Genomic DNA, 72,089 nt, shown 5'->3' on the forward strand with positions numbered 1-72,089 from the left:
GTCATAACACTAGTAATGTAGTTGTAAGTACTTATCTTATTCTTTTGTTAAATTTAATATATTATTAACACTTGACATGATATGATTTTTATTTTATAGGATGAAGGAAGTGGACAAGATGGGCCAACACCAAGAAGAGGATCATCATTAGATAGTAATTTCCATGCAACTTCACATATGTTGCTTAATTCCTTTTGATATATACTTTTTTGGGTGTAGTACATGTTTCAAACTTTCAATGGTTTGACTAATTAGATTTCCTTACTTGAACACATTATTCATGCACAATGTTTCAACTTGGAGCTTGTTATTACACTGAAGTTTTATGCATGTTAAAATTATGTTTGATATTTTTAATTGCAATTCAAATTCTACCAAATATGTAATTGACTTATTGGTGCAAAGTATAATTATAGGATAGAATGAATCATTTTGAAGATTGTGATGTGAATAAGAATAAACAAGATAATATTAATAATTACAATAATTATGATAGAATTGAAATTTGAGAGAATAGAAATTTAATACATTATCTCAATTTTTATGCTTAATCAAATAGGAACGAAAATAATTATAGAACTAATGGAAATGATTAAAACTAGAGAAAGATTAATATAAATTTGTTTATTAAAAAAATACAGTTTCTAGCGAAAATGCAAAAGCTCACTTTGTGGCGGTGTTTTAACCAGCAGAAAAAGAAAAAAATTAAAAAAAAAACAAAAAATGAACTTTGTGGCAATTTTTAACCACCACAACTTTTTGGCGGATTTACCAGCGTTCATCTAAAAACTGCCACAAATTTTTTTTGACATCATTAATCTTAATAGTTGATCCTAATCGTCAAAAATGCATTTTGTGGCGATTTTTAGCTGCCATAAATGACTTTTTTAACCGCCACAAATTATTGATTTTTTTGTAGTGATTTGGTATGAGCAGGGATGACAGTAGAAGTATATTTTTTCCCTAAATTTAGTATGAATTTCTTTTTTAGTTTCTAAATAAAATTTAGTGTTTTTATTTCTTATACCTTCTTTTTGTTAATCGTTTTAATCTTATCATAACCACATTTTTTTACTACGTAACAATCACTATCACCAAAAACTCTGACAATGATTGTCATGTATAATTTTTTTTTATAAACTGTATTTTTAGTCCATCATTTACTCATATTTATTGATGGATTTAAATTAGTTAATGAAAAATTTAAAATATAATTTACCAAAAATAAATTATATGTGATTATCTTGTTAAACTATTTGATGATATTGCAAGTTAATAGACGGTTAATGTGATCGTTATGTCATAAAAACATTATTAGTGACCACATGAACTAAAACTATTAAAAAATATCAAGTATAGGAAACAAAATTGCTTAAAAAAATCCACCCCTGCATTTATTTGAGAAATAGTGTAAATTCTTATAATACTAAAATGCTAAAACACACGTTGCATATGTATTTGTCCTTGATGCTAGGATTAGCATAGGGTGCCCACAATTAGACATGAAGAATACTTCAACAGAAAAGGTAAGCTAAGTTGTCATCAACGGTATGCCTCATGATAATACATTAAGGAGGATAAGGTCTCTACATTAGTGAACTTTTTCTTCACTTCCATGGAAAATAAAAACATTGTCTGAACTAATAGAACATTACTTTCGATTTTCATGATGTGGGGACGCCCGTCTATATATATAAAAAAGGGAGTGAGGTGAGGTTGTATTCTTCGATGTCACCCCATGAAAGAGTTGAGATTCTCTCTCGCTCCAACACATAATAGACAACAAACAAACATTCATAATAACTACGATATAAGCAAAAAGGTTTTAATTTTCATTGCATACAATTTTCACCAACACCATCTCCACATCCTCATTACTAAAGGGATCCATACTCTCAGTTGATCAACTATTGATCACGATTCAACTTTTAAGAAATAAGAAGGAGTAAGTATACCTCAACCTGTTATAGTCTCAAACATGTGCTTGCAATAAACTTGCCACAGTCTCATACATGTGCATTAATAAACATCTAACTTGGTATGCTGACACCAATATTGACCATCAGATTAATAGTCTCATTGTGCATAACTTTCCAAAATACTTTCAAATGAGGTATATCTTATGTGTCATCATAAGTTGTCTTTGAGCGTATTGAAAAGTACAAGTTGACACTATTAGTCTCGAAATGTAGGGTGCGACCTACCCATTATGACGTGACACACCTGATGTCTTCCATCCTTTAGACCTCTTGCTCGAACCACACATCTCAACTTGCAATGTTTCAAACCATAGCTTCTCGCACCACATCCAAAATGTTCCATCTAACTTAGCTAACCCAAGTCCTATAGGCTCTAAGGATCGTACTCATAGATTAAATATCGAGATCAACACATGAGGATCATTATCACCCTTTAACATAGCAATATATATATATATATATATATATATATATATATATATATATATATATATGAGAAGAAAAAGTAACTCTTTTAGGGTTATTCCTCATCTTTACCACTCATTTTCTTGAAATCTAATTAATAGTTGTAATAAGTCACTAATTTTATTTGTTAGATTTCAATTAAGCAAATGAATGATGAGGATGAAAAGTTACTCTTGATATAAGTTGATCTTTCATCTCTCTCTCTCTCTCTCTCTCTCTCTCTCTCTCTCTCTCTCTCTCTCTCTCTCTCTCTATATATATATATATATATATATATATATATATATATATATATATATATATATATATATATATATATAAAATAAAATGGTTCGACAAATATTAGCATTATCAAATAATTAATTTGGTATATCGTCAATTATTTCAGGGCATTACAATCTCATAATGAATATATTTATACATACTCATGACACACTTCAAAATATAGTTACAGACTTTTATTTTTTAAAAGATCTGACACATTATCATTATCAAATTATATAACAATGATCTTAGTAAAGTTGTTATAATTTTAAGGTGCATGAAGTAAAATAATTTCCTTCCATAAAATGGTATTTACAACAAGGTTATTGCTTCTTGATAAAAATTTATTCTTAAATATAATTCACATAAAATATTAGCCTTCTTTATGAATATTGAACATATATAACAATTTATTTTTCAAAATTAGATAATATCAAATCATGGAACTTCTTTTCTAAATAGTTATTTAAATGAGACAATTTATATTATAATAATGATAATTGAGAATCACATAACACTTTTTCACATAAAAAAATATCAGAAATTATATAAGTTATATGATTGAGTTGTTAGATTAAAATTTTTAACCTGTGATGTTACAAACTACAAAACGAAACACATGTCATTAACAAAATGCGAAAAAAAAAAGTGTTACCTTGTTTTGGTTCTTCCAAGCTCTCACTCTCTTTGTAGTTGGTGTATCAAATAAAATACATGTGTTATATGTAGGCATTCTATTATCAAGAACGCATTTAGTAGCCATTACTACTCATTAGTGGTCATTACCACCCATTAGTAGTCATTCAATATTTGGATTCTCAATTCCAAAATGTACAGACCAAATTATTACATTCTCCTACTTGGTTCAAACATTTTGACTCAATGATTAAAATATGTCAATGCTCAATCTTCTTAAGAAATGAATATCACAGTGATAGTTCCTCTTGTAACGAGTAATATCATCCATGTATTACAATATGCTCAATTTCCCAAGTAGTATACTCAAAGTGGTAATAAAACTTAATGAATAAACCCAATGTTTATTCTTGGTCCAAAACATAATTTTTCACAAATAAATCAATGTGCACCTGAATATGAGAAAATATCACAATATAAAAGTTTTTAACTCTAACCTATATGTATACAATCATAGAGTGGAACCAAGTCCCATTTTTTCTACATGATCCTTGAATTTAAATGGTGGCATGCCCTTAGTTAAAGGATCAACGATCATCAACTCAATGCTTATATGCTCAATGACCACTTTCTTGTCTTTTACTCTTTTCTGATGGCTAAGTACTTAATGTCGATGTGCTTACTTTAACTTTCATTTTTTTGTTATTCTTAGCCATAAAGACAACAACTGAGTTATCGTAGAAAATTCTCAAAGGCCTTGAAATAGTATCAACTATCTTCAGCCTAGAAATGAAACTCTTAAGTTATACACCATGTGATGTAGCCTAAAAACAAGAGACAAACTTAACTTCTATGGTAGAAGTAGCAGTCAAAGTTTGCTCTTAACACTCATCCATGAAATAGCTCCACTAGCCATCATGAAAATGTACCCAGATGTTGATTTGCGAGAGTCAACACATCCAGCAAAGTCTAAGTCTGAATAACCAATCACATCTAAATTGTCTGTCTATCTATACATAAGCATGTAATCTTTGGTCCCCTGAAGGTACCTCATCACTTTCTTAGCATCTCTCCAGTGGTCAATACCTGGATTACTCTAATATCTTCCTAACATTCCAATTACAAAAGCAATGCCAAGCCTTATGCACACTTATACATGAGGCTTCCAACAACTGAAGCATAAGGAATGTTTTTCATCTGTTCCCTCTAAAAGTCATTCTTTAGGCATTGGTTCAAATTAAACCTACACCCTTTACAATGGGAGCAACACTTGGTGAACAATCTTTCATCCAAAATCTCTCAAAAATTTTGTTAATATAGGTTTCCTATGATAGATTTAAAATACCTTGAGGTCTATCTCTATGAATCTTAATGCCGATGACGTAAGATGCATCATCCATATCCTTCATGTCAAAATTCTTAGAGAGAAATTGTTTCACCTCATGTAGCAAACCCTGATCATTGGCTGCAAGTAAAATATCACCTACATATAAAACAAGAAAACATATTTCACTCCCACTAACCTTGAGGTATATGCATTGATCCATGGGGTTTTCATCAAAAGCAAATGAAGAAATTATCCCATGAAACTTAAGGTACCACTGACAGGAGGCTTGTTTCAAACCATATATAGATTTATTAAGCTTGCAAACCAAATGCTCACCACTACTAGAGGAGAAGCCTTCAGGTTATTTCATATAAACCTTCTCCTCTAAATCACCATTAAGAAAGGTTGTTTTCACATCCATTTGTTGCAACTCAAGGTCAAAATAAGCAACTAATGCCAAGATAATACAAATAAATTTTTTCTTAGATACAGGAGAAAAAGTCTCTGTGTAGTCGATTCCTTCTTTTTGAGTAAATCCCTTAGCAACGAGTCTTCCCTTGTATCTCTCAATGTTGCCTAATGAATCTCTTTTGGTCTTAAAGACCCTTTTACAGCCAATGGCCTTGCCCCATTAGACAACTCTACAAGATTCCAAACTCCGTTACTTTGCATGGAATTCATCTCATCCTTCATGGCATCATACCATAAATTTGAATCTTTACAACTCATGGCTTGATCAAAAGTTTCGGGATCATTTTCAGCTCCAATATTATAGTCAAATTCTTGCAAATATACAATATAATCACTAAGAATAGTTGATTTTCTTACTCTAGTAGACTTCCTTAATGTTGTATCAACATTTTCTTTGGGATCATGTTGTTCAGCTGGTTGTTCATCATTTTTAGGAATTTCATGATCAACTTGATCTATTGGATTATCAGCAACAGGTTGTGAAATGTCAATCATGTGTTGTTCATCATCCCTTTGAACTTGAGGGGTATGAATTACAACCAATCTTTCACTTGATGTGGAAGGTTGAGAATCTATATAATCAATTTCCAGAACCTAAGTCCCTGCATTGATCACTCCCACTGATCAAGTCATTTTCAAGAAACTTGGCATTTCTTGATTTCACAATCCTAGTAATATGACATGGACAATAAAACCTATAACCTTTAGACCTTTTAGAATATCCAATGAAATACTCACTAATAGTCCTCAGGTCAAGTTTCTTCTCTTGTGGGTTATATATTCTCACCTCAGACAGACAACCCCAAACGCTCATATGTTTCAAACTTGGTTTCCAACCTTTAAACAACTCAAAAGGTGTCTTTGGGACAACCTTGGTTGGAACACGGTTTAATATATATATTGTCACCTTTAGTTCTTTAGCACACAAGGATTTAGGAAGATTGGAGTTGCTAAGCATACTCCGTACCATGTCCAATAATATTTAGTTCCTTTTTTCTGCCACACCATTCTAATTTGGACAACTAGGTATAATGTATTGGGGAACAATCTCATGTTCTTGAAGAAACTTTGCAAAAGGACTAGGTGCTTGTTCATTCTCAGTATATCTGCCATAATATTCTCCTCCTTTATCTGATCTCATTATTTTTATTTGCTTGCCACATTGGTTCTCAACTTTAGCCTTAAAGAATTTGAAGGCATCCAATGCTTCATTTTTGTTATGAAGCAAATAAACATTCATATATCGTGAATAATCATCTATAAAGGTGATAAAAATATTTCTGACCATGTGCATCCATATCTGGACAACAAATATCAGTAAATTATTTCTAATATGCTTGAACTTCTGTTAGCACCTTTCTTAGATATGTTGGTCTGCTTACCCTTAATGCAGTTCACACAAGTCTTAAAGTTAGCAAAATCTAGAGTATTGAGTATGCCATCTTTCACTAACCTTTTAATACTCTCAATGGAGATATGTCTTAATCTCTGGTGCCATAACATAGAGGAATTCTCATTAATATTACACCTTTTAATACTAGTTTGAACATGCATTGAACTATAAGTGGCATAATTTTGTAAACCAAGAAGATAAAGACCATCAGACAAGATACCTTTCCCAACACATTCATAATTATTAAATAACTCAAACGATATGTCTTTAAAATTAAAGGAATATCCAAAAGGTACAAGTCTAGAAACAGAAATCAAGTTTCAAGAAAAACTTGGTACATAAAAGGTCCTTTATAATTTCAAAATAAAGCTATTACTTAAAGTTAAAATCCAAGTTCCAATAGCCTCCACAGGTGAGCCTAGCTTATTGCCTGATAAAATGCTTTGCTCACTTTCCATTGGTTTCCTTAGGTTTTGCATACCCTGTAAAGAATTTGCAATATAGATAGTAGATCCAGAATCAATCCACCAAGTGTTAATATTAACACTAGCCATATTAGATCCATAACATACTAATGAGATTGATTTATCTTTCTTTTCAAACCATTTTTAGAATTTGGGATAATTATTCTTCATGTGTCCCTTCTTCTTGCAAAAGAAACACTTTGTCACCTTCTTAATATCAGCTTAAGGTGGTATTTTACCATTCCCCTTATGATTAGCTTGAGACTTAGTTGCTTTGTTCTTCCCACAAGTAGTTGTCAGCAATGCACTCTCACCCATCTCCATTACAAGCCTTTCTTCTTCCTGAACACACATGGTCATCAATTCATTGATAGACCATTTGTCCTTATGTGTGTTATAGGAAATCTTAAACGATCCATATTCCCGCGGAAGGTTGTTCAAAATGAAGTGCACCAGGAAGGACTCAGACATATCAACCTCCATTTTCTTAAGTTGAGCTGAAATATCTCGCATTTGCATTATGTACTCACGCACACCTTTCACGCTGGTGAGCCGAAGAGTGGAGAACTTCATGATCAGGGTGCTTGCTAAAGCCTTATCTGAAGTGATAAATTGGTCATCAATGACCTTAAGCAAGTCTCGGACCTTTTCATGATGTTTGACAGAACCACGTATCACAATCGAGATTTTGGTCTTAATGAACATCACGTTGAGCCGGTTGGATCGCTCCCACCACTCATATAGTACAACATCAGCTGGGCTACTTTCATTAGTGATTGTAGGTGGTTCATCTTTCCTTATAGCATAGCCTATGTCCATCCATCCAAATTGAAAAAGAATTCTCTCCTTCCATATCTTATAGTTATCTCCTTTGAGTTCGGGAACATCACATTGAATATCAAAAAAACTAATAGTTTGAAAAGCTGCAAAATCCAAAGGCTTATGTCAAAATTTAAGGCATATTAATCTTAATCATATCTTTTACCAATGTAAACATACCAGAAAATTGAATCTTGTGACATAAAAATCGTCTGTGGGCTAAATTTTTAATTCAATAAGAAACAATTAAACCTTATGATAGAATAATCAAATCACATACTCAAATTCATGCTTTACGGGTACAACATGAAAATAATTTAATTTTCTATTGCAAATATTTACTTTATGATAAAATTGATAAATTATACATACCTCATGATCCCTATGGATAAACCATGAAAAATAATGTCATTTTATCCCAATTAATTATACAAATATAATAAAATTCAATATATAAAGTACAATTAATCACAATATTATGTCTAATTCCTTATATGATCTTTAAACAACTTAATATATAATTTTAATCAAATTATAGATATTGTGGCTAATTCATAATTAATCAAAATTATAAAAATCACTCAGACATAAAACTTAATCATATGAGAATAAATCATATAATGCATTTCAAGATTAAGATATAATACAATGATGAATAAAATTCTCATATGTAATTTCATAATTGAAACATAATATTATGCATTTGATTTCATATATATATGCATAAAATAAATTTTTTCTAGAATATATTCATGCATAAAATAAATCAAAACTCCATAAATTGTAAAGGTAAACCGAATAAAGATATAAGATATGAAAAATAAATATATATAAAAAAAACTTTCACCGATCTAGTGGCTTGTGCATATTACAATATATTGTGAGTCATGGGTTCGAAACCTAGCTAGTGCAACTGAAAATCGAAAATGAATAAGGTAAAGGCACAAGTCATTAACAAAATGCGGGAAAAAAAATTAAAATGTACCTCTTTAGATGGTGTATATATAGCCATTATTACTCATTAGTTTTCATATATTAATTATAAAATATTTTATATGCCTAAAAAATAGTTTATATAATAATAACGTGTCGCATAAAATAATAAACCTTCTTAATCATATTTTTAAGGAAATAACTTAGTAATAATAAATACAATTTCTCTCCTATTTTTCCTTAACCAAAACGTGTGATTCTTATAATTCTAAAATATTCCTTACTAAATCTAGAAATATAATTTAGTATAAAAAAGTGCACTCTTTTTAATTATAAAAACATTGTTACATATTATAATTCTTAATTAAAAATTCAACAAGACACTAACACTTGGGTTGTTACTCACGCCCCTATCTAGGATCAAAAGGGTAATTCTCTAACTTCTCTCTAAGAATAATTTAAGTTTGAAGAACTAAGGAATTAGGGATAATATTTATAGGCTAAGTTAGGACACGGGTGATAAATAAGACTAATAATATGGGTGAGAACTGTTCATAAGTCCTGAGGTTACTGAGCCTTTAATTTAATTGTCCATTCTTCTCTCTACTCGCCTCTTCATTTTCTAATTTATTTTGTTTTTATTTTAATAATTTTGTTTAGATTTTAATTAAGGCTTTTGATCTCTACAATTCAGTATTTTTTTTTATTTTCATCCCTATATTTTTTTTATTTTAGTACTTACAATTTTTTTTCATACTTAAAGTATTTTAAATAAAAATTATTTCACTGTTCAAAGTATTTTTTCTGTTTAAAGTATTTTTATCTAAAATAGATATAAAATAAACACATTTTGTAAGGTTTAAAATAATTTTTTGAAAGACAAAAATGAAAAGAACATTAAATTACACATATCAAAATGTGTTTAAGTCTTCAATTAATTAATATAGTAATTCTGCTACTAATTATAGCCCTAAAATACTTTCTGCATCCTTCTTTCGAAACTGGATCATCCTTTTAATCTTAGCCATATACAATCAAATGGCACGCAATTAATTAAATAAGAACAAAGCATAACAATAATTATAATTATAATTTAAGAAATCTGCATAAAATAAAGACAACTATAATTAAAGAGATACAAGCACATAAATAAAATTTTAAGGAGTTAAGCAAAACAAGACATAAGAGAATTATAATCAATATACAAGAGAACTTTAATTCTTTCAAACAACAAAAGAATTACTCACAATTCCTCACGATAATAATTCTTTAAAATCAATCAAGTAATATTTTAAGAAATATTAAATTTCCTAAAACAAATATTCGATTGGAATGTTACAGTATTCATATTTAATAATCTTTTTTTTTGTAGAGACCTAATTTCCTCTAAGTATTTTTCTTTTTTGTTCTCTTTTTGATTTTTCTTCTTCTTTAGATTTAATAATGCTTCCTTTGTTTTCTTGTATAGAGAAAATACAAGTTATTGATTCTGTAGGAAATTTGTATAGAGAAATTACAAACTACTACCTCTGTTACTTTATATTAGAAACATATGATCACTTTTAATTCTATTAATTGTTAATTTTCTTTTATACCTCCAATTGTAAATTCTATTAATGAGTTATTAATAATATAATTCATATTCATTGGTTGAGGAAATTATTCCTAATAGTGTTTGTAAAAATATACATATACTGATCTAAACATGCAAATCAATTTAATGGCATATTCAGATCAAACAGCGGAAATTAAATATTACGAGCGTACCTCCAGCCATTGCAAATTGAACGGGAAGCGGTACACACACGAACCTGAAAGACAGATTTGTTTTGTTCTTCCAGATCCTTACTCACTCTGAATGGTGTAATTTTTTTTCTGGGTGATACAAAACTGAGAGCACCCCATCCTATTTATAGAGTCTGTCCATCACAAAGCTCTCAACTTGTGATCAGAACGTGATATAAGAAAGAAATTATCCGTAAGTGAGATAAGGAGTTATCAGTACGTGAGATAAAGGATAGGTACCTGATTTGTTGAAGGTGGTTGCAAATATATTTGCAAAGATATGGGTTGAATGTGGATGGAAAATGGACCAGATTCAAAATAACTAAATGTTCCAAAAATAATAAAATAAGATATAATAAAGGATTTGGAAGGTGAACGTGGGCGTTTCCAAGAGTGTCATCATATCTAACAACTATTTAGTCATATTATTGGAATAAAATTTAAATTTATGATAATATTAATTAAAATAAACTAATTTGACTATTTTTATTAGTCTTGTTGATTATATTTGTTTCTTATATAGAGAAACGAAAGTAGTATTAATTTTGTTTGCAAAACATTTATATTTTGTTATTCTAGGCTTGACTCTACTCCCTTTGGACCTTGATACAAGGCATTGATAACACATTTACACAAACCAATAAATATAGTTATATTAGTTAATTTTATTATTTTTTCAAAAAATATTACAATGTATCAATTTTATCATGGTTAATCATCACTAATTTGTTGCGGGTGAAGTGAAGATATTAAAGTCTAAGAGCATTTATGCACCACAAAAGGCACATATACGCAACGTCTAAGAGCATTTATGCAATAATGGTATATCAGATATGGAGGGCAGTAAAACATCAAGAGATATTTTATTGTTTTAGTTCTAGGCTATGTAGCAGTGTTTGGAGTTGTTTAAGTTTTTTGTTATTAAATGTAGATTTGTATTCATGCAGTGTGACTTTGTACATTTGTGCACAAATTATCTATTTTTAAGTGTGGGTCTGTACTCATATAGAGAGAGCATAACATTGTGTGGTAGTATTATTTTCTTATGTTTTGAGGGGAGGGAGATCTTTGAAAGTTTAACAGTATGACTTTATGTTTCTTTTATTGTTGGATTTTGGTCGTTCTGGTATAACTTGTATCAGAGTTATGACATCTATTAATAATTTTTTTCCATGTTCAAAAGAATGTTATACAGTTATAGGGCAGGTTAGGAAAATATCAATGCCTCGATTATATTATTTTTCTCCGTTTGAGTAGTAACAAATGAAAGTTGTTCATTGGGGGAGTTATATTGTTAGTTTCTTTCTATGTTATCTTTATTTAATCACCAAACATATTTTTTCTTCTTTTATTTTATTTTTATTTAAGAAAAATACAATTTACAAATGACTAAGTAAATGGTTTTGGCCCCCTTTTCATGGCTTCCTAGATCCGTCACTAATCCTTATGCAACCTATCTTTTGTAAACATGAAGATGTTGTTATAGCCTTTTATGTTGTTGATGATGAGTTGTAATAAGCTAAACGCTAGTCTAAAATAGGATTATTGTTATTGCTTTTATGTTTGATTGTGTGTGTGATCATGCATCCTAGATTAGAAAATGCAATTCAATATGCTTAGTTGATTGTCATAGCATTGATCCATGACAATATATTAGAGAGAAATGAAAACATTTGTAACTTAGCTTTTAAATTCCTAAGATTTTCATTAATGCATCACATTATTGATTATTAGCATGACATAATCGATTACATATCAAGGTCTTGTATCTCAAAATTGAGATTGACTCACATTTAATCAATTATCTTAAGTTCTTAATCAGTTATTTGGGTCTGAAGCTATTTTCGTTGTTGCACTTAATCGATTATTTGGTGAAATAATCGGTTATGTGTTCTTTAGGAAATCCAAGGGATGCGAAGAACAATTTAATAGACTTAGAGGTTATAAAAACAAATTTTTTTAAGGAACTCATGTGTGACATCCACTTTCTCATATTTCACTACGTTTTTCATTGAAAGAAACTTAGAAACTCAAGATGTCAACACCCTATAGGTCGATTGATGCAAAAATTATTTTGGTTTAATTACTCATTTAGTTTCTATAGTTTTCAAACTTATCTCTTTTAATCTCTATAGTTAATAAGTGAATTTTTTGGTCCTTGAAGTTTAATAAGTGAATTTTTTAGTCCTTGAAGTTTACATTTTAATTTCCAAAAAGGTCCTTGTTAATTTTTTTTAACTTCGTTAGTTAAAGAATTTTAACGACAGAGACTTTCTGGGAATTAAAATATAAACTTCAAGGACTAAAAAAATCCACTTATTAACTATAGGGGCTAAAAGAGATAAGTTTGAAAACTATATGGACTAAATATGTAATTAAACCAATTCTTTTTATTCAAAGAATCATTGGATCTTTGTCATGGAATCATGAAGAGATGCTAAATTTGTATACGAAGTGTTTTCAACTTTCGTATCTTTCACTAATAAGGTGAATTGTTTCCATAAACTGTGATTAAATTTGTGTATCTTGAATGAGTTACTCAAGTTTGTTTCATGTATTATGTTTCTACATGTAGTTTTGTTTTTCTTGATAGGTTTTCAAGAGTTTTGTATATGTGATTGCATGTGCATGCGAATTTAGTTGTAAAACTCAAGATAGTGGAAAGATCCAAGCTAAGTTTGCTTTGGATAAAAAATCAAACGAACTAGTATAAATCTCTTGAGCATCTTTTCTCTAACCCTTCATCTCTTATTACTTTTTTCTTTTGGTTATGATATTTGTTTTGTATCATTAATTCAACCTATGATTGTGTTTAGAAGTAAAAAGGTATTGGCAAAACATCTAATCTCTTGTTTCAATTTGGATTAAAGGAAGCAATTGCGTTTTTTTAAATAGGGTCAAAAACATTTTGAAACTAATTCATCCCTCCCTCTTGGTTAAGTTTCCATGTGCCATTATATCTAACATTTTTCTCGTAAATTTGTTTAGAAAAGTGATAAATGCTTCTATTTTGACCTAAGTTTTTGGCTAGTTTTATTTTCTTCTAGCCAAAGTTGTCACTTACTTTAAAGATGTTAATGATGCAAATAGATAAAATGAGTGTTGCACAACAACCTTGAGAATGGATAAAATGAACAACTTGTTTCTTTGTTAGAAGTAGAAGAACTTTTGTTCTCATCATGCTAAGCCTTTTGCTAAGTACATAGATAGAAAAATTACAATGATCACCCTAAGATTTTGTGAAATTACACAAATACCTCCTGCTACTTTAACCATTACAAAAAATCTCCCTTGTAGGGGGTGTTAGAGTAACATATTGGAAGGTGTCAGTATAATGTTTTCAAACATTAAAAAGGTGTTGATGTAACATAAGAAGATGCTACTGTACTTTGATCTTAAGATAATTGAATGCTAGCATGCATGTGTAAAAGTGAAAGAAGGAGAATTGTTCTAGTAAGTTTTCTCTTTATAACTTTCATGATTTTACATGGAACTAAACATTTAAACATAAGGATAATAATGACTATTATATCAATGATATGATTAATTTGGTGTGCCTAAATGAGAAAAAGTTAGAAATAAAATAAATACAAAATTAATGACACCAATTAAATAATAGACTTGTAAGAAATGCAATATATATGCTTTCAAATAGTTTAGGCATCTTGAAAATTGGTTCAAAAGACTTGTAAATTGCCTTTGTGGTTATGAGACAAATAAAGGGGAAGGTTGTAGTGTTTTATAGGCATCTCCAATGCGAGATGTTTAAGATGTTCAAGAAACCCACTCTAGAGAATATAAAATTACTTTTAGTGGTTCCTACAATGTCATATCACTCTTAAGATGCCCATGCCTGAATTTGCTCCAATGATAAGAAATTTTAAAAAACCTTAAGAAACTAAGTTTTTTTTTAATTCTCACTTGATCATTTGTTTTCAAAAGTTTCCCACTGTCTATGTTCCTATTACTCTTTTCCTTTCTTTCACGGTGTAAATCACTACCCCAAAGTTATTTGCTTCTTCAACCCCATCTACCTTTCTCTCTTTGCCTGAAAATCATCATCCCCAAGTCAATCAATAAAAGGTAATCTACCAATTCATCTTGTTTGGCACCACTCTATAGGTCGCGTCCCTCCGCCACATCCTTCGAAGAGGGTTTTGGTTACACACTGATTTGTTGGTTTAGCCTTCACTTGGGATATAAAATTTCTAGTGTTTTGTTTGTTATTTTTTTTTGTTTTTTATCCTCTTCATTGTAAAAAAATCAATTTTGGTTGTGATTAAAATTCAATTTTGGTTCTAAATGGTTCTGGATATTGTTGTGGTTTTTAATACCGTTGTGTTCATGTTTTTCTTCTTCTGCAATGAGATTCGTTTGGTTTCTCTTTTTTTTTTCATTGTTCATTGATGTAGAGACAATGTGTGGGATATTGTATTTTATTGTTAAGGAATGAGTGCTTTTAGACCAAACCCACCTCTTCCTTGAAGAAACCTTGTATGCCACATAGACACTTTCTAATGGTGTTTTCTTCTAAGAAATAGTTTCTTAATACAAGAAACCCTCCAAGGAACTTCCATTGGAGATGAAACAATGTGGAGGTACTTTTGTCTATGTTAGAGTGGAGGAGATTGTTTGCTAGTTTGTAGTTGATATATGAAAAATATATGTTCAATATTGTGTTATGGCTTATGAATTTGGAGCTTGGTCAAATTATGAGGTAAAATACAATGAAATATTCATGACGTGGTTGTTAGAATTTTGTGGTTAGTTTGTAGTTACTCTATATCAATGTTATGGTGACAAAAAAAAAGTCATATATTTAACAAATGTATAATTTAGAAATATAATTTTAGTTAATTATACATTAAATGTAAAAAATGTATAATCTAATGTTAATGTGTAGCCATTTTTTTTTTGGTTTCCCACAAGTCTTCTCCTTCGAAGGTAACCATCCTCCAGACATAATCGGATACTAAATATGGAGATCTCTCAAAGAATATTTGAACCTTAATTCATCTCGTTGTAGGTGACAAGCTTGTTCTACTAGACCTAACCACTTTGGTTGTGTAGCCAATTTTATTTACATGAATATGCATCTAAAATTTGTTATTTTAAAATACTTTCTATAAAATATTTTTTCTAAATAATAATAAAATTGTATGTACTAAAAGTTATACTAATTTCTTATTAATATTTTTCTAATATTTTTTTATTATAAAATGCATATTATTATTATTTTATAAAATAAATATGGAGCAGGATGCATTAACTTTTAGGCTAAAATGTACTTTAAGTTATTTATTTTTTTACAAAAATTTATTTTGGTTCTTAATTTCTTAAACTGAGGTATTGTTGTTCTTTTCAAAGGATGATTTGATTTTATAGCACAATTTTGAACTATATTTTTACTTGATTTAAGACATAAAATATGTTTCATTAGATTCATTTGTATAAAAATTGTGAAATCCAATTAATGTTTGATAATTTTTTTTATAAACATGATGAAAAATTCTATAAAAAGTGAATCCCACAAGTAATTATAAAACTGAAAATTTTAATATCAAAATTTTTTTAGTTGCTCATGAAACTCACTTTTCGCACTATTTATGACCAATTTTTTTTCTTTCAAAAATTAGTTGAAATCCTAATTTCTATTAGTGAATCTTATAGGACAAGTTCTATGTGGATTGGTGAAAAGGAGTTCAAAATTGTATTCTACAATGAAAAAATGATCCTTATTTCATACGAATAATACTGTTTCAAATTTGAAAAATAAAATAAAAATGAATATTTTAAAAAATAAAGAAAACCAAATTTTAGTAGAAAAAAAACCAAAAATATACTTAAGGCAGTAGTTTTTAATATCTCTATCTATATAGAGTGGGGAATAATATTGAAGAGAAAAAAGCTCTGGCCAAGCCTCCTAGGTGCAAGTCACGCGTTGTGCGGTGCACGTGATCGATCGTTCACCGTTACTCTTTAAGCACTCGCCTTCTTTCTCTATCTCTCTCTCTCAACCCAATTTCCCGAGGTCAGCACAGCACAGCACTCTTCAACCATCAATCATCCATCGCCTTCTTCATTTCACCACCGCGCGCACAATTGCAATTACATTTCCACCCCCCAAATTTCCCTTTCAGAAGAAAAAACCACCACCACCTCACCTCTGATCCGTGCACCTCACGTGCCCATGGCTCCTGCTACCTCCGAGCGCGTGGAGTTGGCCAGGCTCTGCGCCTCCAAGGACTGGTCCAAAGCCATTCGAATCCTCGATTCCCTCGTTTCTCATTCCAACGCAATTCAAGACCTATGGTTCCTTTTTCATTTCCCCCTTTTTTTCTTTTCTCTCTCATTGATTCATTCGTTATTGTGAATGCTTTGCATATATACTTTGCTGATCTTGTTTCGATTTTCGCTTTCAGCAACCGCGCGTTCTGTTACAGCAAATTAGAGCTCCACAAGCACGTGATTAAGGATTGCGACAGAGCGCTTCAGCTTGACCCTACGCTTCTTCAAGCTTATATTCTCAAAGGTTCCATTCTCCTATGTCAAATTCGATCTTCTTTTCGTGCCGTCTTTTGCTGTAATTGAATTTACGCTCTTCTTACCTATTTAATTGCGTGCTTTTTTTTTTGGGATTGGTAATTGAACTAGTTTTAGGTTTTAGTTAAACGTAATCTATTCATTAGCCGATTTTCCTTATGTATTTTGCCTTGGAAATTTACTGTGCCGCTTTTTGACTTTTTCTGACTAGTTTTCAGATATGCTATTTCTTGTGATCAATTAAATAGATGGATAGGGTGTTGTTTGTTTCTGCATCAGTCTTGAATTATGCAACGATATACAGCTTCTGTGTAATTGAAGAAAATTGACGTGATTATCTGTGTATCACTGAATGTCATGCGTGTTGTCGCATTGCACAGAAGCGACAGTGTACGACTTCTGCGTAACTGAAGAAAATTGACATGATTGTGTGTGTATTATTGAATGTTTCATGCATTGGCGCGTTGCACAGAAGCGACAATGTACAACTTCTGTGTAATTGAAGAAAATTGGCGTGATTATGTGTGTATTGGATGTGTGTCTGCATAAATGGATTATTTTTAATAAATGATTATACTCTGAAACCAATGTAGCCGAGAGAAAAGGCAATTTTGTCTACAATGAAGATTAGGGTTGGTTGTTGCATGATGATCATGTTGGAATTGTTTTATAGTGTATTTTGTCATGCTGTTTATAGATTAGTATCTCGTCATTCTTTTAGTTTATGTTGAAGAAGGTTTGAATGAAATTTTCTCATGCACTACATATGTCTTATATTTTTTGACTTAGGGATTTTTTTTCTTTCTGTTATCTAGGTTCTGCGCTCTCTGTGTTGGGAAGGAAAGAAAATGCTCTATTGGTATGGGAGCAGGGCTATGAACATGCTCTGCATCAGTCTGCTGACTTGAAACAGCTGCTAGAACTTGAAGAGCTTATAGCGACTGCAAAACAAGGCAACAATACACTGTGTGAAAGTGAAACCCATAGGTCGTTGCCACAAACCAAATCAGTTTCTCTGAGTAATGGGAGCTCTAGTGAAACTTGTAAGATCCAAGATACATTGGGCACTCGGGCTGAATTATGTGGTGATGCTACTGGTGATAAATCAGAGACATGCCTAAAGTCTGCTGATAATTCCAACTTAAAGCATGAATCACATGATGAATATAGAGAGTCTAATAAATCTGATGGCCAAGTGAATGGAAGCCCTGATGTTCTTGATACACTTAGTTACAATTCTGAATCATGTAATGACTCAAGTGATGCCTCAGAATCAAGCGATAAAGTATCTACCAATAGTGGTGACTCAGCTAATGTCCCTAAAATTTTTAGAAACCCAATTAGTAAGTTTATATTTTCTGATGAAAGAAAAGGTGAAGCAAGGAAAAATAAGAAGTTCTGCGTTGCTCGGATTTCAAATACAAATTCCATTAGTGTAGATTTTCGACTCTCAAGGGGTATAGCAGAGGTTTGTTTTCATGCTTTTAATTGAATAAACAAATTACATAACGACTTCCGTGTTGTTGTATTTATTTGATTAAGAGCATATTTGATATTATGGTCCTTTTTCAGGTTAATGAAGGAAAATATGCTCATGCCATATCCATTTTTGACCAGGTGAAAAATTTTCCTCACAAGTGATTCTCTCATTTTCATCTTTTCATGCCTTTTCAATCTTGTTCTGTCTATTTTTTTTCTTCATATTATTAAATTACATACTACAGCCTTGCCCCCTTCATTTTATGTAGATACTGAAAAAGGACCCAGCTTATCCTGAGGCACTAATAGGAAGAGGTACAGCATATGCATTCCAGAGGGAACTTGATGCTGCTATAGCTGATTTTACAAAGGTGGTTGAATGAAAACTGTCGAACAGGTGTATATAGAGATATGGTATTTCTTCTATATGTAAGTGTTTTACATGTTGTATGTATTAGGCTATACAATTTAATCCATTGGCTGGTGAGGCATGGAAAAGGAGAGGTCAGGCCAGGGCAGCCTTGGGAGAGTTTGTTGAGGTGAGCATGGCCATCCCTACTTCTTAGAAACTTAATCTCAGTCTAACATGTTGAAACTCTCGGAACTTCATTCATCGGGCAATCCTCTGGTTATATTTTATAAAAGAATCAGTTCTATTACAGAAAATGAAAATTGCAAGGAATTTTCTTTGTTTTTTTTATGCCAAGTCTGGTTCTGGTACTATTTGAACATTGCCATGTAAAGCTTTAGGCTTTTAGTTGAATGCTTGAACCCTTAATTGTGTTGGTGCTAAACTAATCATGTGGTTATGAAGAATTCTGTGGTCTTTTATCTTGTTAGATTCAATGTTATTGAAGTCTCTATGTATGACCTACAAGATCCTATGTGATATTGTTTAAGATGTTTGAGATATGAAAAGATTGAAATATTTTGTACATTCTGTGGCGCTTCACTTCCTATTTTTTGGCACAAGTATAAACCTGTAAATGTGACAATTGCTGTTTCCCCCCCCTCTCGATATGGATATCAGGCTATTGAAGACTTGACCAAGGCATTAGAGTTTGAACCTGACACAGCAGATATTTTACATGAGAGAGGTAGCTTGTCTTTAACTAATTTGTTATTTGGGCAACCGATTTTTGCTGGACTTGAATAATTAAGCATGCCTCTATTTTGCTCTCTTTGTTACAATGGTGGGTCCATATCTTGTGGTAATTTGTAGAAGTTCAGACAGAGAAATTGGATTAGTTTTTCTGTGGCATGATTGTTGTATTTTACCTTTAGCATATGCAAACATACATTTTCATTTCTTAGAAGCAAATGAAGAATTAACACATTTTGAATTGCTAGATGTATTTACATTTCTGTTACTGGATGCTCATCCATGAGTATGTGGATGACATTATATTATTAACTGGGGATAGGAGAGAACAACAAATCCTATTGATTCATTGCCCACACATAGACAAGATGCAAATATTTTGACTAACAGATTGAAGAGTCCTACATTTTAGAGAATTGTATCCAACCTGACAATGGAGGACACCTATTCACTAACTTGAGGGGGAATGTGAGTATTTGTGCTATTTTAGGAATGTATCTGTTAAGAAGTTATACTATTTTTGTAATCTATAAAATTTATGTTGTCAGTCGTGCTGCTATAGTAGCAAATAGTGGAATAGCGGATAGTGGTTGCGGATTTTAAAGCGGTGCAACGCAAAAGGGTAAGCGTTGGAGGTTTGAAGAAGTGGGAAAAGTGGCCATGATTTCATTTTCAACATCGTGCCTCTTGTGGCAAAACACAGCCGCCCCAGGTGTTTTGGCACAGTCTCTGGGACCTGTGCCATTGCCGGACAGCGTCTGCGACCTTTGCTGTCGATGGACAGCCGCTGCTACTGACCTTCCAGTCATCCATCTTCAATTTCTGCCATTGGGGGGTGGGGTTTCACTTTCAGTCTTTCAATTAGAGGCAGTGACACTTTGCTAATAGCAGGGGCCTGATTGGTTCTAGTGACTTAGAGTTTCAGGGGAACTTGGCTATGATGGCCTAATGTTTCAGTGTTTTTTTTTTCTTGTTTCGGTTTGCTGGGCTTCAATTTGAGTAGTCTAACTTTTTTTTCCTCTTTAAAGCATAACATACAATACAATCAACTAAATAATAATAATAATAATAATAATAAACTAGATAATAAAAGTAATAAAAATTATAAATTATAGTAAACTATTTAAAGCATAATATATAATATAATAAACTAAATAAAGCATAGCATATAATATAATTAATTAATAAATTAAATAATAATAGTATTATAGTAATAACAAATTTCAGAAATATAATACTATGTTTTTAATTGTGTATTTTTCTATTTTTGAGTATTTATATGTGTATGATATAAATTTATATTTTCTAGACTTCGCAATAGATGCCATCCTGCTATCCCACTTTAGCAGCTTTGGGATCAGCCACTACGAGCCGCTGTTTGGGATTAATATAAAATAGGCTATATTTTAGAAAATCACAACAAATCAAGGGATTATAGCTTAGAATAGGGAGATATTTTGTTTCCAAAACTAGTGTTGGAACTTCTGTATACATTCTACCTAAGTGATCTATGAAATCATCTAGTTGAACCCTAAAATTTTGAGACTAACTAATGTATGTCTTGTATAAATTTCAATGCAGGAATTGTCAATTTCAAATTTAAAGAGTTTGATGCAGCTGTTGAAGACCTTTCAGCTTGCGTGAAGCTAGATAAGGATAATACGTCTGCCTACACATATTTGGTGGGCCTTGAGTCTTATTACTTGAATCCTCATTGATTTTGGATCTAGATCTCTTATATGGAAGGTCTCTTCAGTCTTTCACTGAACAAATTGACTTTACAGGGTTTAGCATTATCTTCAATTGGTGAATATAAGGAAGCTGAGGAAGCTCATCTCAAATCACTTCAACTTGACAAAAATTTCCTTGAAGCATGGGCACATCTGACTCAGGTGTCTATTCATCCGTATCCATACTGCACTGATAGTTTGATCATATTAAAGAAATGAATGTATACTTCAAATATGTTAACTTGTATTCTTGAATTCTGTGTTATCTCTACTCATATCTGGTTTCACTACTTTCATCCATGTTGCTTCTGTCTGCCTGTAATCCAATTTACTTTCCACTTGACATGAATTATCTGTTTCATATCAGATCAGTTCACGTGTACGTTTTTCTTTTATTCAATTATAGGCTTATTTATCTGGTAGGCTACATTTTTTATAGCTTTTTATTTATAGGCTTAAAAGCTATTCTGTTAGATGATTTTGCTTGCTAGCTTTGGTTTGAATATGTATTTGACAGTTTATATATATGTGTGTGTGTGTGTGTGTGTGTGTGTGTGTGTGTATCAAAGATCTAGCAGCCATAGGCTAATAATTATTAAGTATGCTTCTTCTTTTCTGCCTAATTTGATTATCAGTTATAGGCTTAAAACTATTCTGTTGTTGAGTATAACAGCGAGTTTTATGGTGGCTGCCAATAGCCTAACACAACCCTCCTCTTTAACTCAGGCTTGGGATTGGCTATTTTGTTGGATGGCTTTAATTGGTAGTGTTGTTTTGAATTTGTGGTTTTTGTGCAGTTCTATCAAGATTTAGCTAAGCCAACAAAGGCTCAGGAATGTATAAATAGGATGCTACATATTGATGGGAGGTAATTGTCATGACTGAACTGTATTATTCATCAGCATTGTTTTCTGCGAGCTTCTTCCACTTGATGTACTTTGTGCCTATTCTCTTTACCTGAGGTTGATTGCTTTTACATTTTGATGTTAGGTTTGCAAGAGCTTATCATTTGCGTGGCCTTCTGTTCCATGCAATGGGTGAACACAGGTATTTGTCCAGCCATACTTGCTAATCCATTGAAGAAGTTGAATATTTATTTGCAGTGACTTTTTTTTCATGAGTCTTGACTCTTGAGGATTTGGTCCATGACACTAGTATAAGTTATAGTGGTACTCTCAATTAACAGTTAAGGAAACATATATGGATGGTAGAACATGCAATAAATTGAAGCCTTTTAGGAACAAAAGATTAGTCGGTAATACTGGTTTTAGGAACTATGGACATGACTGGAACTTATTACTTGTTGTTTTTCATAACAATTATAATTGTTGAAATAGAATCTCATAAGGAGGTTCATTTTGTATTTTCGTAAATTTAGGTTTGTGTTAGAGAACAAGCACTTTGAGGAAGATTTATGTTGTGATTTTTGCTATTCCTAAAGTCGTAAACTCAAATCATATAGTTGTATTATAGCTATTATTCAAGTCCAATTCCTAAAATTTGGGGACTTAAAATGGTCTGCTACTTTTGCTGATAAAAAAAAAATGGTCTGCTACTGGTATTTTGGTCTGTAATCTAGGATTCTAGAGTGATAAATTGTATATGAATTATTGCACAATGGGTATACTGGTAGAAGTGCAACAATTCCTTGAGTTTGAATTCATAATGACACCTAAGGTCCATGTAAATTGCTTTTAAATATTTCATACTAATCATCGGTGCTAAGTTTTCTAGTTTGGTACTCTATTATGCTGTTACTAGATTTTATTTTTAACTTGGGTTTGGATGTAACAGGAAGGCTATCAAGGATTTGACAATGGGGTTGAGCATTGATGGCAGCAACATTGAATGTTTGTATTTACGTGCTTCCTGCTACCATGCTGTTGGACAATACAAAGAAGCGGTATGGATTTTTTTAATTTAATTTTTTGGTGCAATGTTGGTTTACATTTGGCATGCTATAACTTTTTTTAATGGTCTCAGGTCAAGGACTATGATGCTGCATTGGATTTGGAACTGGATTCAATGGACAAGTTCGTGCTTCAGTGCCTTGTCTTTTATCAGGTTTGTTTTATTGAAATAGTATACTTGTTGCATCAGTTTTTATTCTCCCTCTTAATCTTATTCAACTGATAAAAAAGAACATAAATAAATTTCCTTCTACGCTAAAAGATCTACTAACTGGGACACAAAGTTGACAGTATTGAGTAGTGACATGTCATAGCAAAAATTCATTTAGAGCAGGAGAGATTATTGCTACTCTGTTAATTTGAATATGTGAATTTCTGTTGGCATGTTTTGAATTAGGTCTGTTCCCTTCTGCTTTAGTTCCTCATGTTAGTTAGTTATGTCAACATTGAGACATACTTGTAGAACTTGCCCTCCCTTGATTCAGCTACTTATAACTAAATTATTATTTTTGAGAAATAAAATGCTGCTTTTGGACTGATGTGCCATTGGTGCTCTGCGAATTAACATGGTACATATTAAGTTTCATTCATTAAGAGCCTAATTCTATGATATGCTTCAACCCTTTCTTTTGCAGAAAGAGATTGCCCTGTACACAGCCTCAAAATTTAATGGTGATTTTTGCTGGTTTGATATTGACGGGGATATTGATGCTCTTTTTAAGGTAAAATTTATGAAAACAATTCTACTTTCCTTGGTACTAATAATGTTTCTTAATTCAAAGGTGTCTTAATTGGAAAATCCTGTTTACCTGACTTTAGGATTTCTTGGTTGCTATGTGGTGATTGTGGTCATGTGTGTAAAGTAGGCCACTTTCCAGAAAAACAGGAAGAATAAAAGAAAATATAAGATTTGATTTTCACAAGCATGCCTGTGGGGAATTTGATGTGGGTTTAAAAGGATGTATTGCATAGCAAGTAGGTTTTAAATCACAATGTGCTTGGTTATTCACATTTTATAAAGCATGAGTTGAGGTTCCCATTTCTAGGATAGTTATTTGTATCTACAATTCTACATTGTATTATATTCAGGAATACTGGTGCAAGAAATTGCATCCAAAGAATGTATGCGAAAAGGTTTTCAGGCAACCTCCTTTACGCGAGTCTTTAAGAAAGGGAAAGCTTAAAAAGCAAGAGTTTACTATTACCAAGCAGAAGGCTGCTCTTCTACAGGCTTCAGACTCCATTGGCATGAAAATCCAATATGATTGTCCAGGATTCCTACCTAATAGACGCCAGGTAAAGCTATTTCTGGTTTCTTGCTCTTCTATATCTCATGGCTTATTGATTATTATCATTTTTCTTTCTTTTTCATCAAATCCCTTTTCTGCTGAGGGCCCCACTTTTATTCTCAATAGTCTTTGGTGTGCCATATTATACTTGCACATTTTCTTTGCTCTAATGGAACTAGAAAAGGATTTGGTTGCATCCAAAAATTCTGATGATCCTTGTTCATATCATGTAAAATCAAATTGCAAAAGTAGGAAACATGTTATATTATTTCCATTTACTTCCAAGTGAGGGATGCTATTTTATTTTATTGAATGACAGAAATAATAGTGCATAATGATTGGATAATATTATAAAATTGGTACACAGTTGAGGGATTTCAGTTTTCTGATTTTAACAATATAACTTCTAAACAAGTCAAACTTCCATTCTCAATAAATCTCTATCAAAGGAAATTTATTTTAACTGTATTTCCCAAAGTAAAAACATGCAGTTTTCATAGAATCATATCATTTATGAGGGTGAGTCCTGGCGTAACGGAAAAGTTACATCTTGGTGACCAGTTGGTCACGGGCCTGAATCCAGAAACAACCTCTTTGCATATGCAAGGAGAAGGCTGCATACAATGACCCTCTCCCATATCTTCACATAGCGAAGAGCCTTTTGGCACCGAGGTGCGCTAGGTTTTGTTTTTCAATTAGTTTTAAAATCCTGGGTATGTGTGTGTGCGCGCGCACGAGTGTGTAGTTTATTTAGTAGCTACAGTATATTCTGGACACTTTATTCTAGATATATGCAAGTTGTGATATATTTTTCCTTTATAAATTTCATGCGTTCACTTAAAAGTGACATGCATCCAACGGACAATTGTTTTTTCTCATCGTTGTTGATAATATCCTCTAACCTATCTATATCTGTATGTTAATACTTCCTTATTATCAGCATCGAATGGCTGGACTTGCTGCTATTGAAATTGCACAAAAAGTCTCAAAGGCTTGGCGTTCCCTGCATGCTGAATGGAAATATTCGAATAAAGGAAATTCAAAGAATGGGAGAAGGGCCAGGAGAAGGGAAAGAATTAACATGCCCAGTCAAAATAGAGGAGGTGCTGGTTGTAGTACAAGCAGTACCTCAGTAACATCTTCAAATGGAACTGTAGATGATAGATTATCCAGCCGTACATTTTCGTGGCACAATGTTTACTCATTAGCTGTTAGATGGAGACAGATTTCTGAGCCTTGTGATCCTGTTGTATGGGTGAACAAGCTAAGGTATCCCTTCTATGGGCTAAGTATTTTATCAGAGCACATTAAGAGTACGCATGATTTATTGTTCAGAAATTTTATAATGTTTCAGATATAATATTTATACTTAGGATGTACGTAGATTTTCATTATCTCCACCTTTTTATGTGTCTCTCCTATCTAATTGATATAATTGCTGCTGAATGCTGACTCTGCTATAAAATCCTATAGTCCTAGAGGCATGACTGAACTATCCTCTTTTGTGGTCAACTAAGTTTACAGAAATTCTATATGTATTCAAACTCCCACTTATTTTCAGTTAATACTGGTAAATTTTTGTAAGGTCATGTTCATATCTTCAAACACGATCCCATAGACTTGAGGTAGTATGCTTACATCAAATATGTTTTCAGTGCAGATAAAGGTCTCCTTCCTATAATAAATTAATTACAAATAATTGTTTAAAAAATCTATAACAAGACTGAGGAGAGGACAAGGATGGTGTAAATTTACGGTAAAGGGAAAATTTCCAAATTAATGTCAAAGATACGTTGACAAACTTGTATTGAATACTAAGTTGCTGATTATACTTGACCTTTGCTCATTTACATCAGTTGAGTCTGAAATGAGTAAAGTGAAAGTGTGCAGCTTTTTCTACATCCAGGATAACCAACCACAACCTCTTTGGTACAAAGTAATGAACAAATTAGATTCTTTGTGTATTCAGTCCTCTCCCTCCAAACTCCCTCAAAGTGAGGATGATTTTTATAAAAGAATTTGGTTATTCATAATTTCTTTTAATATTATATATTCCATTTTCATCTCGTTTTGATAAAAACTCATTTGGATTCTTTACTTGTTACTATCTATTCCTCTAAATTTTGCATGAATTGTTTGTCCCTTTTCTTCTCATTGTTACATTTTAGTCCTTCAGCATTTTTTGTGCACGTGTTAACTTTTATCCTTTTGCAAATGCTTTTTGTTTTTGTTGTTATTTACTGAGATTTTAGATTTGTTTAAGAGATGGCTGAGTTTTTGTTGGCTCTAAGTTGATATCTTTTGTTTAGGCTTTCAACAAAAGCTGCAGTATTTATTATTCCATAAGGACCATAAAAAAGGGATAGAACTTCCCTTACTTTTAAAACTTAGATAACCTAAGTTTTACAGTTGAAAGGAGGAAATGAATTCTCAGTGGAACTAGAGTGACTAAGTATATTCAGCCTTCATATTAACTTTCAGTGCTTTCATTTCTATGTGGATTGTTTTGCTAAGATTGATTTTTACATTTATTAAAATTATGCAATTAAAGAGGTCATGTTCTTTACTTTCATTATGAAGTATATACTTTCCATTATTTGTGACAATAAGCTCAGAATTATATTGGTCATGATTGGATAAGTTTTTTCTTTTATTGGTTGCCAGCCTTTTAGCAATATTGATTAATGTGCCTGGTTTATTGTTATTTCAAGCTGGACTTAAAGACTAGTTCTGGATTTTGATTTTCTTGTTTTTTTTTTTGTTTTGCTCTGCAGTGATGAGTTTAATGCTGGATTTGGTTCTCACACACCTATGATTCTTGGGCAAGCCAGAGTTGTTCGTTACTTTCCTAATTATGAAAGGTGAAGAGCCTGTTTCCTGATTTTATTGATTTATTATATATTAGTAGAGTGGCTATGAAAGGAACATTATGACATCGTTGATACATGTAACTGACCCTAAAGTTGGAATAGGCTTGGTTGTTGTTGTAATAGTCTAGCTTTGAAAATGATTGTTATTTTAAATGTCACAGAACGTTAGAAATTGCAAAGACTGTAATGAAAGAGAGATCATTTGTCCGCAGCAAAACAGACAAGATCATTCATCTTTCCGAAGATGGGAAATTAGAAGAGGTCAGTTGTTGATTGTTGATTTAGATATGTTGTGCCTCTTTCCTTTAACATTGCTTGATTTACTATGCAAAAGGCCTCCTCCGTGACTTCTAACCCCTCAAAAGGTCTAGCCTTGGAAAAGTTATGGTTTTCCTGATGTCAGTAAGTAAACCTCTTAAGCCCCCTTGTTTGGCTTGGGTGATACACTACAGTTGTAATTGCAAGATAGACATATTTTATTCCGTGTTTTAAATTTTCATTAGACATGGTTTCTACATGCACGCACAGCATGTCTGGACAATCAAAGTACTATTATTATTACTGTAGCACACGGTTATCATCGTTATCATTAGATAGGTTGAATTTGTACCCAAGAAAGTAGAAATTCATAAGTTGTATGATAGACTATGTTTCTTATGCATCAAGTCAGATGGACTGTGAAACATGTAATCTGTAGTTTCTAATTAATTGGTTTTGGTGTTTTAAATTAGCTCGTAGGCATAGGAGATTCCTTATAAATATAATTGATGCTCAAGGATTTCATTTTTGTCTGTTAACTTTTTGACGAAGAAATGCTTCCAGATTCTTTTCTCTTGCTTTCGAATGATATCAAATTAATGTAATGATAGTCCCTTGCTGATGATGTTACATGTTTTTCTGTTTTGTATTACCTAGCTTGAAGAACAATAGTTTTATAGTCTATCATTTTCTGAAAATAGAAACTTTAATATTTGATATGCAGATTATGCATGCAAAATCATGTTCTGATCTTTATAAAGTTATTGGTGAGGATTTTTGGTTGGCTACCTGGTGCAACAGTACTGCATTTGAAGGGTAAGCGTTCACAGTGCTAACAGTGTCTGGAAACATGTAATTTCTTTAACATATATTTACTCTCTGGATGTTATTGTTTCCTCAGGAAGCAGCTTGAAGGAACTAGGATAAACCTTGTAAAAATGTAAGCTAGATACTAGCCTTGTGAAAATTTCAAGTTATTGTCTTCCACATTTTCTTGTCATTGCTGTAAAATTTTAGTTTTCACGCTTGAAATTTAATTGGGGAACTGAAACATGTTTTTTCAGGGGAGAGCATGGTTTTGACTTTGCAATCAAAACACCTTGTACCCCTGCTAGATGGGAAGATTTTGACGAAGAAATGACAGTGGCATGGGAAGTATGTTTCTCATACTAAACAACTTTTAGTGTATTAATTAGCTAATAGTGACATATATGGCTCTCTATATAGCCATTTTTGGTTTATTTCTTAAGTAAGAATGTTTCTTTTAACATCCCTACCAATGATCTCATTCCATCTGTACCATTCAATCATCGTTAATATTTCATGATAATTTTCAGCTTTAGAAATTTGCTAACAGATATTTTACTATTCTTAAAGTTTCATTTAAAAACACGTTTTTGTTATTTATAGCTCAAGTCATTAGATGAATTGTAATATTTATCTTGTATCCATCTTGAAACTGTTGTGTCAGACTCTCTGCAATGCTTACTGTGGTGAAAACTATGGGTCTACTGACTTCGACACGCTTGAAAACGTGCGAGATGCAATTTTAAGGATGACATATTACTGGTATGACATTTTAAAAATGGTTAAATTATCTTTGATTTTGTGCATCTGAAAATCATTTCTGCAAATCTGATTGAACTGCTTTTCAGGTATAACTTTATGCCACTGTCTAGGGGATCGGCAGGGGTTGGATTTATAGTTATGCTGGGTTTGTTACTTGCTGCCAACATGGAGTTCACAGGAAGCATCCCACAGGGTTTGCAGGTTGATTGGGAAGCCATTTTGAACTTGGATCCAAACTCGTTTGTGGATTCGGTTAAAACGTGGCTGTATCCATCTCTGAAGGTCACAACCTCATGGAAAGACTACCCTGATATTGCTTCAACATTTGCAACAACAGGGTCGGCCATTGCTGCTTTGAACTTTTCTTTTGATGATTGAACTCCTGTCTGTAATTATGACCGTGAGTTAGTTGCATATTAACTGTGACAAGTTTGTTACATTGTAACCATATGTTAACGATTATACAATAAAGTTTTTATGGCATTGGATGACAAATTACCATTTCTATTATCACCATTTTTTTTCAACTATCACTAGTTGCCTTGCCTAGCTGGTGGTCCCTGCCCATAAAAGACGCGCATGCTTTCTGTTTGTATTTTACTTGTTAAACTGGTCGCAGCGACAATCGGTTTTATCATAATTCTTTACATCCTTGTATTAATCTTCTCCGCTCTTCCATTTATTTCCTGTTTTTTTCTATACTATTCTCGTAATGCCTCAAAGTTAGGTATACGTCCATGATTGAGATGTTCAGTTTTTCGTAGTATTTTATTAATCAGTGCGCAGAAAAAACCAAAGCAGTTTGGTCGGGTAAGGCGCATAAATCTAACTTTAATGCAAAAGAGCAGTGGATTTTGCAAGAGGTCATAAAATAAAACAGTATATTTATAGGGGAGTATCTTATGATTAAACATCCCCAACTTGTAATGTAAAAATAAAAAATCACGAATTTGTTTTTATCCTTTTTATGACCTGGTAAATCGTGCTCTGCATGTTTTTCAAGTATCATGGGCTCTAATAATACTAATTGATTTATGCCGTCCATTTCACCTAACAGAGAGAAGATTTGTGTAGAACAAACGATATTAAATAGTTAAATAGCATGAACATCATTCAAATCTATCATTTTTTTTTAGGAATTAAAATCTATCATTTTAAAGCTAAAATAAGTTTTTATTTATTTATTTATTTTAATTCATTTCTTTAATAAATCATGAATCATCCATATTCGATATATTTAAGCCAATTTATATTGATAGGCATACATTGTAATCAACAAATTAAAAGTAAGAAACAGTAGAAAAGAAAAAGAAAATTAAGAAGTAGGATTAAAATAAATTTACCAATATCTATTGGTTCAAGTGACAAGGAACTTAATTTCCTTTAAATAAAATTTGTGAGTTGAATTTTGTGAATGCAAAGATGAGCATTAAAAGAATTCGAGACGAAACAAATAAAATTTAGAATTCCTCAGATTCAGTTTTTATATTCGAGTCTAATGTGAATTGTAGATAACTAGAATTCGAGACGGAACAAATAAAATTTATTATAAAGAAGCTTAATTCTTATTAGGCTAGTTCTCTCTTGTTAAAGTGTTTGCATATGAAATATCAAACCAAACAAGAAAGTCACATTTATAATTGAAATAATTAATTAATCTGACCGTAAGCATCTTTTCACTTTTTGGTTGGCATCTACCTTTAAAAATATATTCTCAATCATTCTAAAAAATATTGATTTGTTTTCTTTTCTGCATCACATGAATTTGTTATGCTATACAATATATATTTCTCACCCTCATTGCTGATGCGAAACAGGTAACAACGGGCCTTAAATTTCTTTATATTTATTATTGTCTTATTTACAGCATATTTAATTCTCCACTATAGCCACTTAACATCAGTTGTGGTGTTATGAATACCTAATAAAGTTTATCAACTCATGAATCGATTGATATAATCTCGACAATGCTCCACAAATGTAAAGTGGGAATTTGAGATTGAAATTTTAAAGTAGAATTTGGGATTTATTGGTTTTAGTATAAAAAAATTGTGGATTGTTTGGGTATTACTAAAAAATGTCTTTTAAAGATGATTATTTAATACTTTTTACGATGATTTTTAAACGTTTTTTGAATTTGTCATAGTAGAAAATCAACATTTTTCACAATGAATTTTAAATCGTTTTAGAATCTTGACTTCTACATCATTTTTTTTAAACCTTCTTAGAATGTGTTATTTTTGTTTAAAAGATATTAAAAAAACACAAGGATATAAAGACGTTTTTTCAAAAAACCGTCTTAAAAAATAGGCATTTTAAGACCGTTTTCAGAAAACCGTCTTAAAAAATAGGCATTCTAAGATGATTTTTAGAGAACCATCTTAGAATGTACACTTTCTAAGACGATTTTCTAAAGAACTGTCTTAGAATGTGTTATTTTTTGGTTAAAAAATGTTTTGCACACCTTTTATCATAATAATCAGTAGATTCTTAGACAAGTTTAAATTGACAAATTTGTACATATATAAAACAGAAGACCAAGGAGACGTTCAAACTAACAAATACTTTTCTACGTATTCATGGTCTCAATTAGTCACTATGTGTGTAACTATATTTTTCAATTTAAAAATAAAGCATAAATAAAATTTAGAAAAATATCATGTACAAAAGCTTGAACATCTCAGGATTTGCAATAAAGAGAGGACCAAGGACAATGTTAGATACAAAAAGGAATTATAGATAGTGGAAAAGTATATTTGCTCCAATTTTCAATTTTATTTGCTCCTACTTAGGTGCTTTGTGTTTTTTGAGATTACATCAAACTAATTATCCTTTTGTGTTTGCCTCACTTGAGATTGCATCAAGTACCCACCATAAAGGATTTCATCATGGATGACCCGAAGGTTTCATGACATTGTGTCATTGATTTAATGATTTGACAATAATGTTGAAATCCTTTAAATCACCTAATGGCATCCAAGTTGCACGAACATAATCTTTGTGCTTCCTGTTACTAAAAGTTGTAATGATCCATATAACCATGAAATATGTTTTCCCTGCAGTTGATTCAATTGTCTTTGACTTCCCTAATACAACACAATCATTTAGCATAAATTAAGTAGTGAAGCAAATTTGAGATTCAACTCCAAAGTAGATATTGCCTTACTCGATTTCCTGCAATTCATGTAACAAATGAACTTAGCATTATAGTTATTTGATAAGCACATAAGTAAATCTAGTGCAAACAACCTCCTTGGCTTGGCTTAATTGACAACATTTTGTGTATTTGAAACTTCCACTTGACTATAATTGGAGTTAGGCCTTACAACCTTTGGACAAAGGTAAAACATCAAACAAAACATGTATAATTTTTTTAATGAACAAAACCCAAAAGAGAAAACTTTTATAGAAACTAATTAGAGGAGTTTCTTCTTATACAAATATTACCTTAGGCATGCACTTGGCAACTTAATTCTAAAGGCACATTCACCATTAATGAATATAGTTACCGAAAACAATGGTCTATTAGTGACATTTTCCCCACTCCATTATAACTGTATACAAATAATGAACTAACCAGTAGTAGTTCCTGATCATTCTCCAAGACAGAATCATAGCAAAAATACAACATAAGTAAAATTGTAACCGATATACTTACTAGATTTAGATTACAACCCTTGGAGTTTAATTTTATTCTTTCAATCTGAGTAGAAGCCATTGAAATTTCTTTATATTTAGCCATTGACCATATCCTGATATACAGTTGGGGTTAACATTCATCGTATATGATAATGATTATCTCATTCAAGACATATTTTAATAAATACTAATAGAGTAAAAATTGGACAAAAAAAAGGACCTATAGCTTCAAATTTTGATAATAAAAGCAAAGATTGTGAACATTTAATTTATAAACCTAGCTTCATAAGTGGATATTTGTTCTCAAACAAGCAGGTCCGGGATCATGGGAGATGAACAAATGTCAATAAATTAAGGATTACAGGTCATGCATATGAAAAGAAGCATTCATTTAATTAAGCTCACCCCAATGTCTTCACTCAATTAAAACTTCATGATTTTCAGCAACTACATATAAAGAGCTAGTAGGGGGAATAAAATATAGATACCCACCTATCTCTTTTTTGATTTAGCGGAACATAAGGGAAAACGAGAAGCGGATAAGAGAAAAGAATAAAATGAGTCTCAATAGCTTTGGGCATTTAATGAAACCAATCAAAAATCATATGGGAAATTGAACAGAAATATTTATACAAGATTACAAGTATAAAACAAACAATAGGAAGGATGGATTAAATGCTCTATGACAGAAGGCACAGGCAATGAAATCCTTAGAGCATAACTCCCTTTGCAGCCTAAAAACTCAATCACTAAAAAAAACAACTAAAAAATGAAACTTGATGCTAGAATATAGAGACCCAGAAGCACAAGTACATATTGGTGAAGAACATTCCAACACAAAAGCTTGCCACACAAAGCAGAAGAACCCATTTCCTATATAAGGCATTCCTTCCACTCAGTTCTACACCTCATCCCCTGCTCTTCATTCTCCTCTTCTTCCTCACCTCACTATAATAACCAGAAATAGAAATAGATAATAATGCACACAATATAAAAAATACAATGAGAAACAAAAATAAAAAAAATGAGAAGCACACCACTATTCATAATCAGAAATGTCCATCAATCGGGTCCTAAGCCCTACTGCTCGCTCTCCTCTCTGGCCCAAACCTACAACCCAATCATGTCCCTCCAATTGGGCTCAGTGACTGTAGCCATGGCCTTCTCCCCCATCGTGGCCCAAGAAATCCTCCAAAAGAATGACCAATCCACGGTGGGCGACACCCTGGCCTGGGCCTTCGTCGAGCCATGGTGGCACAAATGTCGACACGTCTACACCACCCAACTCCTCTACTTGATCCAACACCTTTGTCACCACATAGTTCAATAACTCCTTGAACATCTTCGCAAGCAAGCTTGGAATAGAAAACTTGTTGGCATTAGAGACTCACACACATCTAGTCATGACCAAGGGATTTGTTGTTCTAACCCCTGATCTAGTGTTTCCAACACCAGATCTGGTTTTTTCAACCCTGGATCTGCCATGAACTAGCATTGATACCTCAAAGAGACTTCACAACAAAATCAAGGAGTTATCTACATGTAGCTACAAGAGGGTAGGGTTCGTGAGAGGGAGGGAAACAATGAAGAGGGTGAAGGAAGAAAGCTCCATGAGAGGGAAGAACTAGGGCATTTGCACGAGGGAGAGCTTCGACAGCAACAACCCTGAGCTTTGACAGCAACAACCCTGAGCTTCGACGATGACAACTTTGAGTGAGAACACGAGGCTGAAAACATATTGAGCTAGGCTAAAAAGATGAAAGCCTAGTTATACTCCTATCAACGACAGTTTTCATAAAAATGATGTTGGAAGTTACAATCAAAGATGGTTTTGTAAAATCGATGTTGAAAAGTTACCTTCAAAGATGGTTTACAAAGAACTGATATCGAGATTTTGCACTTATTTGCAAAAATGCCACCATATTTACTTCAACGACAATTTTTATGAACCGGTGTTGTTGCACCATTATAGAAAGTCTTTTTTCTAGTAATGGGTGAGATTGTTTTATATGTATGTTCTACTAAAAAAGTCTCATGAAATCTGAAACTTTCTACCCCGACATACATATTTATATAATATCATACATGAAAATGCAGAATTAATTAAATAGATTTTATTCAATGAATATAAAAGAGTTCACGTGGGTAAAAGGTCCACATCCACGTTAATCATCAAATTAAAAACATATCAAATAAGGTACGAATACATCTTTGGTCCAAAACAAGGCCATCCAATTTTTACAAAAGAAAACAAGTTAAGAAGCAGAATAACATAAAGTAACATGTTGAGAACATTATGCAAATAATATAAAAACTCATGTCTCAATGTTACATTCTATCAGAGCATTGTATTCCAGCTTCCTCTAGCACAAGGTTCTTTAAAGTCATCACCTAACCATTTGCTCCCACAAACACAAGGTTCGAGATCATCACAAGATCCAAACACAAACAACACACATGGAGTGAGTTATCATATTCCTAAATAGGTAGAGTGATAATTGTTGTGCATAAGTATAATTTGTAATTAAGTCAATAAAAATTGTCGAATTTTCCCTCTTTTATTGTTTCTTTTTTGTGTGAATAATTGAGATTTTGGTACCATCTGAATTTGCATCTAGTAGGTACTTAAATTGGTAAAGTTATATTGTTTTGGTGGTGTATTTGTTGCAGAAACACAAAATAAAGCTTGGAAGAAAATTTGAAGATTTGGAGACTCTTGCTCAGCGGGCAGCACTTGCTTAGCACGCCTTCACGTGATATCAGGCTTCTCCATGTGACTTCTTCGCGCTAGACGAGTGTTGCCCGCTGAGCGAGAGTCTCCAGATCTTCAACTTCTCTTTTAAGCTTTATTATGTGTTTCTACAACAAATACACCACCAAAACAGTATAACTTTACCGGTTTAAGCACCTATTGGACATAAATTCAGATGGTACCAAAATCTTAATTATTCACACCAAAAAGAAGTAATAAAAGAGGGAAAATTCGAAAATTTTTATTGACTTAATTACAAATTATACTTATGCACAACAATTATCAGAGATAAACGAAAGCACATATATATAATATAAGTATAATAAGCTCAACTTAGCACAATTCGCTTTATGTTACCACTCATTTCTTAACATCACTTGTCCCAATGATTTAATAACAAAATCACATCTCACACCTTCACATTGATCACATGTTCAGAATAAGACAGGTTTAAAGGAGCACTCAAATCGGGTGTATTTACCCCAAGAGCTAGACTCCGAAGAATCCGTTAGGGCCTCTCCTTCTTGATTCAAGTTCAACCCAGAAAACATTTTAACTATACAAAACACACGACTCCTCAATTATTCTCAAAATAATTTTAACTCATTGGGTTCCCATAGTGGAACCCATCACAATACTCGTTGCGCATTAACTCGTCACCTTTAAAGGGTCTTACAATCATGTGACTATACGGTTCATAGCTCATAACTCAATGCACATAACATCTTAATACACATATGATCTCACAATTTAACACATACTCAACTTATCGCATACACCCAATCTCAATCACAATGTTATAATCCCAAAGCAACATGTTATCACACCTTATGAATCATATACACATCACACAATATTAATATATACATGACACAAACACAGACTTTACTTATGAACTATGCAATACGCACAACTACTCAATTGTTTTCAAAATCATTTTAACTTGTTGCCCCTCAAAGTGATTCAACTCATCGGGTTCCCACAGTGGATCCTATCACAATACTCATCGTGTAAAAACTCATCACCCTTAAAGGGTCTTATAGTTGTGTGATTGTACAGTTCATAGCTCACAACTTAATGTTACCACTTTACACTTCATAATAACATGTATAATCACATCGAGAAACGTATTAATCTCACACTTGTTCACAACACATGTCTCATCACACCTTCTCACTAACACATTATCACCTCTCATACATCATATATATAAAAACATTTAAGGCATATAACCATTCACTTATTCATTCAATTAATAACATAGAACATGTGCTCACATCATAGGGAACAAAAACCCTACATCAATTTCAAGAAAACATGCAAGAATTAAGAATTCCCAAATTTCTAGGATTCTAACATTTAAAGCGAAACACTCAATTAAACCATCAAATTTACATTAGGACATCAATTGACCTGTCAAACATGAGCAATTCATAGTTATCATTGTACTTACAGAATTAAAATGCATAAAACACCCCAAAATTAATCCTAATTTGATTTTCTAAGGATCCTTACACATGTTCACTCTAACCCTAATTGCGATAAACTCATCTCTTACCTCTAAGCGGGTTCACGTGTGTAATCCGACAGCGATAACGACATCTTTAGTGGTTTCCTAAGATTCTTCAAGCTTTTCTTCTGATTGCTTTGACAGGGTTTTCAAGTGTTAGAGGAAAGGAGAAAAGATTGGAGCCTCAATTTCGTTTTCTTTGTTCAAGGGGTATTTTTCTCTCTACAGACATTATTTCATAAATCCCAACGGTGGGAATATGTAGAAATGAGTTTTGAAGGTGTCTTCCGAATTTCATGATGATCCAACGGTTAATAAGTTTGATATCATAATTTTACTGAGATAAATTTTGGTATATGCGAGAGAGAAAAAAGGTTTTGGGAGAATAAGAAGAAAAAACGAATTTGAGAGAAAGAAAAAGTGTAGACAAGTATCATACATGTAAAAACTGACCTAATATGTCTCTATTTATAACTAGAGAACTCTCAACGTATTATTTACTTACTCTTTCATTGAATAAATAACCAATTAAAACATCACTTTATTTTCTAAAACATTATTTTACTCTATTTCTTTTATAATACTATGAAACTCTTATTTTAATTAACAAAAACTATTTTCTCTCATTTATTTAATTTCTAAAAACTCTATCAATTTTTAAATAAAACTTTTTTTTATTTGACAAAAAATGGAGTGTTACAAAATTCATTAAAATCCATTTAAAAAAGAATTCATCGAAATCTATATACTTTTGAATATTAGAAGATTCTTTTTAAGTTGTAAAAAATCCTAATTGAATACCAAGAGATTTTATTGACTTCCTTAAAAGAATCCTAATAATCTTGATTGAACACCACAAGACTTATTTCTATATTATTTAAAAATCTTAATTAAATGCCTCAAGACTTTTTACAAAAAAATACTTTTAAAATTCTTTAAAATTCTAATTGAATACACTCCTTAAATATATTTTTAGTCCTCATAATTTAGTATTTTTTTCTTGTTTTGTCCTTATAAAATTATTATTTTATTTTTAGTCTTTACAAATTATGTTTATTTTGTTTTTCGTTCTTATAATGATTTTGATAATATATTTTTTTCACTGTTTAAAATTCTTTAAGACTAAAAACAAAAAAATAATTTTACAAGATGAAATAAAAAAATAATAAATTATAAAAACTAAAAAGATATTTAAACAGTAATATCGACATCCGCTCCGGTGTAGCCATTGTAGTATCGGAAGGCAAGAAGACGGACACCAAACTTTTCAAATGCAATTTACGTGTACGAACTCTAAAATAAAATGAAATAGATTGCCTAATGAAAGATTTCTTTTGAAAATAACCAATATGGCTATATATGCCAACGAGGTTTATAGAATATTAACTAACGTTTGTCAGGATTTTTTTAGAGGAATTTGGCATGATTGTTCTTTATAAAATATGAGGCATTATGTGATTAAAAGCTCTAATATTTTTGTAAGAACAATGTTATAAAGAAAAAAGAAATTGTATATTTGTACCAGTTTTTTAATACGATAAAAAAGAGATGAAAATAAAAGAAAAGAAAAATGTTAGAGCAAGAGTGCTCTCAAATGCTGTCTAGCTGTGAAAAATTTAGGACTTTAGAAACTAAAAAGATTAATGGGATGGAAACAAGTAAAATAGAAAATAAAGTAATGCATGTATAAATAATTGTTAAGATTCTTGGTTTGTTAGAAATAAATTCTATAAATAAAGTATTTGCACAAGATGAGTTTCATCTTCTCTTATACTTTGAATTCTATGATGTTTGGCCTCATCGAGTAAGAGTACTATTAATTAATCTGAAACAATTAATTCATTCAGCTCTTGGGATCACTCCCTCTTTTTAATTTCTATGGTCAAAAGCAGTTACCATAGAATAGAAACTAATAGAAGAATATTTTCCCCCTTTCTTGTGAATGAAGGCAACAAACATACTAGGCGTGCCAGTGTAAAATCCCATGCTAGCAGCGTCATATAACTCATTTCATGCCTTACCCTTTTTGTTTTTGACACTGCCAGTTTTCTTCCAACATTTGCAGTCACTAGACTCATCCTTCCACACTTTCTTCTCTCCCATGCTCTTCTCCCAGTGAAAGGTTCTTCTACAATGTAACTCGTGCCTATATAATATAATCCAAACACGAAAATAGTTAATTAATTAAGATCCTCCATTCACCACTTCAATGTGTGGTTGTCTCTAATGATTGATATTTGACAACTAACATAAATGTACCAATGCATTGCACAATTAAACCTTAACCTCCCATATGGAACTAAATTAAAATGAGACAAAAGAAAGAGGAAAAACAAGATATTAACTTCAGTGAGGAACTCACTTTTCATTCTCCTCGTTTTCTGACTCAAACTCACAACATCAATTCGATTTCGACCCATCACAAATTCATTTATTTCTTGGCATTTGCCATACCACCTTGCCTGAGTTGAGGTAAATAGCCACGTGGAATTCATTTGCTAGTTAAAAAACCCTGCTGCATAGCATGGTATCTTGAACCCCTCTGTGTCAATGAACGCTAAACAATCCATCAAGCTCTCCTTGGTGAGCCCTTTCATGTCAAAAGCCTGTGATCTTCTCCACAAACTCTTTCCGTGAGGACGCGCCGCACCCGATAGGCACAGTGCTCTTGTGGCATCACTGATGGCACATTCTGAATCTCTAAGAAGCAAATAGCTCTGAGCTCTATTGCTATGAAGCACAATCCTCTCTTTTCTTAGTTTTAAAGGACACAAATTTAAAGCCTCTGAGTACTTCACCACAGCATTCTCAATCTCCCCAGCAAAAAAACTCTTACGTCCTTCCTTTTTCAGAACACATGATAAGGCTTCTTTTTCTCTCAATTCTTGCACACTCAATAGTTTCTCTTTCTTCACTCTCTCCACCTTCAAATTCCACAACTCTTCCAACCTTCTTGTCCTTTCACTATACAAACTCACCTTGCAAATCTTGATTCTGTGGAAATAATGTAAGAGAACCTTCATGATTGCTTTTCCAATTACTTTGTGTTTCCCTTTGATGTCTCTTAGTTCAACCAAATCAGCAAGCACAGGAGCAACTTTGTCCATCACTTTATACCTTGTAACTGGGTCTATGAGAAGCTGCACAAGACTTTCAATAACCATGCGTTGCCTTTCATCTGAGGATCTTGAAACATTACACAAACTCTCTACCACTTCTTGCAAATTTGCTATGCTTTCTCTTCCCATTTGGGTGTGACAGAGTTTTCAAAAGTCCTCCACAAGGTGAAGATGGGTTTTTTAGTCCCCCCCCGCCCCCCCACATTCCACACAAGTCCTTCAAGAATTTCTTCTTGCATATTAACCTGAGAGATCTTTCTCTGCATGCAAAAGAATTAAGAAGATAGAGAGACCAACATTGAAGCTGGCTAGCCCATTCTTCTGCCTTTATGTTCTCCAATTCAAACCCTCCAAGCCCTCTTGTTAGAAGGTTCCTATGGTACTTCAATCTCTCTGACTTTTTCAGCCCAACAAACTCATCATATACCTTGTTTAGGCACGTGGAAGCTATGTTCATGGCTGCTTCTATGATTTCTACTTCATGCGCTTCAACAGATTCAAAAGTTGCTTCATGGCTAGCTATATGAGCCAGTGCTCTAAGTGCAACCCTTTGTTCAACCCAACTTATCTTACCCTTAAGAAGTTCAAGTAAAGGCTGAACCACTAAGCACTTAACAGCTCTTTTGGCAAACTTGGCTTTCTTTATGGTATAGGAACCAATGATATGTGCAACATAATAGGGTATGCATATGTTTTGGTGCCTAAGAAGCCAACTTCTATTAGTGACACCTTTGCTAATAAGTTTGGTCATGCATGTGAAGATGCCAAGGGAAGGGAATTCTGGGTCTTTTGGTTTAGTCATGGAGATTTTCCAAAGCCCACTTAAGACCAAGACATGTTCTTGGTCGTCTCTGAGAGGCATTTGTTTGAAGTATTTGGATATTTTGGCTCTTCTCGGAGAAGGGAGGGTTTCAGACAAGATGCAGAAGAAACAGGAACAGTTCAAATTGTGACTAGTCTTGCTGATTGAAATTTCTGGGATTCGGGATTTCATGGCTTACGGAAATGGATTTGAGATTGAAGTTTTGAATGGTTTTTGTCTTGTAGGAAACTCACTAATTATATTTGATAAAATTGATGTCTTTCACTATTCAATGTATCTATGTCTTGTTACTCAATAATTAGGAAGGATATAATTTTTTAATACTATGTAGTGTATACACTGGCCGACGACCTACATTAAGGTTAGGTTGCACTCACTCAATTTTAAAAACTCACAAGTAAATTTTGTCTTTACAATTTTTTTTTGAGTAAAATCTTGTATTTAGTATTCTACACCACTAAGTGTATAGGTTGTTGATTAGTGACCGATTGATCCTGGGATTAAATTCAGAAACAGTCTTTTTACATATATAAGAGTAAAACTGCATACAATGATTTTATATTCACATAGAGAGAAGCCATAAGTTTTTATGTGAAGTATAGGTTAAGCACTATGTAACACTAAATATATTAATTTTAAATATTTTAAGTAGAATTAGTTGAAGGATTTATGTGATCTCTACAAAAAGAGTTGGATTATATATTGATAGTTTAATTGGGCAGAGTGGAGGCTTAGGGGCTCGTGATAGTGAGTTGAGTAACACATGCATATGTTAGTATGTTACACAGTGCAGAAAGTAAGTTTCATAAGCGCCACCTTCCCCACCAAGTGACTCTGTTCAATCCGTGGGAGGCAAGTTGCTTCTTCAAAAGGCGGATCCAAAGTTGAAGAAAATTCTAAGGGCAGCTGTTTCTCTCTCAGAAGTATAAGTATATACTCTGACACGGACACTGATGGTATGAACACATACACAACTAAAGTTTAAAACGTAGAACTTAGAGACACATTCTTAAGCTTTATATATTCATCTTAAAACAAGTTAAGCTTTATAATTTTCATATCATAATAAGTCGCACTGAGAGTCATTATATTTCACAATGAAAAACTTTATCTCTTTACAAAAAATTCTAAGAAAACAATTTGACAGGTTCTTTTATAAAATGTCTCACAAAACTAAATTATCAAGAGATACCATCATCAAAAAGAAAAAAAAAACTTGGTAATATTAATTTAATATTTAAGTTGATTTGTTTTAAAAAAAATATATATAAAAAAAATGTGTTTAAGGTATGCGTTTGGCTCATACATCACTATGTCAAAGTCTAAAAAAATCAAGAAAAAAAATCGAACATTACAAAACACGTCTAACATGTGTCAACTTGTGTTAGCGTTAGAAACGTGTTAAACACACCGACATGTCAACATATTCGTTTGCCAAGTAGCTAACTTTCTAGATAACTTTCTAGATATTTTCTCTACAATCGGTTGCCAAGTAGCTACCCTCCCAAAATATGCATCTACAAGTATCCCCAAATACAAAATGGAATTTTCATCACTTAACAGTTCAACATAGACGCAAAACTTTGTATATACAACTTTGTCACCCCAATCCCCACCAGTTTACTTTTGTAAAAATTAACTTTTAGACCCACCACTAGCTCAAAACATCTTAAAATGGCTTTCAAGGTAATAACATTCTGAGTGTTTGGTTGGCACATAAAAAGCGCATCATCCGCAAACTGTAGAGAAGAAAGATGTACCTCTCTGTTCCCAATTTTGCATCCCGCAATTAATGATTTCTCCAGTGTCGCTCTCATCATACCTCCTAGTCCTTCCACCACCAAAAGGAATAAAAAAGGGCCTACTGAATCCCCTTGCCTCAAACCTTTTTGCATTGTGGATTCTTAAGTAGGACTCCCGTTTATCAGAACCAACATAGAGACTGACTCAACACACCCTTTCATCCAAGGAATCCATTTAGCACAAAAGCCACATCTATCTAACATGTAATAAAAAAAAAAGACCATCTCACATAATCATAAGCTTTTTCGAAACCTTCAATATGAAACATGGTTTTTTCTTTTCTTTGGCTTCTTGGATAACCTCATTAGTGATAACCACTCCATCCATCATATTCTGTCCTCCTAGAAATGTTGATTGAGATTCATCTATCACCTTATGTAGAACCCTTCTCAGCCTGGGTGTTAGCAACAAGGTTCAAGAACCTCAGATACCACCAAAGGTCTAAGAAGGAAGGCCCAAAAGGACTATTAAGTGCCCTGGCCATTTGGACGATTACATCTAGCTAGTTATTAGAATTAGTTAAAATAGTTTCTAGATGTTTGTTTCTAGAATTTTGTTATTAGAGTAACAAGGGAAAATTTGTTTCAATTAGTAGTGTCATTTTGTTAGTAATGTTATTGCAGGGTAGTGGAGTAGTGGAATTTTGTTATCGCAAATCCACTCAGAATGTGTATAAATATCATAAGTAATGAAAGAATAAGGGAGATGAATTTTCCAAAATTACTATTAAACTTAGTTATAGGAGGTTACCTTGTCCTCAAATACAAGGAAGGGTTCCCAGCCCTTAACAACTGGTCTGACCTACCACGGCCGAACACACAATCCGCAAAACCACTACTGACTGTTTGAAAGAAGCCCTCACCTGTTTAACCCTCCACCACGACTCCCTCGCAGACCGCCACTCTGTTTTTGTCAACAAGGTTGACTCATTGCTCAACCGCCTCAACCAGATTACCACCATACCTCCTCTACCTTCTCCCTTTCCCCCACACAATGTCACCACGTCAAATTAGACGTTCCACGCTTTGACGGTCATGACCCCATGGGATGAATCTTCAAGATCTCCCAATTTTTTTATTACCAGGGAACGCATGATGAGGAGCACATCATAATCACGTCCTTCTACATGGACGGACCCGCCCTTAGTTGGTACCAGTGGATGTACTGCAATGGGTTTATCACCTCCTGGACTCGTTTTCTCTAGGCCCTGGAATTGGGTTTTGCCCCTTCGTTCTACAACGATCCCAAGGGTGCACTCTTCAAGCTGTCTCAACACGACTCCATGAATGACTACTTGACCGAGTTTGAGAGACTTACAAATCGCATCATCGGCCTAAGTTGTTTTATTTTTGGTCTCTTTCCGAAAATACGTTGGGAGGGGTTGGCTCTATAACCCATCTCCTTACCCCAAGCAACTGCTCTAGCTAAATTGCAAAAGGATAAGCTCATTAACTGTTGGCCTAGGCCTAAACTTTTTCCCCCAAACACCACGATGCCCATTTTAGTTCCTCCCAAACCCAAACCACCCTTCATTCAACGAACCCCTGATGAAATGACATTCCGCCGTGAGATGGGCCTATGTTATGATTGCGACGATAAGTGGAATTCTACCCACTGTTGCAAAGGTCGTGTTCTTCTCTTCATCGCAGACCCCGAAAAACCCAATGCCTTCCACGAATTCCCCAACTTAGATACCACACACTTCAGCCCTGATCACCAAGCCCATTCATACCTTACCCCTTCTATACCTCACATCAGTTTAAATGCCCTTTACGGCCTCCCTACACCCGAAACCCTTTCGCATATATGGCTTCATCAATCAGGCACGTCTTACTATCTTAATCGATAGTGGCAACACCCACAATTTTATTCAACCCAAAGTCACAAAATTCCTCAACCTTCTCACTCAGGACACCTCCCCTCTGCGAGTCATGGTGGGCAATGGTTCAGTGCTGGATTGCCCAACGACGACACTACAAATCCAACACCATACTTTTACGGTGATCGTCCATGTATTGCCCATAAGTGAAGCCGACGTTGTTTTAGGAATTGAGTGGTTGAAGCAATTGGGCATAGTCACCATTTATTACACTTCCTTTATTATGAGATTCACCCACTTAGGCTAACTTGCTGAACTTCACGCAGAAGTTATTGGTGGGTCGTCTCCCATTTCAACCTCATAGGTCAAACGTTTGATTCAAGCCTGCTCCACCACGCCCCTATTTCATTTATCCGTAGTACCCTTTACACCACCCGACCCGCCCGGAAATCTGATTCACCCCATCCCCACCATCGAGGCCCTTGTCACCAAATTCGACTGCATCTTCCAAACACCACTTCACCTCCCACCACCTCGTCAGATTATACACCACATTAACCTTGCTCCCACGGCCCAACCAGTAAATGTACGCCCGTACCGCTATCCGTATTTTCAAAAGGCCGAAATCGAAAAGCAGGTGTTCGAATTACTTAATGTTGGATTGATTCAATTGAGCAGGAGCCCCTTTTCCTCTCCAGTGTTGTTTGTGAAGAAAAAGGATGGAAGTTGTGCATGGATTACTGCGCTCTCAACTCCATCACCATTTGTTGATTAATAACTGCTAAATATGAGTTGTCTTTTATAATAGAAATATAATGGAAATATCTTTTAAAATATTTATTCAATAAATATTTCTGGCTTAAATGTTAGGAATTGATATTTTTCTTATTTACGCCTTGCAGATATGAAAAGGAAGGATAAAATCCAAAAAGATGCAGAAAATATCAAAAATATGAATAAGGAAGATTTTTGGCATCAAGTCCAAGTCCACTCCAACAATTATAAAAAGGGAGTCAAACCAAGGAGAAAAGACATACCGAGTCTCAGAGCACTCTAATACACACCTAAAGTCTTAGAACTCTCCCTTAGGGAATTCTTTCTTCTCTCTCGTCATTTTTTATTCCCTTTTTTCCATCCATTCTATTCCATTAGTTCCTATACTATTTTTTAAGTGTAAGGTCCCTTGGCCCCTTATGGTTATGAGAGGCTAAATTCTTAGTTAAGGTCCGACAGGCCTAAAAAGCCAAAAGATGTATTGTACACTTCATATCTATCAATGCAAACATGTGTTTTCTTTCATATTATTCTTTCTTATTTTAATTTCTTGTATCATTCATTCTTGCATCATCTTTAGGGGTTAGGTGTTCACTAGAGGGTAATCCTTAATAGAAATACAAGGAAGGTCTTGCATGCATCTGTTTTAGGAATTAGTCGCTCGATAGAGGGTAATTTCTAATAGAACTAAAAGGAAGGGGTATCTTAATAAAATCATTGCTAGACATAGAGTGGTTGCATTATGCCCATGCATCAAAGCAAGCATTTAGAATTAGAATTTCATGCATTTTATCTATTGAATCTTTGCAAGGACATTTGGGAGATAGGTAGGTAAAATAGGCTTGTCATCGTGAGACAACAGGGACAAGTATTGTAATAGATGTGGGTAGAAAAAATTCACCTGATTGGTAGAGAAAAATATCAAATAATGCATCTTAGGCAAATAAGGCATGCTAGGTCCTAACATTCCCATCTCATTGAATTCCCTATTATTTTTTTTGTTTTCTACTAATATCTATTATTTAGTTACTATTTTTTTACTCATCTTTTACCTCATCTTATCTTTTCCTCTTATAAATTGAATATTATCCAACACAAGTACAAAACAAAGTCCATGTGAAAATCGACAATCGGACTTCTGAGTCTTTACTACTTGTGATAAATAGGTGCACTTGTCAACGAGTTAACAAGTTTTTGACTTTGTTTGTCCTCAAGCAAAAACAAAAATGAGAGCAGACTCCAAATGCTCCAACACTTTCAATAGCTGAAATTTTTTAAATTCCCTTCATGTTATGCTCCCCTTCATGTTATGCTTTCTCTCTCTATTTCCTCTTCTCACTCCCTGATTGTTTGGATCAGTAGCCACCTGTCCCCTTCCTTTAACTAAATCTGTTAGGCCAGGTGTCATTTAACATGTGGCATTCTCTGTCATAACAAGCATTTGTTGCTTTTGCACTCCCAAACTGCATTTTTAATTTCTACATTTGAAAATTTTGCAACCAGCCAAGTGTTGTCCTCTTGATTGATAGATTCAAATCTGACCCCATCTAGAGACATGAAGGGCTCCCCACTCTCCTCGTATCTTATTGCAAAAAAAAAAAATTGACTTCCTCCTTCACCTTCGTCAGTTCCTCTAACACACCCCATTTACATGAAGCCCCTTTAGAGAATTAGTTCTTAGGTGCCAATTAATAGAAGAATCTTGTATTATCATCTCCCTCCTTGAACCACATAGCCCTTGACTTTTGAAACAGAAAACATTCGTTCCTCTTTGAAGGGGTCCAAAATTTATCCATAATTTGTCTTCTTTGCTCAAAATCCTGCATAGAAAAATTGCCTTGGTCTTCAAGTAAATCCAAGTCACCAATCTCTCACACCAAATTTGTCTTTTTCACTTCGAGATCCCCAAAGACCTCCACATTCCACTATCACAATGCTACCTTCAATTTTTTCAGCTTCTCTTTAAAAGCATAAGCTGCCCACCAAGTTTAGTTTGCAAAAGTATTCAAAGTCTTACTTTTACAAAATTAAATTTTTAGACAAAATTTTATTCTCAAATATATGCATGGAGGTAACCAAACATGATTTCAAACTGCTTATAAAAAAATCATAATCCTAAATTAATTTTATTCTCAAAGATACTTTTAGAACACTTCCGTGCGTAGTCTTCATTGGTGAGATGACGAAATGCAAAATCTTATTGTGACTCTTCTTTGTCTACATTCCTTTTATTTGTTGCTAACGAAGGAACTTAGATGAACCTATAAATGCGCATCAGATTTTCCTTCTACCAAAAGTATGGAATGTCAGTCTCACCGATATATACAATCAATATAGGAAAAAATAATCATTAACTTGGAGTTAAAGAAACTGATGCGTACGTGTATATCGCTTACTCGCTATTTGATCGTCTTCTTTATGCATATTGGTATGCCTTAATAGCCAAGAAATCAAAAGTAGACTCGATGTAAGAAAGTGAATAATACAGTGATTAAAAGCTTTTGACATTTGATAATTGATAGCTTGTCACTAATACAAGGCTGTAAAGCATGTATATATCATGGCATTGCCACTTTTATATCTTTTCTCCCTGGCCCTTTTCTTAATTATTACTCTTACTATTTATATTTGCTTTTCATTCCGTTACTTTGATTGCAAGGACACGTTTTACCTTTAAGAATAAGCGTTAAGTTACAATGAAGTAACAAGGGAAAAAAAATATAGTAATGATTTTGAAGATTTAAACTTATAAGATTAAAGTAAATACACTACTAAAAAAGCTATGTTCTACGACTATAGTACAACATTGGTGCTTGGGTCACCGTTGTTGAATATAGCACGGTGGCGTTTTTGTAAATACCACGAGATGAACGACAACGTTTTCAGCCAAAAGCGAAGTGGTATTTGAGGCTGTTCATTAACGACCACGTTTTAGTACAAAATGTCATTGTATTTAACTACAAGCATTCAATAGAACCTCATCTTCTAATACATCACCGTGGTTGTTGCATTTTTAAAATTAATTTTTCATTAAGGAAAAAATTGTGCCGTCATTATCTATGAAATGGCCTTTCTTTTTACCCTTGATCCCTAGCCTCAGAAAAACAATACCTAGCCTCTTCCATTACCTTATTTTGGAAGTGAGCATCGAGGGATCAGCGATGATCCAGCTGGCGATGGTTCCAATCGGAACGGTGCCGTCAAACGTGTTGCGGGACTACTACTCTATGCTGCTCTCGCTGCACACGATCTCGTTCTCCGCAATCAGCTCCTTCTACACCGAGCACCAAAAATCTCCCTTCGTCGTCTAGCCCTGGGACTCCGGCTTCCTCCTCTTTAAGTTCATCCTCAGCGGCGAGCCACCGAGTCCATGGGAGGACTCCCAGTCGCATCGCAAAACCCTCGTCGGTGAAGGCGCCGGCACCAGAGTGATTGAGGCTACGGAGGCTATGACGGTTAGAGCGTAGGGTTTTAATATTAAATATTATGTTGAAGTTGCATTGGAAATCTCAGGAGAATTCACTGCTACACTTCCAATAGAAAACTTTCCATTTTTAATTCATCAAGGCACTGATTAGCATTTTCCTTAATGAAATCATCCCAAAAATATTATTTATTTAGTTCAGATTTTATTTCCAATGATTCTTTTGATTCCCATGATATTAGTTTATTTTTTCTTATATTCAAATTTGGAGGAGTTACATTTTATTCATTGAGTAAATCTATTTTCCAACATCCTTGTTCCGTTAATTTTATCTTGTTACCAGCTCTACTTTCATTTTTCATGCGAGTTCTTTCGTTCAGTTTGTTGCAACTTTGTACTGAATGTGAAAGCAATGACTTCCAAGATTATTTTGATGATGCCAAAGAATCAAGAGTTAAGCAAGTTTTAAAGAATCAAGAGTCAAAAAGCTTCAAGAATCAAGTCTCAAAGAATCAAGATTCAAGAACAATCAAGTTTCAAGAATCAAGATTCAAGAACAATCAAGATCAAGATTCAAGAATCAAGAGAAGACTCAATCAAGATAAATACTAAAAAAGTTTTTCAAAACATTGAGTAGCAAAAGAATTTTTCACAAAATCTTTTACCAAAGAGTTTTACTCTCTGGTAATCAATTACCATGAGGTAGTAATCAATTACCAATAGCCAGCATTGTTTTCAAAACTGATTTACAAAGCTGTAATCGATTACCATGAGCATGTAATCGATTACCAATGTTTTAAAACGTTAGAATTCAAATTTCAAGAGTCACAACTAGTGATAAAACATTTTCAAATCATTTTTAACTTGTGTAATCGATTACACAATACTTGTAATCGATTACCAGAGTTTCTAAATATTTTGATTTTCAAATTTAAACATGAAGAGTTACATCTATTGATGTGTAATCGATTACACTATGATGGTAATCGATTACCAGTGACTGATTTCGAAAAATAAATTACCAAAAGTCACAATTCTTAAAGTGACTTGTTTCTGAAGAGTTTTTCAAAAGTCACAATCTTTAAGTGACTAGTTTTCAAAAGAGTCGCAATCTTTTAAATTGATTAGTTTTAAAGAAATTGCCAAGAGTTACAAACTTTAACTTGAGTCATCAAATGACTATAAATATGTGACCATGACATGAATTTTAAGAACAAGTTTTTTTATAGAACTTTCTGATTCATTTCTCAACATCTTTCTAAGAGTTTTTGTTCAATACTTTCTCTTCCAAGAAAAGTTCATTGTTCAAAAACTTGTGCTACTCTTCTTCTTCATTCTCTTCTCCCTTTGCCAAAAGAATAGAAGGACTAACCGCCTGAATTCTTTTGTGTCTCCCTTCTCTCTTTCCAAGAGAATTCAAAGGACTAACCGCCTGAGAATTCTTTTGATTTTTCCCTTCCCCTTAAACAAAAGATTTCAAAGGACTAACCGTTTGAGATATCTTTTGTTTCCCCTTACAAAGATTCAAAGGACTAACCGCCTGAGAATCCTTTCTCTCAACACATTGAAGGGTACATCCTTTGTGGTACAAGTAGAGGGTATATCTACTTGGGTTGTTGTACTGAGAACAAGAGAGGGTACATCTCTTGTGGATCAGTTCAAGTGGAGGGTACATCCACTTGGCTGTTCAAAGAGAATAAGGGAGGATACATCCCTTGTGGATCTTTGGTTTGTAAAGGATTTTATAAGGTTGAAAGAAATCTCAAGAACCGGTGGTTGCTTGGGGACTGGATGTAGGCACGGGTTGTTGCCGAACCAGTATAAATCTTGTGTTTGTCTTCTTCTTCCCTACACTCTTTAATTTTCGTTGTGTACTTTTAATTGCGGCTTTTACTTTTGGTTTAGTTATTGGTTTTGTTCTTTACTTTCTTAACTTAGTAGTAAAAGCCTAGTTGAATCTAGTAGCATTAAGAAGGATAAATTTTTTAAATAGTCAAGACACGGTCATAATTAATTCAACCCCCCTTCTTAATTATTCTAAGGCCATTTGATCCAACACTGAAAAGAAATCTTTGGTACGAATGGGTCAATACTAAAAAGATTAACAGGGAACTGAAAAGGCATGATTTGGTATGCCTTTTTGTTATTCGTGCAAATAACTTTAAGCAATTTATCAGGAATGCCCATATATATCCTTCAGTTCCTCTGAAAATTAGTCCTTGACTCCTTGGTATGTGTTTGAGCAAACTTCTTGAGGTTGCTTATTTATTAGGAAATAATATAACTTTGTCCAATAAATTATTGACTAAAAGGAAGAATAAAGAAAAGAAAATTTCCTAATATTCCTTTGAATGTGTTGAAATCTGATCTTGACTTTATTGAGGAACAGGAGGAAGGTACACATGGATTGACTTTATCTTATTATCCTTTTTATTTGTATTTTGCAGGCAAATGGTAATTGTTGTTGTGATATATCAACTTTGTGACTCAAGTACCATTATGCCTAAGAAAAAGGGACAGGGACAACCAAAAGGATCACAGGCGAAGAATTGTTAAGAGAGTGCCTATGGCAACTTGAATAGTTGCACTAATCCATCAAATATTGTTGAAGTTGATCCTGGCTGTGAAGAACCAGAAGATGAAGGTATGTTTAGTGGTTTTTATTTTCTCAGGTTAAATAGGATCTTTTAATACAATGAAAAAAATGGTCTTTCATTTCATACAAATGAAAAGCATTATCTTAAGATACCTTTACTGATAGTCTGATATTGTTTACCTTCCTATATGTTTATTCATTATATCATATTCTGCTCCTCACCCCCAACAAAAAGGTACAATTGTTAGTGTTATACCATAAAATTTTCCACTCTATACCAATCTTACCTTTTTCCGAATTTCCCCTTCCAATGATCACTACTAGCAAATAAATCCATTATTCTGTTCTGATATAATTTATTTTAATTGAAATGTCTATTTACCTTTGAGATAAAAGCCTCTCCATAGACAGATAGATCTTATTGTCAAGATTTAATATTTTCATTTTTATTTATGGCCCTTATTCGCTTCAAGTGACTTAGACACTTCAGTCTTGTAACTTGTTCCTTTAATTATCACTGACCAACAAATACATAAAAATTGAAATGTACAACAATATTTCAGATATTCATGTGCTGCTAGATTAAACTTTATGGATCATTTTACTTCTTAAGTTGTAACTTTTTTACTTTTTTCCACTAAGAAGTGAGCTTTTTCTAACATAATTATTATTTTCACCTGTCTGAAATTTTTACTGATAATGATAAATTCTAGTTGTTCAATCAATTTTTTATCTACTATTTTACTCATTAATGCATTTTTTGTGACTGTTTCATAAATTTAATATTATTTTTTATAAATATTGCTACTACTTTTAAAAGTGGTAATGTCATCCTTCATAATATCGTTTATTTGTCTACACAGATTTTCATTTATATTGACTAATGGGTTTCTATAGTTGATTGTCACTGTCAGTAAGGATTGTACATGTCGTCTATGGGAAGTTGATGGTAAACAACTACAAGTTATTAAGGAGCACATGTAAGTTATAAACACGAATTCTTGATTGTTGAGAGTTAAAATTTTAATTTTTAATATTTGGAATTTTTTGTGGCTCTAATTTAATAAGCATTGAAGATTATCTAGACTTTTGACATTCTGTGAACTGAGTATCTACAGGAAATTTCCATTGGTAGTTTGTTATCTTGAGTTCCTTGAATCCGTAATAAAAGTCATTGATTTATGTTAAGTTGTTAAGCCTTGAAAGACCTAACTCAAATATCATTTGTTAAGTTGTATAAGCCAGTTCTATTTGCCTTATATCTTGCAATTCCAACGTTCTAGTGCTTCACAAAAGTCATAACCTGAGTACTACCTAAACTGTTTTAAGGTCAAAGGAGTGAGTAATGGTTACATATTAACAATTTTTTGCCATTGATTAAAGAAGAGGTTAGATGAGAAACATAAATGTTATACTCTTTCTTTACACACTTTTTTAAATATAATGTTTTATTAATTGAAATTTATTAAAAATAATAAAATTATATATCTCACAAATTTTAGTTTTATGGATTAGTTGAAAAATTCATGTGTCAATCTTTATTTTTTTAAAAAAATAGTAACAGTTCTTTTTAGAGAAAAAAAAATTGTATATGTCACTTCTTATCGTAGTAGCTAGCCCATTTAATTTTGATGTATATCTCACCCGCAACTTGTATATCTCACTTCTTATCCCAACTTTGTCAAACCAGCCTACTTCCATGTGAACAATTTTCTTGTAACACATCAGCCCAATCCTTTTTATCAACTTAGAGCCAACTACATCAAAAAAGTATGACCTTATTGGATGATATATGGTGCCAGCCACACCAAGGGCAATAAACATTAATGCCCAAAACTTTGAGTCTTTACGGAGTTCATCTGCAGGCTCAAGGAAAGCATTTATCATGTTGGAGATAAGAAACCCCATAAGGGGCAGTATTGCCCCAGTTACTATGGCTGCTAGAGTCCCTAGGACTAACTCTGGGATTTCAGGCTTGTTAAGATAAACAAGGAGAAGGAATGAGACTTCGGGAGGTGAATGTGATACTACTAGAGGAAGAACTTCAGGTCCTTGTAAGATATGATTGATGAATCCCAAAAATAGTTGTTAAAGCATAAACTAACTTACATGGAGGCATAAAATATTGACAGAAATATACTCATGACTTGAGCTGGTGTATAGCCTTTCTCTAGTACCATTTTTGCTCCAAACCTCTGTTGGTTACAACTTATATACCCCACTTGAAAGCAGCTGCTGAAAAAGGATCACTTGTTTGAGTTAGCAACTTATATTTTTAGTATTTCCATCAAAAGTCACCCCCTAAAGTGACTTATGACTGTTTAGACGTAAAAAACTACAAAAAAACAACTTAAATTGGAAATTGCATGACTTAAACAAATTCAACAATAGATAGGAATGAAGATCCAAAAGTGAAAGAGAATAAAAAAACTTAGCAACTAGTGAACCAAAATAGGAAAAAAGAGGAAACTAAGATGCAAGGTCCACCTGTAAAACCAACATGAGTGATCAATACAAGAATAAGTAGTAGAAATAAGGTTTCCAATTACACTAATTTTTAATTTAATTGCTATTATGTATGACGCAGTTTAAATGTAATTTACTGTTTACTTGATGATTGCGAAATAATGCAAGTTATATTTAATTTAATTGCTTATTTAATGTCAAAATTCCTAATATTTTTTAGAGGCATTTGGGGAAGCTTTCCTTGAACACAAGGGCTGTTCTACGGAGTCCAAAGTGACCAAGTTTTTGGTTTGGCTGTGGCTGGAGGCTTCTTTGCTCTGTTCTTTCTGAGACAACTACATATTAGTGAGCACCATGACTGGTGATATTGGCTATTTGTACTATTAGTTTTTGGGCTGGTCTGCGTATTAGCATTACTGGAGGTATGAATCTTAGACGCCTCATTATTCTATTGTATCTACTTGCTACATTATGTGTTTGAATCCAATATTCACAATCCATTTTTTATGTGATAAAAGTCTTTTAAAATCTCAATCCAATATATCCCCTTAAGATAGAGGCCAACTTTGATTTCTAAGGTGTAGGGACGAATTGTTGCTTAGCGACCCCATTTAAATTTCATTGAATGTCTGTATTTCGTACTTTCAGTTATACTTGGAAAATGTTGCTTTGCCTTCTGATAATTTCATCTAGGCAGTTACAAAAGTATTAATTACTGCATAAATTAGATTTTGTTAATTTCACTTTGAAACATTTTTTAATTTGTTGATATTTCATGAGATGATGATGGGGGTGTCTGGTTAGGATGATACATTTGAGAAAGTTATGACTTTTCAGGGAAATTTTAGCAGTTGATCCATAATTTAGGGTCCCTCACTCACTGGCTCACTCCCTGACCTCACACAATACCCTTTTCTTTCCTATTGTGAATTCAATAGACAATAGTAGTGTTAGGTTAGGAATGGAAGGTTGGTATGCTCATATGAGTGGACACATGGGGAAAATTGCCCTAAAGGGGGCACTTTTGCAAACTTATTCCTTAAATAGGGTTGTTTTTAAACTAATTCCACAATGGTGTTGTTTTCTACGTAAATGACATGCAAAAACAATGCAAACTGCCAGCCCCATTGGCGAGTTTGTTGTGGTTGTGACACGTGGTATGTCATCACTGCCACTAGCAACACAGCCAGTGGTTGTCGCCACTTCTATTGGCGAGTCCAGCGTGGAGAGAACCCGCTGGTTTGACTGGCGACTTGAAGGCAGCAGCGTAGGTGCACAGACACACAGGGGTAGGGGTGTAGGTGCAGGGAGCTGTAGCCTTTGACGGAGAAGTCACCATTGTTGCTGGCGACTTGGGCTACGAGGATATCGCCATCCCTGCTGGCGATTTAAGCTTGGTGGATTATAAAATCCCCTTCAATGAGAGTGAAAGTGAGCTTTGACGGAGAAAACCTTGGCGAGAACGAGAGCTTCATCTTTTTTTCCTTCGTGTTCTTCCATTTTGTCAAAACCTTAGTAAGTTATTTATTTAATATTTTGTGTGCTTTATTTATTTAGATGTTTGTGTTCTGATAATTAAATTAGTTATTTTAGATATTATAAAGTTTATATATAATGAAATAGTTTTAGATACCATAACTTATTAATTTTGTATAGTTTAGTTTTAGTTCTTAATTTTATATGGTAGATTAGGTTTAGTTTAAATTTTATATATTATGTTAGTTTTAGTTATTATAAGTTATTAGTTTCATATACTATGTTAATTAGTTAGAATGTTAATATTATTTAGTTTACTTATTTTAAGTTTTTTATTGAAATATATGATAGGTTATTATGGGTCTAGTACTTATTTAGTTTGTATGGTATTATTTAAGTTATATATATTGTTTAAATTTTTGTTTCCATAGTAATTTTTCGATTTATTTTAATTTATTTGCATAAGATATGTTATTTAATTTAAATTTTGTTAATTGAAAAAAAAAATTGGTAATTTATTTAAATTTATGTATGTATTATTTGAAAATTAAAATTTTGTTATTTGTAGAGTATTTTAATTTATTGCATGTATTTTAATTTATTTGGAGAGTATATTTAAATTTTATTATTTATATCATATATTTTGTTATTCAAATATATGTATTCTGTTATTTATTCAAATTTTAATTATTTGGTATGTATACTTAATTAATTTTTTGTAATGTATAATTTTTTTTGTCAATTTATTGTATTATATTTACTTTGCAGTATCAATGACATCTTCCTCGTCATGTTCATCAAATATACAAATTAAGTCTAGTCCAATTGATGGTGACGTATTATGAATGCAAGCTAAGCATGTTTCAGAACATGTTTGGAATGAGGAAGAAGACAGAAAATTACACATCAGACGAGTTGTCCCCACATATCAAGGGCAAGAAGAAATACCAGAGGAAATTATTCCTGTACTTCGACAATTTGGTTTCTATTGGATAATGAAGATGAGATACCTAAAAATAAATGCAGCATTAATTACTGCCTTGATTGAAAGATGGAGGTCCGAAACACATACGTTTCACATGAGATGCGGAGAGTGTACGATTACTCTTCAAGATGTCTCTATATTATTAGGTCTCCGTGTTGATAGGGCACCATTAATTGGTCCAACAAATCTTGATTGGGCTGATTTATGTGAAGAATTGTTAGGAGTCAAACCACAGGAAGGTGAACTTCAAGGCAGTGTGGTTAAATTAAGTTGGTTGGCTCACCATTTTTCACAATTAAATAACCATGACGGTAACATACAACAACTAGAAAGGTTTACCCGTGCATGGATCCTTAGATTTATAAGAGGTGTCCTATTTGTTGACAAAAGAAGTAGCAAAGTTTCCCTAAGGTACCTGTAATTTGTGTGACTTTGGACACTGCAGCATGTATGCATGGAGACCTGCCGTGCTTGCTTTTTTATATAGAGAGATGTGCAACGCCACCGATTACAAAACTAAATCAATCGGAGGTATGTGCATCTTAATCCAAATGTGGGCATGGGAACGATGCACGACTTTAGCTCCAAAGAGGACTCCCCCATAATAGAAAATAAACCACTCGGACACAGGTTAGTCATTTAAAAAATTAGATTTCATTTGAAAATAATTAATAATGTAACGTGTGGGCAACGATGATTTCATATTTTTTTGTAAGTGGTTGTGATGCGGAAATCAGCATATTAGCAATGATGATCTGATAGTTTTTCGTCGCAAATTGGATATCATGAAACGACATGAGGTAAGAAGATCGTAATATATTGGTTAAATAATAAATATTATGTCATGTTTCAGTGAAAATTAATAACTGTATTGTTGTATGTAGTTTCTGTGGGAGCCTTACAAAGCAACTGTTATGTCAGCGTTGCCTCCAATTTGTTTGGTTGGAAGTGTAGCATGGTGTGCAGTGGTGCCACTCATTTGTTTCCATGTTGTTGAGTGGCACCTCAACAACCCGATAGAGATTTGCGACAATTTGAAATGCAACAACCTATTCCCGAGTGTCCTTCGCAACCACTCAATATCCATGGCATAACGCTGAAAGACAAACAAGATGAAAATTGGGGACAATTGTTCGCCCCAATGATCAGTCAATGAAAATTAAGGACAATTGTTCGCCCCAATAAATTATACCTTCTGTTGGGTGAACAATTCATACTGGTTGAATCATGTCGGTGGCTTCATCGTCTGTATCAGATATATCATCAACACTATTATCTTCGTCTAAAGACTCTTCAACGTATGAGTTAGACACAAGATAATCATCATCATCATTATCATCTTCATCACCATGTAAGTTGCTCACATCTCTTGGCAGTTGCGCCTCATTATTAGATAAATTATTTCTACATGATGTAAGAGAATTTGCAGAATGATACATAAAACCACCAGCCACATCCTTTTCTATGTACAATTCCAAAATTGACATTTGATTTTGTTGTTGAAAACTTTCGAGCATGGTTTCAACATCTTCGTCATCACAAATTTGCAAAGCAACATATTTTCCAAAAACTAAAAATCTACAACTGATAGCAGAAATAATTTCCTTATTTTCTAACTTTACCTTATCTCCAATTTTTTTTTCAAAGCATTGAAACTAATTCTACGTTTAATTTGAATCGCTTTTTTATTGTCTTCAAATATTACATCATCATTCTCTTTATATACCCTTCCATTGAAATACAATACTGTTATAATTGAATTCATCATGTACCTACAAAAACACTATTGTAAATAATTAATCATAATAATAATAATAAATTCAAAATAAAAAAATATAATCACAAAAAACCTCTTTACTGAAACTTCACATTAAAACTTTATTCTAAATAAAAATTATTAACTTCAACTAAATATGATGAAAGAGACTTAAAACAGTTGAACGATTTGAAGGTACTAATTTTAAAGGCAAAATAATCTATCAACGAAGCAAAAGGTAGTAATTAATCTTAACAATAATAATTTAAAAATAAATAAAGGTCATTAATTAAATATGATGCCACAAACTTAAAAGTAAAAAGTAAAAATTAAAAAAGGTAGAACAAAGGAACGCTTTCAAAGTAGACATTTTAATTACATTACAAAGCATCAACCAAGTTATTATTATAAAGTCACACGAACAAAACATCAACAGCAAGCTAATCTAATTAAAAAAAATACTACACACTTCATATTGAAAAAAATTTCCGCAATCAAAATACTTACTTCAAATAAATATGATGCCAAATAAATTTTTGATTTTAAACAGGGTTGAAGTTCAAGGCTCATAAATTTTTAACACACACGAACAAACCATGAACACCAACCTAATCTAATTTAAAAAATACTACAACTTCATATTTAAAAAATTTTCCGCACTCAAAATACTTACTTCAAATAAATATGATGCCACAAAAATTTTGGATTTTAAACACACTTCAAAAAAGGCTCATAAATTTTCAAGACAGTAACACAACATCAACACCAACCTAATGTAATTATAAAATAACTACAAACTTCATATTCAAAAAAAAAATTCGATTCTAAATATTTTCTTCAAATAAATATGATGAGACAAATTTTTTTTTTAAACAAACTTTTACTTTAACCCTCACAAATTTTTAACACCAACAAAACATCAAATACAAAGCTAACTTAATTAAAAAAAATTATAATAAAAACTTCACATTCAAACTTTATTCCGGTGTCAAAAAAATTACTTTCAAAAAATTTAATTTCATGCCACACACATTTGATTGTGAACTTCAAACCTTGAAGGCTGACTTGAAGAAGAAAAGGTTCAGCAATTATCAAAAAACTGAGAGCAAACAATTTTAAAAACTGAGCAATTTTTAAAATGCACAGCAAATGTGGAAGGAGCGCCTATTTAAACCTGATGATCTCGCCAGTGCCACTGGCTATATCAGTGATCTCGCCAGTAGCACTGGCTATTTCCTTGTCATCTCGCCAGTACCACTGGCTATATGCCCTGAAAAAGCTATGCCTCTGAAAAGTTGCATCTAAACCCTAAAAAAACATTGCCAAAAGCTGATGCCTAGCTGTGCAAATCACCAATATGAGCAGCTACTCCCCTCATGGTCAAATCGCCAATATGACTGGCGAGACCATTGCCACATGTCGACGCCAGCCCAAACTCGCCAATGGGGCTGGCGATTTCCTTCTTCCTTGCATACATTCACGCACAAAACAGACTCATGCAGGAATAAGTTTAAAAATAACACCATTTGAGGAAAAAGTTTGGAAAAGTAGCCCCTTTAGGGCAATTCACCAACACATGGCACAGTGAATGATGGGAACTCCTTAGCAAGCAAAAGCTTCGAACCTTTTGATGGGGCCATGAATGGATGTGCGTGTATCAATCAAAGGTTGACACTTGTCGGCCAATAATTAATATTTACACTAAGTTTAGGTGAGGAGGCTAGTGGTGTGGGGTAACAAGAGAGAGAATATATGTGTTTGGAGTGGAGTGGGAGAAGAGAGGGAGGGAGGCTGGAAAATGAGGTAAATTGGTGAAGAGATCTTTTGATCTTTCAATTTCCCAGAGCAAGATCATGTGGGATGTGGTTTTCATTGGAAAGTGAAGTGTGATGGACCTGCACACTTTATCTCTAATGGGTTTTGGGTTTAGGTTAACTCAAGTGGTTTGACTAAGGCAAAGGTGCTTGTCTACTAGCCAAATCACCAAAACCAACTCTCCTTCACTTCACTTCACATGCACTTCCGAATCCCTTTCACTTTTTTTTTCTTTCTTTTTATCCAAGGGATTAATTTATTATTTTGTCATATTTCCTACGCCATACATATATATTTGGTTCAAATATGCTTATTCTTCTTCTATCCATTACCACAATAATATGGTAGAAGTGTTGGTAACACATTTTTTAGATTAAATTAATCTAGAGGTCCTATAATTTCTATAATTTTAATTAGCTTTCTATAATTTAAATATTTTATGAAAAATATTTAAATTATAGAAAGCCTAAAAAATCTTTAAATTAATCTAGAGGTCCTACCAAGCCTCTTATAGGATCACCTCGCACAGAAACATCAGTCATTAATGGAATTTATAAGGGATTTATGGAAATTATACCGCAGAACAATGATACTAAGATGCATACTCATCACATGAGTGGATATGCATTTTTTGTAGTCGGGTAGTGGCTAATTCCTTCTCTTTTATGTGTCATTCCATGTTTTTGGAACCAATAACACAACTTGATCTTGTTGGCCGCAGGATGGATTTTGGTGATTAGTCTGAGAATAGCAGGGGTACATATAACAAGTGGGATGGAATAGCTCGCACTACAGCATAGGTATATATATATTTATCTTAGATATGCTATATATTCACATCACAGGTCAATTATTTAATGTTAATAATTTCACCTTCTCACTCATGTTCTTGATGAAGTCTTTGTTTAAGGCATTTAAAAAGTTGAAACTTTTTGTTGCAACTCTAAACCTAATAAACTCCTGCTTATCATGTTGCTGACTGGCATACTAGTTTCGGGTTAGGTGTTTTAAGGTTTACATGTTTTGTTGAGGTGCAGAGGAATTGATGATGTGGTGGTGAAAATATATTGAGCCTGAAAAGGCAGTATTTCTTTATTAGTACTAATGTAGATAATATTGTAATATTGTTATTATAAATTGATTTTCATATTATATAATAATATTTATTCATTATTAGCAATATTGATAATATTGTAATTATAAATATTGATTTTCATATTATATAATAATATTTATTAATTATTAGCAATATTGATAATATTGAAAATATAAAAATTGATAATTAATTAACCTAAATTTTAATTGCAGGTTATTTAATATTTAACATCGGTGGTGACATAAGCACCGATGTAGAAATCTCTTATTTCTAAGACGGTGTTGACGATGCTTAAGTGAGCACCAATGTGGAAAACCCCCTTTTTTACATCGTTCACGAATATAACACCGATGTAAAAGGTCTAATTTCTACATCGATGGTTAGTATAACACCGTTATAATAATTACTTATCAAAGACGGTTGGTACGTTAGGTGCGATGTAGAAAACGTTGTCTTTCTACAATGATCGTTTTAGGACCGATGTTGAAACTTTTAACTTTCAACGACATCTCATTCTACATCGGTCAATCATCGATGTAGAATGTCATTTTCCACCGATGTAGAAACTGTGTTTTGTAGTAGTGATAGAAATAGGGTTTTGCTCGGGAGGCTTTTTGAAACTTTACCAATCAAATCATTCCCCGTTCCATTGGTTTCACCGCCAATGTGTAACATATAGTTAAGACTCACTAATTGACAAAATGCATGCAAAGTCAATGGTTCCTTTTTTTATATATAAATAGTCAATGGTTCCTTTGTGTAGTACTCCTAGGAATATGATTTAGCATTCTTTTAAAAATCATTTGTTGACATAAATATTTACTGTATTTTTAATAAGAAGTTTAGAAAGGAATGTTATACTTTCGATAAATAATGATCATAAATAAAAGGTGAACTCAAGATTTTGGAGTCAATGTTATTTAATCCTATCAATTGTTAATACTAGTTTTTTTTTTCTGACGTCTGGTTAATGCTCGTTGGTAGGTCATTTGATATAATGTTAACTAATTTATTATTGTATTATACATATTAATTAAACTAATCCTTCATTAATGTCAATATAAATAAATATATAAACATTTAAATAACATAATTATAAGTCATTAAGCAAAATATATTCCGGAATAACTTCTGGATTATGAGATTAAACTCATTAAAAGATAGATAATTCTGTTCCAATATTATAAAAATATATATTTAATTTTTGCACGACATTAGAATATTATACTATATATATATATATATATATATATATATATATATATATATATATATATATATATATATATATATAGGTAATTTTATGGAATCAATATAATATTTTTTCTAATGTGATAACTTACATGATTCAATCTTTTTGTTTTATTTTTTGGTTACGTCAGATATCACATGTTTCCTTCAATTCATTGGATTAAAGATTAATTTCGCTCATAGTATGTGATTGCTGCTAGTCAAGGGAATTTTGCACATGATTTGAATCAAACACAATTTTCTTGCTTAATAAATCGTTCTTACTCATGTGAACGCAACGAGACGTTACACCGGGCAATGAGAATTCATCAATCAAATTACATCCTAAAATACCTGAATTATGGTTAACTCATCACCTCTGTCGGTATGACCGTTGTTATTGTCACCACCACCTCTTCCGCCATGACCGTCATCCCCATTGTTGCCGCAAGGTGCGAGGCGGTAGCGACGACCACAGTAATGGTGGTAGTTGATGATGATGGGGAAAAAAAATCAACATAATAACAAAATCTATAATAAAGCAATAGGCAACGAAAATAAATTCCCCAAAAACTTGCAAGAACATATGAGGAGCACCAATAAAAATAGAACACAAAATAGAAATTAAGAAAAAACACATGAGACATAATTTGTTTAACGTGAAAAATCCCTCAATGCAAGAATAAAATCACGGGTCGTCCAAAACAAAGAAATAACTCCACTATAATCAATAAAGATACAAGAGAGTCTCTAACAAGTGCACTAAAACATGCTACAAACAGTCAAATCAAAACAGACCTCCAAGGCTTACAATAGAGACAAGAAGATCAAATCCCAAAATGTAGAGCAGAGAATGAGAAACATTTATCTCTCTCTCTCTTCGGATATCTTTTTGAAGATCCAACCAGATAATTTAAAGTATCACATGTGTAAAACATGCTGTCCAAAAATCAGCACAATCCAACGGTAAACAAATCCGCAGTTGTAATGTGAAAAACGCTCTCTAGTGGGTGTGCAAAAATCACAATGATTTTCCCTCTCCTTTCTCTATCAATGTTTTGTAACTATTTTTCCCTCTCAAATGAGTCTCTCTTACTCTCCCTAATCTGACCCCTCTCCACTTAAATAAGTGAGATAAAATGGACCTTATCAATTGGGCCTTTACTCTAGAGAGGAAGAGAACCCAAAAAACCCAACAAATCTCCCCCTCACAACTATGTGGAGGTGACCGCCAAACCGACGATCTCACAACAAGCTTCAAACTTCATTGCATCCAGCCACTTTCTCTTTTCTTCAATCTCCATGGCCTCTCTAAAGCACTCAAGTTCTCCATCATCTGTTAGGATCGTATACTGATTAGTAGAATACCTCTTAGAAGGTTGTCTCTCCCTATTGGACCTCCTGAGTTGAACATGAGGTGGTTTGATAGAATCACCAAGATTTTTATCTTGTGACATGTCATGGTCCTCTTCATCATCAGAAGCAAGAATATCTACCTCATCTTCAGGCTTTTGGACACCAACATCACTCTAAACATCAGTATTCCGATTTTGAATAGGCAGCTGGACTGGTTCAAAATCAGAAAAATCAACAACATCATTGTCTTCCTTGGGTGTAGACTTCTCCACCTCATCAATGTCTTCAATGGTTTGGTCTTCCATTAATTTCACATCATGACTTCTAACAAGCTTCTTCTCAACATGATCATAAAACCTGTAACCAAATTCCTTCTCACCATAGCTAATGAAGATACACTCCTTGGACTTTGCATCCAACTTAGACCTCTCATCCTTTGGAACATGCACAAAAGCCTTGCAGCCAAAAACTCTTAAGTGATCATACTTCACATTCTTGCCAAACCAAATTTTTTTCGGCACCTCATTATTGAAAGCAACAACATGCCTAAGATTGATAACATGCACCGCCGTGTATAGTGCCTCACCTCAAAAGTGCTTAGGTAACTTTGCTTTAGAGAGCATACATCTCACTCTCTCAATCAATGTCCTGTTCATTCTCTTCGCCAAACCATTCAGTGGAGGAGTTTTAGGAGGATTTTTCTCATGAGCAATACAATGCTGCTTGCAATAGACATCAAATGGTCCACAATACTCACCACCATTGCCAGTACGAATGTGTTTCTGCTTCTTGCCTAATTGCCTCTCAACTAAGACATGAAATTCCTTGAACTTCTCAAGAACTTGGTCTTTTGTCTTTAAAGCATAGACCCAAAGTTTACTGGAATAATCATCAATGAAGGTAACAAAATAAAGTGCACTACTAAAGGATTTCATCTTCAAAGGGTCACAGACATCTAAATGCATTAATTTAAGCAACTCAGATTTTTTGGAGAGAGGATACTTCTTGAAGGATACTCTGGTTTGCTTACCATCCATGCAATGAGAACTTTTCTCTAAATCTGCATTCTTCAATCCTGGAAGCATATCCTTCTTGGCTAAACAATTCAACCCCTTATCACTGATATGACTAAGCCTTCGATGTGACAAAGATGCCTCTATATCCATAGCATTTACACTGTCTCTAGCAACCAAAGCTTTTGTCCAATACAACTTTGAAATTTTCTCCCCCTTGGCCACAACCAAGTTACCCTTGGTGAGTTTCCACTTTCCAGAACCAAAGTGGTTGTCATAACCAACATCATTAAGTACCTGCACAGAGATCAAATTGAATCGAACATCTGGAGCATGTTTCACTTCTCTAAGTAGCAATTGCATTCCCTTGTTGCTTTGCAAACAAAAATCACCAACACCAATCACCTTGGACACGCCATCATTACCTATCTTCAAGACTCCAAATTCACTTGGAGTGTAAGATGTGAAGAAATCCTTCTTGGTTGTAACATGCAGTGTAGCACCATTATCAATTATCCACATGCTTTCATCATATACAAGATTAAGTGAATCAGGGTCATGGAGAATAACAAGATCATCACTAGTTGCAGTAATCACATGATCATCACCATGATCCTTCTTGTCTTTACTCTCCTTATTCCATAGAAAACAATTCCTCTGGATATGCCTTGTTTTGTGACAATAATGACACTCAACATTCTTGTACCGAGACCTAGACTTTCTCTTGCTCTTATCTCTATCACCATTCATCTTCTTCTCTGGTTTCTCCCCCTGTTTTCAGTAACAAGCACCTTTGACTGAGAAGAAGTACCGTGCGCCTTCCTTCTCATTTCTTCATTAAGAGCACTAGTCTTTGTCATTTGCAAAGGAACGATACCATTGGGGGCAGCACTAATCATGGAAACCCAAAATGTCTCCCACGAATCAGGTAGAGTTATTAATAGGAACAATCCCAACACATCATCATCAAAGCTGATACTTGCAGCTAACAACTGATCACAACATCCTTGAAATTCACTCAAGTGCTCAGTAAATGGAGTTTCATTCTTTTACTTCAATTCAACAAAGTTCTTCAACAAGTACAATTTTTTGCTCCTTGATTTAGAAGCATACAAGGACTCAAGAGTTTGCCACATAGTTCCCGCATGTGTCTATGAGAAATAAGATTATAAATGGGTTCATCTACAAAGTGTCTAATAAAACCACATACAAGTTCATGTTCAAAACCCCACTCTTCATCAGACATAGAATCTAGCTTTTGTGCGCCAAAGACTGGAAGATGCATATTCTTCACAAATAGCAAGTCATTCATCTTGCCCTTCCAAAAGTGATAGTTTGCTCCACTCAAGGATACCATCTTCATATGTGCCTCCATCATTCAAGCAAGTAGAAAAACAACCCCTTAACCAAAGAGCTCTGATACCACTCTGATGGGGAAAACAGGATAACACAATAACAAACTCTATAATAGAGCAATAGGCAACAGAAATAAATTCCTCAAAAACTTGCAAGAACCTGTGAGGAGAACCAATAAAAATAGAACGCAAAATAGAAATTAAGAAAAAACACACAAGAGACATAATTTGTTTAACGTGGAAAACCCCTCAATGCAAGGGTAAAAATCACAAGTCGTCCAGACCAAAGAAATAACTCAACTATAATCAATAAAAATACAAGAGAGTCTCCAAAAAGTGCACTGAAATATGCTATAAACAACCAAATCAAAACAAACCTCCAAGGCTTACAATGGAGACAAGAAGATGAAACCTCAAAATGTAGAGTAGAGAATGCAAAACACTTATCTCTCTCTCCAGATATTTTTTTGACGATCCAACCAAACAATTTGAAATATCATGTGTGTAGAACCTGCTGTCCAAAAATCAGTCCAATCCAACGATGAATGAATTCGTAGTTGTAATTTGAAAAACGTTCTCTGTAGGTGTTCAAAAATCACAATGATTTTCCTCTCTTTTCTCTCAATGTTTTATAATTGTTTTTCCCTCTCAGTCTCTCTCACTCTTCCTAATCTGACCCCTCTCCATTTAAATAAATGAGACAAAATTGACATTTTCAATTAAGTCTTTACTCCATATAGAAAGGGAGTCTAAAAAATCTAACAAATAACCGTGGTAACAGTCATGATGATCATGGTAGTAACTACAAAGGTAATCATAATAGCGAGAGGTGGTGACAATTAATAATTGATGATGTCTAGTGATCATGATAGTGACTCTAATAGCAAGTGTTTTAAGTTATTCTTGATCTTATTTCTTTATTTTATTTAGATTTGATGGTGCAGGATATTTTATTAAAGTGGGTCACGTGATCACTTACTTGTCTTTCCTGCTTTCCGGTGTTTTCTTATTTCTCCTTCATCTGCAAAAGGTAAAATACAGGCTCAGATGCACTCAAAATTCGAAAGAAGCCAAAGTTCCTTACAACGGGACCTGAACATGATAATAAACATAATAAATGAAACTAATTAATCAATGTCATATATGACAGCAGCTTTGAATTAATACTGCGCCAATGCCATATGTGTTCTAGTTGAATGCATTGCACAGGAAAAAACAAGCATTCTTAACATTGTCTTCTTGGCAAGGAGATATCTTTTTTATTTTTCTAACAGCATGGTCATCAAATGCAATACTTTCTTTTCAATAATACAAGCCAATTCATATTCTTCCAAATTTAGTGTGCAATTACAACTTGGAAACTCCTTCGTGTTCAACTTGCATCGGGAGACAGATTTCAGAGAAAAATCCCAACTTGCATACTGTATTGCAACCATTGCAGCTTCAAAGTGAAATTCTGTGTACAACTTGCTTTGAGAGAAAAGATTAAGAGGAAAGGTGCAAATTGTTTTCCAAATTCTTGCCTTCTTTAGCCTTCTATCTGCTGCTCCTGCTTAATGTGAGCCAGTATTTATCTCTTTCGCAAATGGCGTGTTAAGGAATAAGGGGAAACTGGAAAGACGTGTATCACTGAGCAGTAAGCACCATCACGTGACCCACTTTAATAAAATATCCTAGACCGTCAGATTTAAATAAAATAAAGGAACAAGATTAAGAGTAACTTATATATATATATATATATATATATATATATATATATATATATATATATATATATATATATATATATATATATACACAAGTCTATGTGTGTGCAAAAAAAAAGTTCCAGGAGAAGTAAAGTTTAATTGCTTTCCTTTCATAACTTTTATTCGTCAACGAATTAAATCAAAATAGAAATATATTTATTATACAAAAATAAATAATATAAGTGTTCAATTAATTAAGTTGATCTAATGAATCTAAAAACTTAAATCAAACTAATGAAGGCCTTATTATTTAGATAAGTTTTAATAGAGGAAAATGAAATTAACTTCTCCCAAAAGTTACTTTAGTTTATAGGGGAAGCTTATTTTATTCTTTAAAAATTTACTTTATGTCAAACTTAATATAATCTAACCCATGATAACTCTATCAAACAATACCCATGACCAGTTGTTAATATCTTGGTTACCCAGTTTCTTTTAAATTCTTTTAGAACTATGACAAAATGGAAATTCTCTTCACCGTTGTAAATAATTTTGGGACAAAAGGGGCAGTAATTTTGTGTTATTTCTTTACATATGGGTAGAGTTGTCAAACGTCAAAATAAAAAACCACAACAAAAGTTATTCGGAAAATAAATCACACAAAAGTTATAAATGGATAAAGTTAAAATGTTAAGTGTATGAATAGAAGGAAAAGTGAGAGGAAAAAAATAAAGGAAGAATGAAAACTTGATAAATGTGACATGAATCGATGAAAGTTACATGAAATCAACTTTTATTTTTTTTGCTTAGTTTTGAAAAATGTCAAATGAAAAACATAGGAAAGATAAATTGAGTTTTTTTTTTTCATTTTTAAAAACCTCTTTGAAAGAGTACGTTTTAATAAACAAGCTTTAAATGGAAAGGTAGGATTTTAAAATTTTGAAGATATGTTAGTTATAAAACTTAAGTTAGCTTTTAGATGGAAAAAAACATCAAAATTTCTAGATATATTCTAACAAGTTTGTTTATTAATTATTTTTTTAGATAACTCAAAAAATCTTTTTAATCTTATAGTTAAGTCCAATATGCTTAAGAGCAAAGACCATTTCTTAAACGATTGAGTTACATTATTTTCATAATATTTGTTACGATCTATTTAAAAAATAACTGTTTATAATGTATCATTCATATTTTCTAAATATAAAAAAAAACTACAAAATTTTAAAATCAACGAAAAAAAATCTAATCTTAGTACTTATGGATACCGTTGTGCCATAACTCCTACGACCCTGTCCTAGATTGCCATCATGTGTTGCAACATCATGATATTTTCAGGCTTTCGATGTCGTAACATAATATCGTAGTAACCCTAATTAACCCATTTTGCGATTTCGACATATATAAGAGCCTGAAGGCTGAAGCTGAAGTCATGTCCTTTTTTTATCAGCATTTGTTGTCAGTCAAGTGGTCCTCACTAGATGTTTCCAGTGTCTCGTCCGTAGTTATCAATCTCCAAATTTGTGGCTTCGGCTCCTTCCTTTGTTGTTGTTAACCTCTATATATATTCTTTTAATTTTTGGTGCAAATAAAGAAACTTTTTTTTGTGATAATAATATTTATTTTTAATAATTTTAAAAATCAACAATGGAAGAATTTTATGATAATATTTAATTCATCACCAATTATCACTTATACTTAACTGATTATTGTATTAGTGATATTATTTTTAAATGTTAGTACTAAGAATGATGTTTAACGTGATAAACACATTGTCACTTACATTTGTACCTAATCAGTTATTTTGTATTTGAGATGAACAATGTTTATTATAAACACAAAATTTCAGTTTGAAATTTACTGATATATTAATATTATATTTTGTGACAAATTGTTTTAAAAACAAATTCTTCAAATATCTAGTAATAATAATCATTTGTCATTAGTTATATAAAGTAATTTTTTAATTGTTAATAATATGATAAAAAAATACATTTCTTCGATTGTCGTTTATTTGTCAGTTGTATGGTGTACTGTATACGACCAAAAAAATTGAATAAACTTCTTAATGAATAATTTTATAAAAATGAATTTAAAAAATAATTATTTTTTTATGAATTTTAATTTTTTAAAATAATTCGTGTAAATTGAAGAGTTTAGTATTCTTGCTCTAGAAAATTTTTAATAACACAAGTATTGCTTAAAAAAGCTAGCTTGAGTTAGAAGTTAGTCTAAACTACGCCAAAGTTTTTTTTTTATCAAAAAAACATTTCAGTTGTTTAATAAGATATTTTATTAGTGAAAATTATATAAGTTGAAATTAAAATGTATTACGAATTTTAGTCGCTAAAAATGACATTTCTTTTAGTATCATCAGTAAATCTTTTTAGGTATATATATTTGATTTAATAAAAAAATATTTTGTTTTACTTTTTTATTTATATTTTTAAAAGATTTAAAAAAATGATCTATTTAACTGTTTCTTTTCCAACATTTTAAAGCAAAGAGAAAAATAATAAATTGGCATTTTTATAATAAAATTTGAGGTTATTAACTATACATTGATTGATAGTATAAAATAACTTTATTTTAAAAATATTACTTTTAAAATAATTAACGTGAAATTAAGCAAAGCTTATCACCAATTGATTGTGATTTGTATTTAGACAATAGTGTAAAATTTTATTCTATTAGTATATAGCTTATTTTCTCACAGAATTAAAAAAAAAAATATATTTCTTTTTTGAAAAACTTATTCTTTGATGTGTTAACTTGGATTTTACAGTACTATAAAAGAAAACTTGGTTTTTACAGTTCGCATGAGATTCCGATCGTCTGCAATTACTAGTAGAACTAGTAATCCCATCCATTGAATTTATATTTTATAGGAGTAACATAATATATTAATCTTATGGAATTAAAGTTTACTATTAATTTTAACAGTTAGATTTTTTTATTACGTTTTTTCTCATTATGTAATCGTTAGATTTATAACTTCACACTCTGTACTGTAGAGTAGTTTCTTTTGAGAATATGGAAGATCGGAATCCTTGCATGAATATAGTAGTAGTATTTATTTTGTTGATTTTCTGACATATGTTTTTTTTTATTGCATGCTTGTATTTCTTCATTCGCTTAATGAATCATTTAATGCTACAATGAAAAGGTTGGATCCGACATAGTGCATCAAACCAACCCGCTTTAATTTGGTTTGAATTTCGTAAAAGAAGTTAAAACAAATATTGCCGAGTAATTTTGATCAGCTTTGATTTTTTTTTAAAACCTTTAAAATACTCCAGACTTGTGATTAAAAAGTACTAGCAATATTCAATATTTTCTACTTAAAAGAAAGAAAAATCTTATATTGAAGGTATGGTTGTTATGGCATTTTCACGATGGGCCCAGAAGTTGGCGGTGAATCGGTGATGCTAGTTGTGTTGCTAATATTTGCAGCGAGAAATTCTTACTTTCTTAAAAAGAAATTTTAAGGTCTTTGAGGAATTATGGGAATAAAGGATGACACACACACATATATATATATAGTGATTCAGGTATGATTCTCATATTTTTCTTATTAATAATATAAACAGTATAAAAAATTTACTATAATTTTTTTGTTGAAATTAATGATCTTTCTTAATTTTACAAGGAGATGTATTTTAAAAATTATATTTGAATATTTTATACTAAAACAAGTTAGTGATAAATTTAAATTATTTTTTTATCTAATGTTAAAACTATTTAGAGTTACTTCATCTCAAAAATTATTATTATTTTTATCTAAAATTAATTATTCAATATAATCTAAACACATTAACAACCAAAAGGATTAAAACAATTATATACGATTTCATTACATTCATGCATAAGTAAGAATGATTTCTTTTTTTATAATTTATCACATATAAAATTTCATTAAATAAGAATGATAGAATCATATATCACAAATTTATGATTGGACACCATCTATCTATTATCCTGTAAAAAAAAAACTAAACACATTAACCATTGGCAAAAACACCAAAAGGGACCCCTTTTAGAAATTATTTACCAAAAAGGGGTCCTTTTGAAATTATTTCCGGGGGGTCTCTTTTTTTATTGCAAAGCGCCTCCCACCCCGGCGCCTCCACTGTGCACGTGACACGTGGCACAGGGAGGTAGCGCCCCTGCACCAGGCGCGACTGGTAGCGCCCTGACACTGGACGCGACTGGTGGCGCCCCTGCACCAGGCGCGACCCTAGACGCCTAGGGACCAGGCGCCACCCCCCCAACGTTAAAGCCCCACCCCACCCCAACCCCTCCTGGTCCCCC

The 72,089-nt window shown here is 32.8% G+C and overlaps 2 pseudogenes across 1 annotated transcript; one reads left to right on the plus strand and one right to left on the minus strand.

Moving 5' to 3' along the window:
* The first annotated feature begins 16,431 nt into the window (after window positions 1-16,431).
* On the plus strand, window positions 16,432-29,796 carry LOC114392236 (annotated as a pseudogene). The gene is made up of 22 exons (XR_003662267.1): window positions 16,432-16,848; window positions 16,959-17,068; window positions 17,895-18,547; window positions 18,652-18,696; window positions 18,828-18,929; window positions 19,017-19,097; window positions 19,589-19,655; window positions 21,242-21,342; window positions 21,445-21,552; window positions 22,188-22,258; window positions 22,381-22,437; window positions 23,185-23,293; window positions 23,374-23,454; window positions 23,936-24,022; window positions 24,390-24,596; window positions 25,530-25,858; window positions 27,364-27,450; window positions 27,621-27,720; window positions 28,442-28,533; window positions 28,619-28,657; window positions 28,782-28,872; window positions 29,189-29,796. The product of XR_003662267.1 is annotated as a suppressor of RPS4-RLD 1-like (transcript).
* A 9,211-nt stretch (window positions 29,797-39,007) lies between these two features.
* On the minus strand, window positions 39,008-41,477 carry LOC114392237 (annotated as a pseudogene).
* Between the last annotated feature and the right edge of the window lie 30,612 nt (window positions 41,478-72,089).

The sequence above is a fragment of the Glycine soja genome, chromosome 17 (assembly GCF_004193775.1).
Source record: "Glycine soja cultivar W05 chromosome 17, ASM419377v2, whole genome shotgun sequence".
Classification (NCBI taxonomy): domain Eukaryota; kingdom Viridiplantae; phylum Streptophyta; class Magnoliopsida; order Fabales; family Fabaceae; genus Glycine; species Glycine soja.